This window comes from Electrona antarctica (assembly GCF_951216825.1).
Source record: "Electrona antarctica genome assembly, chromosome: 10".
Lineage (NCBI taxonomy): Eukaryota > Metazoa > Chordata > Actinopteri > Myctophiformes > Myctophidae > Electrona > Electrona antarctica.
This window is the reverse complement of record NC_136791.1, coordinates 49,558,584-49,630,672: the sequence shown is the minus strand read 5'-3', so window position 1 is coordinate 49,630,672 and position 72,089 is coordinate 49,558,584. Positions and strand designations below refer to the sequence as shown.

The 72,089-nt window shown below is 43.4% G+C and overlaps 2 protein-coding genes across 4 annotated transcripts in view; both read right to left on the bottom strand.

Annotated features, from left to right (window-relative positions):
* ank3a (ankyrin 3a) overlaps nt 1-14,971 on the bottom strand; it is a 249,797-nt gene extending 234,826 nt beyond the window's left edge. The window contains exon 1 of the mRNA XM_079511692.1: nt 14,648-14,971. Within this exon, the coding sequence (XP_079367818.1) occupies nt 14,648-14,716 (69 nt within the window). The 5' untranslated portion in view covers nt 14,717-14,971. The remainder of the gene's footprint in view (nt 1-14,647) is intronic.
* A 32,179-nt stretch (nt 14,972-47,150) lies between these two features.
* ubac2 (UBA domain containing 2) lies at nt 47,151-71,397 on the bottom strand. 3 transcript variants are annotated; one of them, XR_013790999.1, is made up of 11 exons: nt 71,170-71,397; nt 70,004-70,128; nt 68,454-68,573; nt 68,261-68,367; nt 67,626-67,749; nt 66,173-66,220; nt 61,342-61,450; nt 57,376-57,518; nt 55,387-55,548; nt 53,334-53,549; nt 47,151-47,284 (listed from the first exon to the last, which is right to left on the bottom strand). XR_013790999.1 is itself a non-coding variant. In XM_079512604.1 (10 exons), the coding sequence occupies exons 1-10, from the start codon at nt 71,381-71,383 to the stop codon at nt 53,442-53,444; spliced, it is 1,260 nt and encodes a 419-aa protein (XP_079368730.1). In that variant the 5' UTR covers nt 71,384-71,397; the 3' UTR covers nt 49,143-53,441. The 3 variants fall into 3 exon arrangements, 2 of the variants coding, with proteins under 2 accessions (XP_079368730.1, XP_079368731.1); XM_079512604.1 differs by lacking the exon at nt 47,151-47,284 and having other exon boundaries at nt 49,143-53,549; XM_079512605.1 differs by lacking the exons at nt 47,151-47,284; nt 53,334-53,549; nt 55,387-55,548 and adding an exon at nt 56,123-56,287.
* Between the last annotated feature and the right edge of the window lie 692 nt (nt 71,398-72,089).

Sequence of the window (72,089 nt, the reverse complement as noted above, 5' to 3'; positions counted from 1 at the left end):
GATAAGTGTTTTTACCTATAACTGCACTGTGTAAAACCTTGTATGCATACTCCCTAGAGGCCAAGGAAAAACCTTTGCCTGGAATTTTTCACATCTGCTCTTTATAGCGCCACCAGGAGGCCGACATATGTAAAACACATTTTCTTATATTACTCCTTCAGATTTTATCCAAACGGTACACATGATCTCCATAATCATGTGATCAAGACGGGTTTGTTTGATTTCTCATATTCCATCCTGATTGGCTAAGATTGGCTTCCAAAGTGTTCAGGAGTAGCCCGTTTTGTACCCGTTTTGTATAAAATGCCACAACTCATCAAGGCAGTGTCCGATTGCGGTGAAACTGTGTACGCATATTCCCACTAGGCTGACAAAGAACTGCCACTTGACAGTTTTCAAATCAGCCTCATGGTGGCACTAGAACAGGCCAAGTCGCGTCTTCACATATAACTGCACCGATCTGCGTAAAACGCTGTATGCACACTCCCTACCGGCACAGCCCAAGGAAAGAAATCTGGCCTGCATTTTTCAATCCTGCCTTTTCGAGCGCCACCAGGAGGCCCATTTATGTGCAACACTTTTTTATATTAGTCACTTCATGATTTTATCCAAATGTCAATCCTGGTGGAGACCTGTGCCCCGAGGGGGAACTTCTTCTAGTCTGAAACTGTGATGGCAGCCCCATGAAGACTATACCGTCATTTCAAGGAAGCTCATTTTTATGACGTGGCGTCATTCGCTTTTCTCCGTGGAAGCGAGGGATGAAGTGACAGGAGAATGAGAAGCTAGACGGATGGATGGATGGGTGAATGGATGAGTTGTGATCACCCGTCACGCTCCACAGTGTATTAGTTCAGGTCCAGCAGTCTTGTTAGTTTGGCTGAGACCAAGGCCGGTCTAATTCCGTCGGGATGCACAGCAGCAGTGCGTGTGTACTCGCCAGGTAGCACAAACGTGAAGACATACAGAGCCATAGGGCTCCATTTTCGTCACCGCTAAACCCCTTATCCCTAAACTTATTTGCCTTTTTTTTTTACTATTTTGCAAAACATTTTTCAATAGTTAAAATGCCCAGTCTACAAGCTCACAATGTGTCAATGTAGATTGGCTAGTTGAACTATTCAAAAATGTTTTTCAAAATAGTAAAAAAAAAGGCAAAGAAGTTTAGGGATATGAGGTTTAGCGGTGACGAAAATGGAGCCCTTAGTCTTTAAGCATACTGATTGGTGTGTGTGTGTGTGTGTGTGTGTGTGTGTGTGTGTGTGTGTGTGTGTGTGTGTGTGTGTGTTCAACTTGGCAACCTGGTACCCATCAGCACACGACCCACACTGCGTCCTACATCCAGTACCACATGACAAAGAAACAGTCGCACAAATCGTAAATGGTTGCAGCCACTATAAAAGAACATTGCCAGACATGACCGTCTGGTGGACCTGGTCTCAGACAAGATCAGAGGAGTACAGGACAGGAAAACAAGTGTTGTATAAACGTAATGTATAAACACAACACTGTAAAACTAGACTGGTTTGATCACAATGACACACATGTCAATTCACTACAAGATATTCCAAATACCCCAGATATTGTGTTCATTAATGAAATTAGAAAAACTGGTCACTATCTTTGAAATAGCCCATTTGATTTGGATATGGACACTTGTTTTACATCCAAACTTATGAAATACGTTTGGTGGAACGTATTATGGCCTTGGGATATAACTGTCAACTTATTGTCCTTGTATTTGGAAGTCTGGGCCATGTCCATAAACTTGTGCTCAGGGGTCTGCAATTGGGTGGATTGCAAAAGACAAATGCAAAAAAGTTGGCTAAATACTGTTCTGTCTCAGCTACTATGGGCAGTCTGTCTATCTGGAGAAGGCGTTGTTTCATTTATCCTTGGCTTAAAAAAATTAAAACAAAAAAAACATCCTGTGTAGTAGTAGTGTCAAGTAATAGTATGTCATCAATGTGCTATGATTTTTCCTCTGTGTGTTAAGCATGTGCAGCAGTTGTATTTGGTTGGACCATATAAAGTAACCTTCTTGTGACCAGTGTTTGGGTCTATTGTATATTGCGCCTCTTGTGCAGATCCAAATAAAATAATTAAAATGTGTGTGTGTGTGTGTGTGTGTGTGTGTGTGTGTGTGTGTGTGTGTGTGTGTGTGTGTGTGTGTGTGTGTGTGTGTGTGTGTGTGTGTGTTTGACTTTAACAGCTGTCACAGGTTGCTAGCCAGTGTGATAGCTTCAGTCAGTCAGTCAGTCAGTGGGATAGCTTCAGTCAGTCAGTCGGTCAGTCAGTCAGTCAGTGCCAGTAAGCATAATAACAAAGAAAATGAACCACTCAGTCAAACAGCCAGGTGTGTCATCTACTACACTACAGTATGGGAAGAATAAAGGCTGATTGAGTGATCCACTGAGAGCGTGAGAGAGAAGCAGGCAGAGACACTCTTCCTTCACACACCCCCCTCCTCCTTTTGACACTCCCCAACTCACACGTCTGTTTCTCTTTCTCTCCATCCATCCATCCATTTCTCTCTCCATTGGCTTCTCTTTTCCCTTTTTCACCTCATCACTTTCACCCCAAAGGCTCCCGATGAACAACAGACAAGAGATTGGCTGGTGAGAGGGAGAAAGAAAGTGGATAAGGGAAAGAGAGAGAGAGCGTGAGATGGTGGGGCTGGGGAGTGAAGTGAGGTAGGGTGAGCAATTACATAAAGGAAAGAAGATAGAGAGAGAGAGAGCGCTTAGAGAAAAGATTGAGAGTAGGATGTAGACGAGGGAGGAGGGAGAGAGAGAAAGAGAAAGCAAGTGGTGACAAAGGGGAGGGGTGGTGAGAAGGCAAAGTGAGGGAAGAAGTGGAAGAGAGATTCTGATGGAGCAGGCTGACAGGCTGATCTCTCTGCCCTCTCCCCAGGGCGTGCAGCTGTGCCCAAGCCCCAGGGACGACTACCGCCCCTGTCTATATACGCGTGCGCACGGACGCACGCACGCACGCACGCACGCACGCACGCACGCACACACACAGACAAGTAGGAATACACCCACACACACATCATTTATGCATACCCTAGGAGAGCACACACACATGCATGCACAGATTGCACACACTTCCCAACTTACGCGAGTCCATGTGTGTGTGTGCATCTGTATGTGGGTGTGTGCACGTGTTCTGTGCTACACCCATGTAAACTGGTCAGGTGGAATCATTTACCAAGATATTTCTTCATGATGATTATTATTTTGTATATGTACAGTGTTATGTTATGTACATTAATTGTATTACATTTATTTCCTCGTGACATGCTGTATCTTTGGGGGAAAGATTTACATATTTATACACCGTTAATATGACATAAGGTGCTATAAAGTGACAATATAATTCAGGGGTGCCATGGATGAAAAAATATTATTTACAGGGACAGAAATGTTTGAGAACCACTGGCCTACAGTATGTACAGTACACAAGGGTTATTCTAGGGGAAACACTACATCAGGACATCTACAGTATCTTCCCCTAATACTGTACAATACTAATACAATTCCTCCTATGCTCTCACAGCAGTCTGAGAGAGCCTCCCTCCCTCCCTCTTTGGGATGTGCTCTGTGCCAAGTCCATTACACTAATCTGAAAAACAAAAGCAGTGGCCACTTGTTGGCTTGCAGCGTCAGACGACTAGAAAAACACACAAACGCACAACTACTGTATACCAACAACCTTATGTGCACCCTCATCCTCACACTGGCGTCCAAATGAACGAACACACAAATACCGCTCACACAGAAATGCATGTATTATACACAGATATGCGCGCGAGCACACACACACACACACACACACACACACACACACACACACACACACACGTGTTGGCATGTCTGCAAGTTATTAAAAGTGAATTTGGGCTTGTTTTTCTTTAATGGTGCTTGCAAATATTGGTTAGTTGCGGATTGTGGGTTTTTGGGCTTGTTTCGAAGTGTAGTTGCTTATTTTGGCTTGCTTCCTTTTTTATGTGGTTCAATTTCAAGGACCCCCAAATTAATGTAGGCTATGTATTTTTGTTTGTAGACAATTGAAAATATTTTTCACAGATTTGTGTTTCAAAGATATTCCATATTTTGCACTATTTTTCCAAGATTCTTTTGAAAATAGCAGATCTACAAGCTCACAACGCATCGCATCACATGTATTAAAAAAGGTGTTGTGGAGTCACGGTGGCTATTTACAACCACGAGCAGCAAAAGTCCTTGTCTGTCTATCATCAGTCACGGTCCGTTCTCACAACTGGACCATGCTTGTTGTTATCGTCCACACCCACAGAGCTATACTGTAGTTAACCCATTTTGACCTGAGATCAGATTCTAAAAATGTCTTCTACATCCTGACAGTTTTCTGAAAAAGCTATGTTTCTATGTCAGTGGTTCTTCGATTTTTCAAGAATAGCAGATCTACAAGCTTGTAGTGCGCCACTCGGTGGCGCACTACAAGCTTGTAGATCTGCTATTTTTCAATAGCTAAAGCATAACATAATGCTAACACCAAAAGGTGTATTAATTTTGAAACTGCGCTCCATTGATATTACTGATATTATTAGAATTTTAAAGAAAAATCGCATTCATCTTTCTTGACTGATGGGGCAGGACGGTCCGGACCCTTCCATCAGCACATTTACCGGTGCCATGCTGTTGTCAGGAGGCTGGGATGTGGTTTCTTTTTTTTTTTTTTTTTTAAGGCTCTCTGACACAGAAGAGCTTATTTCTCCAATCCTCTAGACTCTATAGCCTCTCTGTCTGTGGCATATAGCTTACTCTGCTAAAGACAAAGAGCAGAGCTGTTACAGCTAGCATTCTGACTGGCTGCATATCAGTCTGACTGTCTGTACCATTAGCAGGAAGACAACAGGAGTACCTGTCAAAATTCACACACACACACACGCACGCACGCACGCATGCACGCACGCACGCACGCACACATACATACTGTGGACCTTTCGTTACATTCTGAAAGGGCCAACGGTCAGCTGTAAACACACAGCCAGCAAAACGATCAGCTAAAGCTAAAGCTATTTAATTTTTCAAAAGTATGGGCCTGAACATAATAGGTCAGTCCGAGCAGAACAGAACAGAGTGGGGACATTTTAGCCCTGGGCCTGGGCACTTCAAGCAGACAATAGTTCTAATTTTGGAGAGGAGAAACGCTCATTTGATCCTCCTGATTGTGTTTCCCGGTAATTGTCTCCACCAGGCCGAACTCTTTCCATGTTTGTGTGTGTGTCCGTCCGTCTGTGTACAGGTAATCTCCGGCACCGTTGGCCTGGCTGATGCCAAAATGTGCACACACACTCCCTGGATGCCAACGACGAACCTCTGCCACAATTGTTCCACAACAGCCTGTCAAATCGCCACCATGAGGCCGACTTTTGCAAAACACATTTCTTTACATTACTCTACACATTTTCCATGCATCACGCAAATCGGTATACACTATCTCCATAGTCACGTCATCAACACGGACCTGTCCGCTTCCCCATATTCATTGCCTTCCAAAGTTTGCAGCATTGATCCGTTTTGAACAAAAAACGCAATTTAAGCAATTTAACGACACTAAAACTCTGCCTAAACCTAACCTTAACCTTAACGCAACACACATATATGTATGCACGCACGACGGCACGTACACAGTACGCACGCACAAGAACAGAACAAAGCCGAACAGAACAGTAGAGGACAGAACAGAACAAAGCAAACAGGACAAAGCAGAGCAGAACACAACACAACGCAGCAACACAACGCAGCAGAACAGGACTTGATAAGTCAGCTTTGATGTTTCTGTGTTGACATACAACAGGACCTGAAAAGCACGCACACATGCCCTAAGCACACAACATAAAGATGCTTTTCTTTTAATCCGTTTTTATTAGATACAAGCACATAAACGTGGTGTTTTTATTAGATACAAGCACATAACGTGGTGCTTTTATTAGATACAAGCACATAACGTGGTGTTTTTATTAGATACATAACGTGGTGTTTTTATAATATCAATATAAATAATACACACAAACACGCCACAAGCACCGACACCCCCGCCTAATTTGTTGCCACGTCTATGAAAACAAGCCCAGAAAAAATGCCATTCAACACGCTACTTACAACTCGCTTACAATTCGCGGACCTGGCAACACTGCATCCCGTGATTCCACTCTTTTCATTGGCTGCGCCGCCAACATTGTCAAACATTGTTGCCACGTCTATATAAACAAGGCCGCAAAAGCTGACTTCCTACAGCCTACAGCCTATACTTTCACACACTACCACTCGCTTACAATACGTGGACCTGGCAACACTACATCAGCCCTTCCCAATGGCTCAAAACCCCACCACGTGACCCACGTGTGTTTCGTGATACCTTTCACACTTCCGGAAACAATACCGGAAGTTACACGGTACACACACACACACGCACACACACACACACACGCACACACGCACACACGTGCGTGCGCGCGCACACACACACACACACACACACACACACACAGTGTACAGCCTGCCGGAAACCAAAAGTAGAAGAAGACGAAGAACAACAACACAGGTTCTACACTGATTCTAACTTGGATGGACAGCGCCGCGATTACATACACAGTTACACTCATGCAAACACGACCGCGTCGACCCCTGGCGTGGTACAATCGGGACGAACCGACGCGCATATATATGGATAACAACAACAACGCGCTGCAACACAACACGTAAGTCACGTATGTAACTATGGTTCTATGAATCCTGGATGACTGCTTAACACTGGATGATTGGCGTCCAGTGTTAAGCACTCACTCTGGCAGTCAGTAAGGCTGAAATAGAACAGCTGTGTACAACGCAGTGTCACTGCAGACACGTGTGTGTGTGTGGTGTGTGCGTGCGTGCGTGCGCGCGGGGGGGGAATTTGGATCGCCTCGCGATGCAGCTGAAATGGCACACACACACACACGCCACAAAACGCTAATAATACTAATAATAATACACAATTACAACACTACACTAATCATAACAACAGTACAGCACAGTACAGTACACATGAGTACAGTACAGACAGAAAGCTCACATCAGAATATTAATCCATGTAATCATAATCATAATAATAAAACATAATAACACAATACTAATAACTATAATATCAACAGTACAGAGAACAGTACAGTACATCACAATATTAATCCATGTAATAATAATAATAACAATAAATAAGCACACAACACTAATAACAGTACAGAGAACAGTACAGTACACATGAGTACAGTACAGTACAGTATACTGTTCCTGCGCCTTGCCATGCTCTCTTTCAATCATAATAATAATAATAAATCACAACACTACACTAATAACAACAACAACATCAACAATACAGCGAACACTACAGTACACATGAGTACAGTACAGTACAGAAAGAAAGCTCACATCAGAATATTAATCCATGTAATAATAATAATAATAATAATAATAAATAATAACACAACACTACTAACTATAACATCAACAGTACAGACAACAGTACAGTACAGTACATCAGAATATTAATCCATGTAATAATAATAATAATAAAAAAACACTAATACAACAGTACAGAGAACAGTACAGTACAGTACACATGACTACAGTACAGTACAAACACTTACAGTACAGTACAGTACAGTATACTCTTCCTGCGCCTTGCCATGCTCGCTTTCATACGCACATACACAAAACCAAACAGGGCCACTCAGCCAGCTTGGCCACTTTGCGCTTTCCAAGCAAATGCATAAATGAAAACATCATGGGTTGCCATTGCCTTCTTCCCATTTGCGACGCATCGCGTTAGGATGAGCGGGCCGAAGGCCCGCGAAATTCTAGTTAGATACAAGCACATAACGTGGTGTTTTTATTAGATACATAACGTGGTGTTTTTATTAGATACAAGCACATAACGTGGTACTCCCGACATTATCGGGGTTAGCATGCTTTGTGACACCTTGATTAGCACGTTCAGGTTCCAGACACCAGCGCCCGCCGAGTTATCAAGTGGGCTCTCTCCCTCTCTCTCTCCCTCTCCCTTTCTCCGTCCCTCTCTCCCTTCGTCGTCATGGATCTCCACATATGGGCACTGGGGCAGGTTACATAATAATTCATGATCACAACAGAAGCAGTACATAACAATGACGATTTGCGCTGACAGCAGGATCCTACATACATAAATATGTGTGCGTGCGTGCGTGCGTGCGTGCGTGCGTGCGTGCGTGCGTGCGTGCGTGCGTGCGTGCGTGCGTGCGTAAAAATGTGCGTGCGCAAAAATGTACTTTACGGAGAGGACCAGCCACCGATCCACGTCGTCACGCTCATGTCACTATGACTCAGCCATAACCATATAAGGAGTTCCCAATGCAGCTACACGCAAATTTGGAGTGTGTTGTCTGACCTCAAAGTGTCTTCATGGCATCAGGTCAGTCAGCTTCATATGGGTAGTAGGGTACAAAAGGATCATGTCAAAGAATATACCAATACAGAGATCCGGTTGTCCAGAGCCACAGATCCGACCGCTATGCCAATTATGGGCATTCGCATATATGGGACTGATTGCAAACTCTGCATGCCCAGTTGTCCAGAACTAGCCTGGCTAATAAGCCAGACCGAATCAGCCGTTGACAAAAAAAAATTGCCTACCGGCGGATTACGGTCTGGAGAGGCTCAATTGTACGCCCATTTCCTACACCAGAGAACTGGTGTGGCTAATCGGGACACGGTATGCAATATGGGCGGGCTTTGGTACAGTGATGTTCAATGCTTGAGACCTTTGACTGACAGTAGCTCTGACCAATTGCGTCAAAGAGAAAATGTTTGAACCCGCCCCCCGGGAAACAAGATCCATACACAGCATCTCCAGACTCAAATACCACACGACAGTGTGATTTGAGTCTGGCTTATTAGCCAGGCTAGATCAGAATCCAACCAATATGCTCAGTGCAATATAATGGGCATAACAGTATACTGATGACAATCATGACATCAGGGACATATATGGGCATAAAAGGGACACAGGTAGACAGAAACAGACCTCAGATCTCCATATACTGTATGGGCACAAAAACAACACAGGCAGATGGGTACAACGGGTACTCTGACAAAGCCCCCAACCCCATCAGGAGGAAAGGAGGAACTGGAGCAACTCAGACAGTCATGACCGGACGAAGATGTAACATCGAAACGTTGTCGCTTTTTTACTTGCACCCTGATAATAAACTGTCTGAGTTGCACCAGTGCCTCCTTTCCTCCTGTAACCTGTCCTACCTCTGAGATGCACCAGACTGGCCTGCCATAGGCTAGAGGCGCGGTTGGAACTCCCTTCTGCCCCCAACACCATCACTTAATAGGTCAGATCTGCGGTGCGACATAGGTGTGATGGATAGACAGGAAAGATGTCTAAATGTCTCTAGTACAATATGGCGGGCTGATTGCGCTCTACCCCCCTCTCTCAATATGTCCATATTTGCCTGCCTTCCCTCTCTCTATGTCCATATTTGGGCAAAATCAATGTGTGCTGATGTAAAGCATCTCCATACAGTATATGGGCATGTGACAGCTAACACAACAGAAACTGTTGCCTATCAACACAGATTTGTGAATGTCCACATCTGGACATAATCGGAGTGCCCGCCGGCTGAAATCTGCCTACCGGGCGACCCCGGGTTGCCGGCGTTATTGCGGGTTGCAAATGTCGAGTCCATATCATGGGCATATCTGCACACAACTTGACCTGTAGATGATCTCAAAAGATATCCCTTTGATCTGACAATGTTGTCTTTGTTGGGAATCATGGATGCGACAGCTGCAACAGCATTCAGCTTACGCGCTCTATTCTGTGTGTGTGTGTGTGTGTGTGTGTGTGTGTGTGTGTGTGTGTGTGTGTGTGTGTGTGTGTGTGTGTGTGTGTGTGTGTGTGTGTGTGTGTGTGTGTGTGTGTGTGTGTGTGTGTGTGTGTGTGTGTGTGTGTGTGTGTGTGTGTGTGTGTGTGTGTGTGCGTGCGTGCGTGCGTGCGTGCGTGCGTGCGTGCGTGCGTGCGTGCGTGCGTGCGTGCGTGCGTGCGTGCGTGCGTGCGTGCGTGCGTGCGTGCGTGCGTGCGTGCGTGCGTGCGTGCGTGTGTGTGTGTGTCAGTATCTACGTCTACTGTGTGTTTATGTAAACCTTATTATCTTGATCATTACATCAAATCCATCATTAAGCCTCACTGAGATCGTGGAGATTTGCGGAAAAGATCAAAGAGTGATGATCTCTCACACACACAAAGCAGGCAGGTGTCCCAGATATAAACTTTAATGCACATGCAAATGTACACTTATTTGCACATACTGTATACAGTACGCACGCACGCACGCACGCACGCACGCACGCACGCACGCACAGTCGCACACACACACACACACACACACACACAGGTAAACATACTGTCTGTGTCATGCTGTCTGTGGTGGATTTATGATCCAGAGTGGGGCCTTGACTCAAAAAGACATTTGATTGCATCCTTGAGCTTCCTCCATGATACCAGCTGCCTCATGAAAAATATATCTGTTCTGGCGACCAAGTTCATCAGTCCACCGCCTCTTCTATCTATGTCTCTCTCCCGACATCTTTCGCTCAGAGAAACCAGTTGCCATGGCGACAATCATGAACACATCTGGAGTAGTACACATCTGGAGTAGTTATCTGGAACACACACACACACGCGGACGTAACGCAGGCGCGCAAACGCAGACATGAATCCAGCAAAGGACACACACTGACACATTCACGCACAACAAAACAAACAAAATACTGGAACAGCACCGATATGCATTTCCCACTGGGTAGTAGTGGTGGGTACTTCTTTTCCATTTGGCGGCTACACATGGGGGAGCTGAGGTGACAGATAATGGCTCAGGGACTGGGGGTGGGTTAGAAGAGGGCTGGGTTCTTCTTGACATGTAACTTAACCCATTCTGACCTGAGATCAGATTCTAAAAATGTCTTCTACATCCTGACAGTTTTCTGAAAAAGCTATGTTTCTATGTCAGTCGTTCTTCGATTTTTCAAAAATAGCAGACCTACAAGCTCGTAGCGCGCCACTCGGTGGCGCGCTATGAGCTTGTAGATCTGCTATTTTTCAATAGCTAAAGCATAACATAATGCTAACACCAAAAGGGGTTCCCGCCCAGAATGCATGGCATCAAGCGCCACAGCTGCCATAATTCAAACTGTGTTCACATGAATTAGGCTGAAGTATTTCATTTAAACACAGAAAATGGGTCTCTGCTATGCACAGCTCTACCCCATTTAGACTGACAGATTCTACAAAATGTTTTCTAAATCCTAACAGTTTTCTGAAATCACACCTGTGTGAACTGAGTGGTGCAACTCCCCTCTCCCCTCTCCCCCTGCCTCTCTCTCTCTCTCTCTCTGTGTAATTAGCACTAGGCAACAGTGCAACACTATCTCTCTCTCTCTGTTTCTGGCACAACAGCGCCACTTTTGCCCCTACTGGTACTCATAGCCACACACATAGGTTAACACAAACACGGACATTGCTGTTCCTTGGAGTGGTTGCACCACTCAAAACCTATGTTTCTGTGTCAGTGGTGCTCAACCTTTTTCATGTTAAGGACTCCCAGAATTTTCTGTAATTGGCCGCGGATCCCCGTCTGAAAATATGTTGTTTCAGGGACTTCCCCAGAAGCAAAGATTTGAATTAAAAACGTGTGCTCTGAAAGAATATGTGGGTCATTCTCACCAAACCAATGAAATAGCATGGCAGTGAACATTTCAATATCAAAGTCACAATTTCATAATAACCCCGTGTAATTAGCACTAGGCAACAGTGCAACACTATCTCTCTCTCTCTGTTTCTGGCACAACAGTGCCACTTTTGTCCCTACTGGTACTCATAGCCACACACATAGGTTAACACATATGTTAACACGGACATTGCTTTTCCTTGGAGTGGTTGCACCACTCAGAACCTATGTTTCTGTGTCAGTGGTGCTCAACCTTTTTCATGTTAAGGACTCCCATAATTTTCTGGTATTTTGGCCGTGGATCCCCATCTGAAAATATGTTGTTTCAGGGACTTCCCCAGAAGCAAAGATTTGAATTAAAAACGTGTGCTCTGAAAGAATATACATATATTCAAAGATTTGCGCCACAAAAAATAGCAGATCTACAATCTTGTGGCGCGGCACTCGGTGCTGCACTATGAGCTTGTAGATCTGCTATTTTCCAATAGCTAAAGTATAACATAATGCTTAAAACACCAAAAGGGGTCCCCGTCCAGAATGGGAGCGAGTGTCATCATCATGCCTTCTCTCTTCTTCTATGCCATATGATATGTACACATGAACCTAGAAGACTGTGTCTGAGAGCACAACTTTCCTATTATTCTTGCATTAATCCTCCATCAAATAGAAAATGGCCCCCTGAAAAGTATTCGAAATATTTGGCACTGGTGCATTTCTTGACGTTTGAACTGCATCCGGTTTCTGAAACATAATTCAAGACATCCGTCAAGGTGTGTGGTATTCTATTGTATGAACTGTACACCTCTATCAGTGTAATCTGTTTCCGGTGACTATATACGACAAGACTGGTCGATGTGATTGAAGGACCGTTTGGATTGCTTTTACAAGAGAGGGCAACATAATATATATCACAGGAGAAATAAATCAATTTCTATAAAGGAAGGATACATTGCTGTATCAGTGACACTTTGGCAAAGCAATAACGGTGACACAGTTACACTAACCTACTAAGGTTTGGTCTTTCCCTCTCTCTGTCCATCTAGCCCTTGTACTATAAAATCCTGGAATCCCGAGATTTACCCCTACTATATAGTTTTAGTGCCAATCCAGCACAAACTCTCTGGACATTTTCCCAGATACTGTCTATTTGTGTGTGTGTGTGTGTGTGTGTGTGTGTGTGTGTGTGTGTGTGTGTGTGTGTGTGTGTGTGTGTGTGTGTGTGTGTGTGTGTGTGTGTGTGTGTGTGTGTGTGTGTGTGTGTAAAAGAAACAGAGAGAGACAGAGAGACCACATCCCATTTATCATGGGGATAGCCCTCAAACAAATCTGCCCAGAAGGCACGAGAGCAAGCCATAGCTGTCTCTGTACACGCGCACGCACAGCAAGGGAGTATGCTGTAAACATACAACATCATTGTGACAAACGTTTTGTAATTAAAATAAGTTAAATGCAATTACATTAAAGGTTTGACCACTGCGAGTGTACTTTTGGTGTCTTGGAGACTCATGGGGGTTGGGCCCTATGTTGCATGACGCATGACACAAAAATGAAATAATTAAAATGAAAAAAAAAAGTATGGCAAAAGCTGTGTGCCTCTAGACACCTGTAGTTAATGGCCTTAATAACTACCCCTGAGAATAATATAGGGAAGCGTGATCATAGCAGGCCTCACACTCGTGCACACACAACAAACTATGCACACATGGACATGGTCACACACAGACAGGCATGCACATGCATACAGAGACAAAGATTACGCAGTTATATACAGACACATACATACGTACACCTGCGCACAAACACAGAGTCATGCAGGAGTGTGAAATCGTGTGTGCTTTCTGATGCCCCCACCCTAACCCCTGAGGGGATCCCTTTCCTCTCCTCCCCTTACACACACACACACACACACACACACACACACACACACACACACACACACACACACACACACACGCACACACACAGTCACACACACACACACACACACACACACACGCTCGCACGCAATAGGCTACATACCAACGCTTCACCACAGCCAATCAGCCACAGCTAAACGACCAGCCCGACCAGTCAGTCAGTCGTGCATGTGGTCAGGATATGATATTGACAGGTGATGAGTGACATAAGCAGCAGTCACACAATGGGCTCTGGCTGGCTACATTCCAGGTGAGGCTAACACAACACATACTTTCCTTCCCCCACATCAAAGAAGCACGGTAGCATGGAAAACGCTGTCAAATGGAGAAATGTCAAAACAAACAGATCCCATCTGGACTATATAATATATCAACATAGAACATACCTCATCCTCTTTGAGATGGGTTGCATGTGGAATTCAAAGCCACAATATAACTTGAAAATTCCAGGTTTATATTGTGGCTTTGACTTCCACACGCAACCCATGACTCAAGAATGGAATTCAGAACATGCTTATAATAATAATAATAATAATACAGGCACGGGCACGCGCACTCGCGCCGCGCGCGCACCCCGTTATTGTCACCTCACCTGGTTTGGGGTTCACCACCACACCACATAAAAACCCCTCCTCACCCCCTCCTATATGAACAACAACCAATATTATGTTGCACACAATGTGCTGCCTGCCTGTCATGCCTTAATTGAGCAACACCTGAACCAATTTAGTTAGCAGACCAAGAACAAAGAAATGGAACCGCTCCGTCTCTCTCTCTCTCTCTCTTAATTTAAATTAAATTATTTGGGCTTATTGGCATGGGAAAAACACGTTTACATTGCCATGATATACCAAAGCAAGTGTGAATAATAATTAACAATCAACATGTCTGACTCTCTCCCACCACACCACACCACCACAACGTTTAAAAACGTTACCTTTTTGCCTTTCTTCTTGCGGTGGGGACCCTTGCCTCCGACCGACTTGTCTTTGGCTTCCTCGCTCATCTTCTGAGATTCTCCGGGTCGTTCCTCTTCCTCTCCTCTCCGTCTCCGTCACTTTAGTTTAGTTAATCCAACATGTAGGAGTGGGAGAGCTCGCGGAGCGGACCGGAGCGCGCTGCTGGCTGGCTGTGTATTCACTGGCGAGTCGTGGTGGTGGTGGCAGCCACGAAAAAGTCCATTTTAGTCACAAGAAGAAAAATCAAGGGATGTTTTTTAGAGTAGAGTGGACACGTGTGCGTGTATGAGGGGGGGTGTAGCAGAGAGACAGACTCGAGTGGAGTGAGACAGTCGAGTGTCAGTGATGCTCACTTTCTCTCTCGCTCTCACTCACAGACGCACTCACCTCTCCAAGGCTGCCAGTCTAGTGCCACACATACACACAGTCAGTCACACACACGTACAGTTTCGGCCTACATACACACACAGGCACACGCACGCACCATGCACGATCGCACGAACTTATTGTACAACAAACGCCCAAAACGCGATGCCGAGCGAGGTCCACTCCCACTTTTACCGCTCGCCTTGGCTTTAACCGCGCGCGCAATCGGCAAGTAGCGTGCTCTCCCCGGCGCGCTCACACGCTCAGAGGCAGGGTGTGGAAGGCGGGAGGGGAGGGGAGGGGAGGGGAGTGGGGAAGACACAGAGAGATGAGAGAGGCGCTGTTGTTGTTACTGCTTGGCTTGCTATAACATGAAAAAGCAGAGAGACAGGGAAAAATGTGTTCCTTTATGGGGAGAAAGAGGGGCTGGGTGAGGCGCGGTGCCATGCAATGCTGCCTACCTGAGACTGGAGATGATCTCCCAGAGTCCCAGAGAGAGAGAGAGAGCAATACTGTATTTATTTGTAGGCCTACATACATTGTTTTATCTTGATTGTTTTGTTCCACTTTTGCTTTGGCAATGTAAATGTATGTTCTCTCATGTCAATGAAGCTCCTTTGAATTGAATTGCATTGAGAAAGAGAGATATTCTGAATATGTATCATTTATTATTTTGTATCATACTGTATTTGTATCATTCACAGTATGTAATGCTTTGGCAATATAATAATGCTTGTCATGCCAAAAAAGCACATTTGAATGAATGAATGAAGGAAAGAAAGAAAGAGAGAGAGAGAGAGTGAGTGAGAGAGAGAGAGAGATAAAGAAAGAAAAATAGAGCAAAGGAGTAGGAGAGAGAGAGCAAGGGAGTACGAGATAAATAGACAGAGGGAGAGAGAGAAGGGTGCTGGTGACAGAGAAGCGAACTCAGAGACAAAAACTGACAATTAGAGAGACAGAGAGAGAGAGAGGGAGAGAGAACAGAGTGTTACTGTTTAGTCAAACACACAAGAAAGAAAGGTATACAGTGTGAAGAGAGAGAGAGGACGGGTGTGTGATCCACACAGCAAGAAACAAGACGGACGAGACTTGTGATCAGTGGACACTGGACTCTGCTGGCTGGGTGCTTCTCTCTTATTTTCCTTTGCTGCTGTGTGCACTGCTTCCTGGCAAGCTGCTACGATATTAAATGAGACACTAGTCTCCACTCTTCTGACAAGCCGGTATAGGCAGCATGGAGAGAGAGAGGGAGTGTAGGGTCGAGAGATAAGCTTTTGTATGTGCGTGTGAGAGAGAGAGAGAGGATCATTAACACGATGCATCAGGTCCTTCCAGAAAAGGAAGTCTACCCAGTAGACTCTGCCAGCAGGATCAGCTTACTGGAAACTGGAACAGAATAGAGCTGACTGACTGTGCAAAAATGAAAAATAAAATGATTGAATGAAAGAAAGAAACGACTGACTGACTCCCTATAGATGACTGACCGACTGACCGACTGATCGACCGATCAACTGACCAACTGACTATAAATGACTCTATACAAGACTGACTGACTGTCCGTCTATCTGACTGTCTGTCTGTCTGTCTGTCTGTCTGTCTGTCTGTCTGTCTGACTGACTGACTGACTGACTGACTGACTCACCGACCGACTGACTATTATACAAGACTGACTGACTGACTGACTGAATGTCTCACTGACTGACTCCCTATACTGTATATAGGGGTGGTGGTGGGGGTTTATCCTGAGGCACAAGAACGGAAATGGTTACCAATAACCGTAAAAGCAACATTAGTAACTGGTAACGCATTATCTAGACAAGATCCATGCCAAGCAAAGTATGCATGGGCCCGAGAGAAAAGGAGTATAGGGAAATGAATGGAGAGGGAAGGATGGAGGAAAAGGGTGACACAGAGACATGGTAAGAGAGGGATAGAGGGGGGAGCACACCCTCCTAACCTCAGCAAGGCGAATCCCGACAAAAGTAAAGTGAAGGAAGCAGGTGTAAAACGAAAAGAGAGACAGAGATAGAGAGAGTAACGGATAAACAAACTAATTTACACAGACAGACAGAGAGATCAAAATGACAACAAGAAACACAGGAACAGACAGAGCACAGAGGCAAGGGAGAGAGAGGGAGGGTGGGGGGTGGATGTACAGTACACCCTGGCACAGACAGAAAACCAGACAGAAAATGACAACAGAGATGATGAGGAGTAGGAGTGAACGACGGAGGGAATGTGGTGATGAGGGAAGTGGAAAAACAATGTGATATCAATTCAGTGGAACAGACAACCGACAAGATACAGAGAGAGATAATGAAATTAGATTTTTTTTTTTTAAAGAAAGACAAAGAAAACAAATGTGAAACACAGGAATTTGACATAAACATAAGAAAGCAAGAGGAAGATAGATAGCCTCTTCTGATTCTGGTGTCACAAAATATCACTAATTCAAATACACAGATTGTCATGAAACTTTCTGATTTCAATTATATTCCACTGGAGAATGAACCCCAACCCCTTTTGAGTGACACCATGAGCTTTCCTCTAGCTTTACCCCCAGGCCAAAATGTAAACTTTGTAGACAAGATATGTCATAATCTAATGGTATGGCATACAGGCACAGACAAAGCCACACATGGGAGTGGTTTGGTTTAGCCTTGTGTAGCCAGCCATCATCTGCTTTTGCATTGCATATTGCCCCAGGCAGATTAAGTCTGTCCCCTCTCAATTGTGGGAGGACTTCACGGCCAAAGTGGTGACGAGCCAAACAGATTCGTCTGGAACCAACAATAAAAATTGATTGCTGAGAGGGAGACGAGACTAATATCCACGCAGTGGTGATTAGTATCGCTATGTGAGGCTAGGAGTGGTTAGCACTGCTCAAAAACAAGCAGTAATTCAACTCATCTGTAATGCCTTTATTCCCCCTTCAATTGAACGTGACTTTCTCTGTACATTTGCTATAGAAGTTATGTTTTATGTGCCTTGTGAGCTGACAGTAGGTGCTCTGTAGGTAGGAAAGTAGGTGCTATGCAGCATGGACAAAAGTAGGTGCTATATGCAGCATGGACATCATTTGCGTAATGGCACGAGTAGTAGACATATCAGTGATGTCACTGAGCGCTGCTCTGCCGAATTTCCAGCATCTTCAGTGTGAATTGAATGCCTCAACTCCTACAATTCCAAGTGCTTCAAGATGGGGGCCGGGTCCCCAGTTCAAATATGATTATTGTGGGGGGTCGCGGCCTGAAAAGGTTGATAACCACTGCTGTAAAGGAACAGTGCCATGTGTTGGAATCAGAAAATTCATTTTTTTCAAATTGAGAAATGAGACTATATATTCGATTGCTGAGACAAAGCACTGTGAATGAGAGGCAGGCCTGTGGGTGTGTTTCTGTGTGATCTTAGTCAGTGACAGCCATGGGTCTAGTGGTGTCTGAAAAAGAGGGCATACTCCCACATTTTTCTTTTTTGTTGCCTTTATTTGACAGATGATATACAGGAAAGGGGAGAGAGATGGGGGGAGGACACACAGCAAAGTTTGTCGGGATCGGGACTCAAACCCCTGACACGCTGTAAAGCTGGCTTACCAGCCAAGGTGCCTGGACCGCTGAGCCACAGCCCAGGCCAACATTTTTCAAATAAAATTCAAGGTGAACAGTGCCGTGTTAAAAATGATCCAAAAGACATTTTTTCAATTATTTCTAAGTTGAAAAATGAGACTATAGTCGATTGCTGAGACAAGCACTGTGAATGAGAGGCAGCGCTGTCTGTGTGTGTGTAGCCTGTCTCTGTCGGAGCAACTAAAATACATCACCATTACAACACTTGTGACAGCCTAATGTTTATTCTCCTTTCGTCCTCTCTTCTCATAATATTTCTACAGAGTCATGCTGTTTATTCTACCTTTTACGTTTGCACAGAATTACGTGATTCTACCATTGCCTATGCCTACATCGTGTTGCGTACATAAGAGTATGGCAATAGTCTTTAGGTTACAATAATTACATTGCTTAAAGGACCACTTCACCACTTTTCAACCTATCTTCATATAATTGGTCCTCACTAATAATCATGATAAAATGGCACGATTTTTTTCTACTCAGTCTGTGTCTCATAGGAGGGCTGTGGGCAGTTTAGAAACCGTCCTCAAGTGACATTAGGCAGATTTGTTTTTTAAACAAGATTTTTTTGTACAAAATTGTCATTATCGTGAGAACGATGGCTTCCTTTTTCGCATTGCAACTTTTCAGGACTAGAAATGAGACACAGGCCGAGTAGAAAAAAATTGCGCCATTTTTTCATGATTATTAGTGAGGATCTATGATATGAAGATAGGTTGAAAAGTGGTGAAGTGGTCCTTTAACTTCAGACATTCCAGATGGGCTATCAAAGTGCACAAATAAAAAACGAAGTTGAAGATTTGATTCCAATCAGTGATAGGGTCCTCTTCTTGTGACATTTTGATGTCTTGTTCTCAGTGAAGAGTTGGATGAGAAACGAGTCATGCAGGAGACCATATTTTAAATCCAGGCCGCAATTTTTAAAGCTACTTTTCACCGTTTTATGATTCCCAGCCCCCAATCATACTGTAGTAATGTTGAGTTCAGGTCATCATTTTACAGCCTATCTTCTTTTCCTCAGAGGGAGAGAGGATTACACCGGGCATGACACAGTTATCCCAAGATATGTTCTCCACTTGATGGGTTTGTAGTGTACTGCAAAGTACTGTCTACGTACAGTACGCGCGCGTGTGTGTGTGTGTGTGTGTGTGTGTGTGTGTGTGTGTGTGTGTGTGTGTGTGTGTGTTGCGTTGCTGTGCATGCTTTTACTTTATATATTTAGCTTGCAGCTTATGTGCCATAAGCACATAAGCGGTATGTGTACACATGGGATTTGATGTGCGGTCATTTGCGTGAGTGCGGATGTGTACACATTATGGTGTGTCGTGTGTGTGTGTGTGTGTGTGTGTGTGTGTGTGTGTGTGCGTGTGTGTGTGTGTCCGCGTTGAAGGGTGTGGTCTTTCTGCCTTGGTGCAAGCAAATGACATTTTATTATTGACGGTGGCAGAAGACCGCTTCAGCAGTCACTTATTAGGATTAAAGTGTCACAGAGACTCTAATCATGTCTTTATATTTCTTCTTTATAGAGGGTATGCTCATGCATAAAGTGAATGGCAAATCGAGTGGCAAAGTGAGTTTAACATTGCTTAACGTTGTTTAATGCAATCATATTGGACCTTTCTGATTGGATGTATGGGCTGTCGATGCCATAAAGTTGTCTTTTGCCACTCAGTAGGCATTCCCGCATAACTTCCTGGTTTGATGATGATGTCACGCGCATACCCTCTATTACAAAACTATACCGGAGAGACGGTGGAGAGAGAACAGGCTGACTTGATATAAAAACAGTCTCTTTACTTGGGGTGCCTGGTGTGGCTGAGAGCGTGAAGACCTGAGATAAAAGTTGACCCCTGTTTTGTCTTGCATGTCTCCTCTCTCTCTATCTGTCCTTGGTTTCCAGTCTCTTTACACTAACCTAATCTGAATAAAGCATAAAAATCACACCCGTGTGAAGTGAGTGGTGCAACTCCGTGTGGGGTTTTTTGGGGGGGAGGGGGAGTTCCAGACCCACAGGAACGCACCCAGGGTGCCGGGCCGGTTCCGGCGTTCCCCCCCGCGTCCGAAATGGTTGAGAAATGAGAGTTACCGTGCGGCGGTCCCTACTGTACCCTCTACTGTACTGTACTGTACTGTCACTGTACTATACTGGCACACCCGAAAGCATCATATATACAGTTAATATGTGCGTGTGTTTTTGTGTGTGCGTTAGGTTGCGCACAGGTGGTGAAAAACAACCATGTTGTTTTCGTGCTCATACCCAGCCACCCAGCCACCCACCCACACACATAGCTCCGTAAGGGAGTGGTTGCACCACTCAAAAAATACCAATGCCACACACAAAATATATTTATTTCTTTATTAAGAAAGAAATTAAAATCTGCCTTTTAAAATGTCAGATCAGATGTTAGCTGTCAGATACCACTATTTATATAGGAAACATAGTTATAAAAGCATAGTATGATACCAATTTACTAATCATTTAATCAATGTGCTATTTGGGCTGCTAAAACTGTGTGTTTACCAAACCATTATACCTTATAAGTGTCAGTGGTTTGAAGATATGTTATCTTATAGGGGAGCATTTGAATTCCATTTCAAAAGGGAAACATTTCTTCCGCCTCACACTAATCCTTTAGAGTCTGGCATGCCGTCCCAAATTCAGCCTCATATCGTTTGTGTGCAACAGGGGAGGAGATGCAGAGAGAGACAGCCAGACAAACTGACACACAGAGAGAAAAATAGAGTAGTGAAACACAGAGAAAGACAGAGAGGTAGATTTATTGCCCACCCGTCCACTCTCTAGTAGTCTGCTCTAATTCTGTTTGGTTCTCCTTGCTACGGTGGAGATGATCAAAGACATGTTTATTTTGTGCCCCTTTTTCAGTCAAACAGTATGCCCTGTACTGCCTCTTTTTGAGGAGTGCTAGCCCCTCCCTCCTATGTCCAGCTTTTAGTGTGTGTGCACAAACATTGTCCTGCACAAACATTGTCCAACACAAACATTAAATTCCCATTGACAATGCATGGACAATTTTACGTCATAGTGTAATCATAAACATTGCGTAACACAAACATCGAAGACGAAGGTGAGGACGCAAATGCTGATTGGCCAGAATGAGATGATGTATGATGATGTACGATGATAAGAGCGCCCCTCACTTCACACGGGTGTGATTTCTTATACAGATTCTGCAATCCGTCAGTATACCACTGACCTGTAGTTCAATTCTGCTTCAACATGTAGTTGTTGAAGCAGGAAGTGGACTAATAAATGGGAGGAGCCAAACAGAGTTCCTGTTTCTGCACAGAAAATGAGGTGGTGCCCCCAGAGGCAAAAGGAAAGGGGGGGGGTGGGAGGTTGTGTTAGTGTTAGTAGCTCAGCACTTGTCAGTTCTTCTGTATTCTAGTCTGGTTTGCCACTTTCCACGGTGACAACTGATGATGTGTTTAAAAAGCTTACAGCGCTGTGCAATGGGGTGGTGGTCACGTGGTAGTCGTGCATCATGATTGTACCAAGACGAGGCACGGAAGTTGACTCGCAGACAGTCAATGCCTGGCTGCTTTGATTGATTGAATTTGATTGAAATATTTATTAACAGTTTGCAGAATGGGTACATTTCACATGAAAGCACAATTCAATAAAAGACTACTGTGGACGACACACTGATAAAGCATTACACTTGTTTACAACAGGGTCCACCATTTTCAATTCATCATAACATTTAGAGACGTACAAATATACACTTCTTTATAAAAAACAGGAAATTATGTAAGGAGGTAAAAAGGGAAAATAAACAAACAGTAAGGGGGAAAGGGGGTGGGGGGGAGATTCAGATTTTTCAGTCAAGGGATTCGCATGTCTTAATGGCTGTTGGTAGGGCGTTCCACATTTTGGTGGCATAGGACCGAAATGAATTTAGTCCCTTGTTTGTGCCGAATCTGGGTTGCACATGGTTTGTTGAGCTCCCTCTGGTGTTGTTGGTGTGAACTTCGTTCCCATTGAGGAAGTATTTAGACAGGTACATGGTGGTGGTGTAGAGAATCTTGTGGCCCAGACCCATTGCAAGATGCTATACTCTGTCGTCAATCCTAAACCATTCCAGCCTTTCAAAGTGGGCAAGGGTGAGGTGGGTTCGGGGAGTGGCCAAGTAGTAGCCTGACCAGTTTGTTTTGGGAAGTCTGAAGCCTAGTTTTAAGGGCCTTTGAGGTGCTGTGGTACCAAGAGGTGCATGCATAGTCGAAGAAACCTTGTACGAGGGCTCCTGTTAGGGTCTTCAAGGTGTTTTTGTTGACCAGTGAGATGACCAGGGAGATCCTGTAATCTTGTTCTTTGGTTGACTTTTTTGATTACGTTGGTGGCCATTTTATCACCGGAAAGAATCGCCTCCAGAATGGAACCTAGGTAGGTAATTTCATCTTTTCGTGTGATAATATTGTCACCCACTCTAACCAAGAAACCACCTGCCTTGCTGAGAATACCTTTTGATCCAAAGAGAATGGATTCAGTTTTTCCCAGGTGTAAAAATAGTTTGTTATCAGCGAGCCAGGTGCAGATTCTACCGAGGTCAGAGCTCCGTTCACCTCCACCATCTGTTCTCTCAGCTCCAGGTAGGATTGCATCCAGCTCACTGATGTGCTATCAAAACCAATTGCTTTTAGCTTGTTAACCAGTATGGAGTGGTTCACAGTGTCAAAAGCCTTTTGTAGGTCCATCATGACCATGCCACAGTATTTGCCAGTGTCCACCTCGTGTTTGATGTGGTCGCTCAAATAGAGGAGGCATGTGTCAGTGGATTGGGATGTTCTGAAGTTATTTATATATATTGTTATATCACTACAAAATATTATGTCATTGACCTATATGGCGTTATATCAAGTAAAGGGAATGACTTTGGACAGGTGGAAAACATTTGTCAAACTTGCAAAGTGATGCATTACATTACCTGGGTTACATCTTCTGATGCAACTAAGACTACGATAAAAAATACCAAGGACGTGACGGTGATGTCACTGTTATGCAATGCAGAAGTAGCTGTTTATTATAAACCACGGTGGCGTGACATCACTGACAAATCCTTGGTATTGGGTAACTTTTCTCTGCTGGAAGGTTATATAATATTCATGTACCGGTGACACATACCTGTGATTGGGAACCCCTGAATTACATAACATGAGCATGTGACTGCAGTTTGTTCTCGTTTATGGATGAACATTTAGATTTTCCACAAAGGCAGAATGTTTTTGTTTGTTTTTTTAAGATATTTTTTTGCGGCTTATGCCTTTTATTGGTTTTTGAAGGGACAGACAGTAGGCTGACAGGAAACGGGAGCGAGATGGGGGAAGACATGCAGTAAAGGCCATGCCGGGCTCGGGAGTCGAACCCGCGGCACACTGCGACTGGATTACCAGTCGGGTGCCCAGACGGTTACGCCACCGCCTGGGCCAGAATCTATAGAGTTAATAGAAACTTCAGTTTGTCCTCATGCAAATCTAGGAACTTCGTCTTGTAACATTTTAGGCCTGTCAAACACACCCGGGCCAGCCACGAAAGCGACCCGGAGCGTCTGTACTACCAGAGTGTCTTCTCCTATCCATCACATTCAGGGATCGAACGCCTTGGATCAATCTGCCGTGTGGCTGGCTGGCTGACAGACAACCCAGAGTATGCCCACCCCGTCCGTGCCTGCTGTGGGGAGGGGCTCTAAATCAAGCATCCCCTTCAACAGAAATCAATCATCACACAAGATGAACACTGCTTCCTCCATGAAAGTCTTGTCCGATGAATCACACCCAGCCTCATACGGATTCAATGGCCTCAGCGCACGTACCAGTGAATGTGTCTTCTATCGCACCTCAATCAATGTCTTGAAATCCACTTGTGTGCTTATCTGAAATCCATAACTGGATGAGAAGGTCCTATCTTATTGCTGTGTTAGGTTTCCCTATGACAGCAAAACTCATATCTTCTCTGCTGCGACAACCTGTTGATGCTAGCTTTTCCACTTTTCTACAAATCAACCTCTTTTCATTTCATAATTCATACTGACTACTGTACGTCATTTAAAATGTATTACATTGGAGCTTACGAAGCAAATTGTCAATTGTATAAATTGGATAAAAAAGGGGGAAAAAATTGTCAAAGTGTAATTTCCTCTAAGAGTATTGCACTTTGCCAAGCTGGCATTCTACTAGCATGCTAGCCTCTAACTTGCCCACTATACATTTGGCGATGGCTCCCTGGTCTGATTAAATAGATAACACCTTGGCAGCAAGGGAGAGGCATTTCATCTTCTGAGATATGGTATACGATGGTTTAATTACAGCAGCACAGGTGATGAACATGATCACTGAGACATGCACACTAGGGGTGTGCTGAAATATCGATATGGCGATATATATCGATACGTCCTCCCGCGATAAATAATCGATATTGATTATTAAAATATCGATATATCGAAATGTTGTTCATAATGAAGTGATGAACAACATGTTTAGAAAAGGAGGAAATGACAGCTAAAATAAAGCAAATCCCACTCAGATTCCACAGCAACCAGAAGTACTGAATTACTGGAAGTCTCCAAACAGCTTTGTGGGAATACAAAATGCTGCATTTTTTCAGTTCCAAGTATTTTGTAGTTGCAGATATCGTGATATATCGTTGATGAAATTTCATACAATATATCGATATATCGCAAATATCGCAATATATCGAATATCGTGATATTATCGTTATCGAGGGCCTAATATCGTGATATATATCGTATCGTGAGGAACCCATATCGTCCCACCCCTAATGCACACACACATTATCCTGTAATGCAACATTATTACTTTCTTGGTACTCTCTGATATGTCTTTAAATAATGCCATGTCACTTGATGTGAGACCGGTCTTCCCATATTAAACAAACATGGTAAATACAGTAGGTACTATACAATATACTGTAGGTCCCTGAGTAACTTCAAAAAGTCTCTCTCAACCCACAGAAAGACATTGCAATAAAACATTGCTGCATGTGTACTGTGTGTAGTGCGGCAACAAATTGTTCCTGCACTACCATTTAATGGTAAGATTTAGGTGTAGGATAGCAAACCAGGTGGGTTCCCTTTTTGAGTATAACTCCGATGGAACCCCAGCTGTCACATATCAGAGTATGGATGGATAATGTGAAGGAGATCTTGACAGAGGCAAATTAGGACAGGTGGACATTTATCCACACCCCCTCACACACAAAAAATGGGCACAGTGAAGGACATACATATATATGCACACATATACACACGCACACGTGTGTTCTGCCTCAAGGGAGGACTTTACCCTTCTTCCTTACCCTTCACACACACACAAAATCACACATGAATGCCCACACACAGGCACATAGTTCCTGTGCCACTAACTCGCCAGAGCGGGTTCATGCGGGCTGCGAGTCCACTGAGAGAGTGCGACTAGCCAACTACTACTAGAGTTAAAAATCAGACCTACTTTCTCCAGTATTGAGGTCAGCTTGGACAGGTGTTCCCCGACTGATAAAGAGCTCTATGGTCAGAGACTAGCTGGGCTACATTTTAATGGAGGATGTTTGTGGAATCATTATATTTGCATTATTACGCTTCTGTTAAAATATAGAAACGCTAACACATCATGCACCCACGTGAACCACATTTCCACACTCTCTTCTGTACCTGTTATTAACCCATTTTGGGGCGGGAACCCCTTTTGGTGTTTTAAACATTATGTTATAATTTAGCTATTGAAAAATAGCAGATCTACAAGCTCATAGCGCGCCACCGAGTGGCGCGCTACGAGCTTGTAGATCTGCTATTTTTGAAAAATCGTGAAAATATTTATTTCAGAAAACTGGAGGATTTAGAAGATTGTTTTTAATTACGTTACGTTTTTAATTTCGAGATCAGGCCTAAATGGCCTAAATGGGTTAAGCTTATATAAATTATTATAAATTATGAATAGGAGAAGCGAGCAAGGGAGGAGAGAGGACAGAATGCATGGGGGTACAAAACGATGGAAGAGAATCTATCTTTATTTGTATTCACTCACAGTAAAATAATCAAATTCCATATTTCATTTTGTGGTATAGAGTTAAAACACAAGGTACAAGACATTTACTCATTCGTATGGCTAAAAGACAGAACTGGTGCTTAAGAATACTAAGAAATAATGCAAGTCCCGGCTGCTTAACAGAAACAGATACATACTGTACACTTTCTCAATCTCTAGTCTCCCACAGCGTTGGAGCCGTGCCAAATAAATCAATCCGCTCTGATGCTATAAGTTCAAATAAACATGATTGCGAACGCAGTGAGCATTTACTATGAGACCCAGCAGATCATGTCTGTCTGTCTGTCTGTGTGTCACGCTGTAACACCACCCGCCCACCACCAGAGGGCGCAGCTGTATCACACACAAAAACACACACACACACACACACACAACTTAACTTAAAAAAAAACTTAACTTAAAAAAAACTCTAAAAAGAAAAAAACTTTAAAAAAAAACTTAACTTAAAAAAGGCAATTTACGAGCTGCGTTCGCTTCCCGCGTTCGCGCGTCTTACTTGTATAAACGTCAGAGACTGGAGGTGTGTATTTTGCTTTCAATCACACATTCCTAACGGTCAATAATGTTGTGAAATACTGTCCGGGGCCATTGTTCGCGGTGCCACCTCGCTACGGGGATCAATAATGAGAGCTGTCTCTGCTTTTGTGTGAATATGAATATGGCATGATATGAGATGCAGACCTGGCAATGAGAGAGCTATTGATTTGGGCATTTTGATTTCCTCCCCACTTGGGATGACTTGCAGTACTATGATTACGGTGGAGAGATATGTTGTTTCCCTTGCAGTGAAATGTCCATCCATAATGCATCCATATTCATCTTTCTCTGTAGTGCACTTGGGTTTAATAAAGGGGGTGTGTGTATTGGTATCAAAATGTATACTTAAAAGTACCAAAAGTAAAAAGCACGGTGGCACAGTCTGTAGTGCTGTCGCCTCACACCTAGAAGGTCCTGGGTTCGATTCCCGCTGGGGACGATGTGGGCGCTGGGGGCGTGTTCCCTCCTCCGCGTCATCAGTGCCCATACCCGAGGTGGGGTTGGCGAAAGGGGCTTTCTGTGTGGAGTTTGCATGTTCTCCCCGTGTCCCCTAGGGTAGGTACCCTCACAAAAACATGCAGTAATCCTGGTCTCTAAAACTACCTTCCCCTGGCCAGCCGGGGCGCCTGATGGAGGGGAAAGGAACTGGTCAGAATAACGTGTTCCTTCCACGCGCTACGTCCGGCCAGGGAAATTCCCCCCTGTCAGGTGAAAAGAAGCAGCTTGGACTCCTCATGCATTGAAGGAGGCATGAGGTCAGTCCGCTGCCCCCCCAGGTTGGCAGAGGAAGTGTAGCGCGCAGGATTACATTAGATAATTGGCACTGGGTGAAAAACCGGGTTGCAAAATCGTGGGATAAAGGGAAAAAAAGTAAAAAGCACTCATAGCAAGTAAAAAATACCTCAGAACTGTACTTAAGTACAGTACTTGAATAAATGTAGCCTACTGACTTTACACCACTGAAATTATAATACATTTGTTTCTGTGCATTTCTATTATTGCTAATTCAGCCATAGCCGAGTCAGTGGGTATGAGGAAGGCTAACCAGTTCAACCCTCGACTCGCCCAGTCTACATATCAAAGTGTCCCTGCGCAAGACACATAACTCTAAACACGCCCTCTAGATATATTATAACTCTATAGTAAATACTCCCTTTGTATTATTGACACAAAGGAATACATATTTGTGCTGAAATGTTCGCACCTTGCCTGGTATTTGCTGGCAATGCAGGAGCTTTGCCCACCTCCATTGTCTGGCTGTACAGAGGTGAAAAAGGTAGAGGAAAATTATTATTCACACACTTTGAAAATTACAGTGAAACGCCAGGAAGTGTCCTCTCTAATCATTTTAATTCCATAAAATTACTGCTTTTAGCATGACTGACCACTCCCTAAGGCGAGGGTGGTAATACTTGGTAAAGATGATGGCATGCTGTGCACTAATAGGCACCTTGAAGGAAACCCAGTGTGGGTTGAAGGAAACCCACGCTCAAAAACAAAACGTAAACAAGTAAACAGAAAGTGTACACAGTGGGACAGGTTACATGTAGTGCCTTTCAAAGACAAGTAGTTAGGGAAAATTAGCTTAAGTTGTGGCAAATCTGGGAAAAAAAATGCTTACCACTAGCTTTCTTCACAGATGTGTTCATAGAGGTGTCTACTATCACAGAAAAATGTGTTCCAAGCCAACTCCCTTGGGAAACTTTGTGGGAGCCAATCAAAGTTGGGGTACACGGAGGGCCTAGGATAAATGCAGGACATTATGAGCTTCTGGAGTGTGTAAATAGGTTTCTTTTGGGGTGCTGAATCTGTTCCAGCCATTACCTTTCAGTAAAAATGACGTCCTGGCCATAGAATTGTCTGCTTTTATATGTCCCAAACATGCGTAATAACTAATATGTCACCTTTGTCACCAAGCTTCCATCCATTCTCCAGTATGTACTGGAGTATGATTGGAAGCTGCCAATCTCTGGTCTGGATATAAGCTCAGAGAGAGTGCTGTGCTGCTGCTCCTGTTGTTGGGGGCAGTTTTTCAGTTTTGATACTCCCAGTAGCTGAAGATGTCAAATCTCCAGTCCCCAAAACTTTTGTGCGATTTCCCATGGAACATGAACTTGAATAGTTCACAGCTGGCTGTGATGATGTCCTCCTTGTTGGCTTGGATGTCCAAAACTTCCATAGCCCTCTCCACTTCAGTCTTACAGAACTACTACCGCTACTGGGAGTATCAAACCAGAAAAACTGCCCCCAAACAACAGGAGCCGCAGCACAGCACTCTCTCCGAGCTTATATCCAGACCAGAGATTGGCTGCTGCTGCAAAGTCCATCACTGGATGTACAGTACATCCAGTGTACCACCATAATCTCCATCCATAATGTACTGGAGTATGGATGGAAGCTTGGTGACAAAGGCTATGAGTCTGTGCCGTCAATGAACAGACCCCATCACACCAGACTATCTTCTGAAGTTAGTCAGTTGCAACTATGAGGGGGAGTGTACACACTGCATTTTAATGCACAGTGTATTTCTGCTTGTGGTAACTGCCATGGCAAATTTTGCAAGAACAACAAGCTAGATGACAAGAGCAGTGAGGGAGATGCCAGGGAGTTGGAAGAGTAGAGATAGTTGTATGTTTATTCATATTTGTAATTATTGTTTATAAAAGCATACTTACATTTTAGCACCTTAGTTTTTTTTATTATGTGTTGATCTTTTATATTGTGATATCATAGAGCCATGAAATTCGGCACATTAATTTCCCCCTTATTTTACCGTTAATTTTTTTAAAGGTGTGACAATAAAGTCTTTCTGATTCTGAAAATAATAAATCAGTTAAATCCATTAAAGATTGTCCATCTACTTCTGTTTCAACAGTTAGTTTCAATTAAGATGCATTTGTGATATATTAATGAAATGCTTTTTATATTTGAATATGCCCCCCACACCAAAACACAAACAAGAAAACACCATAGACATCCATTGAGATATGCATAAAATGGATTATTAGTTATTATTACACTAGTATGTCTGGGGCATACAAAAGCAGGCATGGCCAATTTTATGGCCAGAAGTCATTTTTACTGAAAATGAATGGTTAGAATGGATTCAGCACCCAAAGACCCCCCCTATTTACACACCTCACAAGCTGATATTGGCCAATTATAAAATGTCCTGCTGTTAGCCTATAGGAGGCCCTCCGTGTACCCCAACTTTGATTGGCTCCCATAAAGTTCCCCAAGGGAGTTGGCTTGGAACAATTTTTTCAGTGATAGTAGACACCTTTATGAACACATCTGTGAAGAAAGCTAGTGGTAAGCATTTTTTTTCCAGAATTTCCATAACTTAAGTTAATTTTCCCTTATTAAAGTACTGTAATGACAAATGTTTTGCTCTTTTTTTTCTATACATTTAACAAAGCATTACATTTTAAAACATTTCCCCATAAGCTGCTGTAATGATCTCTCATAAAAGCAATAAAACAATAGTCTCACACTGTACGTGAAAGGTGATCACACACACCTGTAGAAAATACCACTTCCAGGATTCAGCTCATTAACAGATCAAAGATGTCCACAGGACTTCATGACCAGTCTGTTCATTTCTTAGTTACACAGCAAAATCTTCAAAGTGTAATTTGTAACTCAGATAGTATACAGATGTAACCTAATGGACCCCTTCTGGTCCATTTTGGTTATATTTGTACACTCTCAAGAGTTAAATGAACACCGACGATTTGACTGTGCCGTGTATTGATTGATTGAATACTTTAACAGCTTGCAGAAAAAAGCACACGAAAGTACAGTTCAATACAAGTATTATGCGTGTCTTAAGTACCAGGTCTTATGACTTAACTTAAGACCTGGAGGCGTGGTCAATGCTGTTTGGCCACTCAGAATAGCCAAATGGCATTGATCACGCCTCCAGGTCTTACGTTAAGTAATAAGACCTGGTACTTAAGACATGCATAATACTAAGGTCTGCTATTAAAGAGTATTTAGAGATTCTATGGCTTGTTTCCATTGGGGTCCTTCATATTCAATTCATCTGAACATTTAATGACACACAAATATACAGTACTATGCAAAAACATCATAAACAGTTAGAAATCAACAGTACTGTACATATTATCTATATGTACAGTAAAGGGGGGGGGGGGGGGTGGACTTTGGCCTTTTACTGGGGCCAATTTGGATGATGGATGATCATCCTGCTAAACTGTTTGTGAAGGTTTAACCCATTTTGGGCGGGAACCCCTTTTGGTGTTAGCATTATGTTATGCTTTAGCTATTGAAAAATAGCAGATCTAAAAGCTCATAGCGCGCCACCGAGTAGCGCGCTACGAGCTTGTAGGTCTGCTATTTTTGAAAAATCGAACGACTGACATGGAAACATCTCAGGTCAAAATGGTTTAATGTAATGGAGAGGACGGCTCACTCTTATCTAGGAAGTATTGATCGAAATGGTGCTGCCAAGATTTTTTCCCCCGTCGTTATTATTATAGTGCATTGTGCATTAGTGTACAGAGAGTACTGTACGACTGTTGAATGCATGTGGGTGTGCAAATAAGTATGTGCACCATGCATGCTGTACGTGTGTGGGTGAGTACATGTTTGTGTGAAGCACTCTCTCATTCCTGCAGGTCTCAAGGTTAGCTAAACATGGCGAATCGTATAAGCCTTGCCCATGTAACACCGTGCCCATGATATAAACTAACCATTCGACAAGTTTACAGTATGTAAATGTTACAATGAGGGTCAGTTTAATTTGTTTTTAAGTGGTGCAAACCACTTCCTTAAGTGACTATGTGTGTGGGTAGCTGGCTGGCTGGCTGGCTGCCTGGGTATGAGCACGAAAACAGCATGGTTGTTTTTCACCACCTGTGCACAACCTAACACACACACGCACATATTAACTGTATATATGGTGATTTCAGGTGTGCCAGTACAGTACAGTACAGTACAGTACAGTACAGTACAGTACAGTACAGTACAGTACAGTACAGTACAGGGACCCCCACACGGTAACTCTGTCATTTCTCAACCGATTCGGACGCGGGGCAGCTCGCCGGAATCGGGCCGGCACTCTGGGTGCGTTCCTGTGGGTCTGGAACCCCCCCCGGGACCCCCACACGGAGTTGCACCACTTACTTCACACGGGTGTGATTTTTTCTTCAATGTGCCACAGCATGTTTATTTAAAGGGGCTATACTGCTATAGCTCAACAGCTGAAATGTTGGTGCTCGTTTGAACCCTGGTTATACAGTTGGACATAAAAGTTATAAAGAAACGGGTGTTACTGGGTGGCACAGATCATATCCGTTCTCAGACAATGATCTGGGTCACAATAGAAAATGTCACTACATCTCCATAACCCCTAAAGCTCCATCTGAATTTGGACGAATTTAAAACCCTGCTAAAATATACTGTACCCATAACCCATTTGTCAGGAATAGAACATGGCACAAAATACAACCACTTCAGATCTATATTCATTGTCTTAGCGTTAGGTTAGCGTGTCACATTGTAATGCGTTGTGAGTTTGTAGATTTTCATTTTGGGGGAGGACAAACTTTTCTCCTATAATGACATAGTAACTAGAGACTATAGTTAGTGTGTCATTATAGGATAAAAGCTTGTTCTAGTTACTAGACCATACTACTCTAGATTATGGGTCCAGGACCCCCTTTACTACACAGAGGCCGCCAAATAATTTCGTTATAGGAACTACTTGAACGTTTAGCATCCCAATTCTGGGATGCTAAACTTCTTAAGTGGTTAACTGTCAAATATGAATCTAATGTATTAATAGAAAAGATAATGTATGAACAAACAAATTGAACCCATTTTGACCTGAGATTAGATTCTAAAAATGTCTTCTACATCCTGACAGTTTTCTGAAAAAGCTGTTTCTATGTCGGTCGTTCTTCGATTCTTCAAAAATAGCAGACCTACAAGCCACTCGGTGGCGCGCTATGAGCTTGTAGATCTGCTATTTTTCAATAGCTAAAGCATAACATAATGCTAACACCAAAAGGGGTTCCCGCCCAGAATGGGATAATTTACACAACATTGATGATAGTGCTGTCAAACAAGTCTATAAGGCTATCCATGAAATCTATGAAAAAGATGAGTGTGCACACAATTTGATACAGTACAGTATGTACAGTATCAGTGGGGGTGTAGTGGGGGTCTGCGTCGTCTCTCAGTCAAGGAATCCTGGCCTGAAAAAACCTTGAAGACCCCTGCTGTAGATTATTCCCAAGGTTGTAGCCAGGTTTCACTTTTGTATAAAATGAGTGTAGATAAATCTAATGAATCCAACAGGAGACAGGAAATTGGCTTGGTCTAGTGTCTTGGATGTAGAGATCTTTGAAGATGACTGGAATAGATCTTGCCAAAGAAACACCCAGACTATGGACACCAGATTTAAACTGATAACCTTTAAATGCATAACCCATGCATATAACCTCCCCGTTACATTTCGTTTGATAATAATAATCCTGATTTATCTATAAAAATGTGTCCTAAGGCACATTATTGCACTGCCTTTGTACTGTAGCTGCCCAAAAATGTAAATATATGGGGAAAAGTTATTTTCTCTAGTTACCACTTGAACCTTAGCGTCCCAATTCTGAGGTGAATACGCAGCAAAAAATACTCAATACAATATACAAGCATGCAACAAGTTGCAATGCATCATCATGTTGTGAACTTGTAGACTGCCTATATTTCCGGCGAAGAGTTTTGGTGCGTAGGGAAATAGGTTACTAAAGGATCTAAATTAGTGCAGGGACTTGGTGGAGCCCGGTCAAGAGTTTAGGCCCTCACAAGGCGGTGTGTACACCTGGTGTACACCGGGTGTACACCCAAATCCGTGTTGATAAATGAGGGCCTAAGTGTTTAAAGACTATCGGATGCAAAGATGGGCAGCACATGGGCTTCTCTTCACTGATCCACTTTTAACTGTGAGGCCATTCGTTTTATATCGTTAAGGGTTCGAGTCATGGAAAGACAGAATAGCGGGTTAGCGTCTTTTGGGGCAATCATGGAAAACGGATGACAACTTATCCGCTGTGACTCAGCACAACAGTGCAATTACCCTAGCATTACAGTTTGACATAACTTTGTTTCAAGCTGCAGCAAATTACATTTACCTGCTTAAATGGACCATTACTGTCAGTGTCGTATTACCCAGGAGATGGAAGACCGACGGTGAGAGAGCTATTTTGTCTTTTTAGCGGGAGAGTGGAGAGAGCAAGTCTGAGTACTGCACATACATACACACAGTAAAATCCTCTGTGTTTTTACAAGCTAAGAGAGTGATAGCATTGACCTGGAAGAGGCCAGACAAACCAAGTATTACACAGTGGTTCAGGGAATTGTCTTTATGTTTACCTTTGGAAAAGATTACATACATTCTTAAGGACAAACAAGAAATGTTTCAGGAGGTGTGGGGCCGTTTTATAAGGTATATTAAGAACAATAATTTGTCACATTTAATGGATGGATCTGAAGAGGAGTAGTGCTGTTCTTTTTTGGTCATTGTTTTGTTTTCTTTGTATGAGTGATTTGGATGAAGCTGAAGAGGAGTAGTGCTGTTCTTTTTTGGTCATTGTTTTGTTTTCTTTGTATGAGTGATTTGGATGAAGCTGAAGAGGAGTAGTGCTGTTGTTTTTTTGTTTTGTCTTTTTTTGGTTATTGTTGTTTTGCTTTCTTTATATCAGTAATTGTCTTGTAATGTTCATTGTTGTTTCTTTGTATAGTTGTATTGTCATTTGTGTGGAAAAAGGAAAATAAATACATTGTTGAAAAAAAATAATCCTCTGTGTTCATTTAACTCTTACAAATGGCCAAATTAATACTTTGGATTTTTGTGTGTAAGCAATGCAATAGCAGGCAGTCAAAAGTCAATATGATCACAGACATGGAAAAAGTGCCCATTTGATGTTCTTTTATTTATTTATTTTCCACAAGGTATACAGGCCTATGCCATTACATTAGCAATTCCCACATTTAAATTGGACGTTACCGCAGTGTGACATATCATCGTGATCTTTGTCATTTTTATAGCCTAAGCGAGACCATGCTACCGCACCACCATCTGATGAAGTGATGCGTTGAGACTTGTTCAGAGAGGTCTGCTTATGTCAGAAGTCAATTCCCCCTCCGGCGCTAAATTATTGTCAGTCATTGTTGTCGTCTCGCTTAATATCACCATAATGTATTTTGCTCTCTTATGTCCCCCAAAGCAAGCCTTTGGCAAAGGCATAGTTATTTTGTCACGATGAGCTCTCTCTCCATGTGCCTTGGTTGCTTGCATGCTTCCCTTTAAAGATTATGAAAATTTTAATAAGTAGAAGTTGAAGCAAAATGAATGCCACCGGTTCAGAAGGGGGTTAAGACTGTATGCAACCTGATACAGTATGTTCTATTGGGCATGTGAGGTTTATGTAGGTTATTGTTTTGGTTTTGGCAACACACTGCAAACACACTGCTACCCAGTTTGAAAGTAAAATGTGTGGTTCTTTTGACCCGAGATCAGATTCTAAAAATGTCTTCTACATCCTGACAGTTTTCTGAAAAAGCTATATTTCCATGTCAGTGGTTCTTCGATTTTTCAAAAATAGCAGACCTACAAGCTCGTAGCGCGCCACTCGGTGGCGCGCTATGAGCTTGTAGATCTGCTATTTTTCAATAGCTAAAGCATAACATAATGCTAACACCAAAAGGGGTTCCCGCCCCAAAATGGGTTAAGAGGCAGTAGACTTATATAAAAAAGTGGTGTCGTGTGCTTATCGGTGACTTCAGCCCTTTGCCAGCCTTGGTTTTTGATCAGCACACTTTATCGGGCTATCGCGGCCCATCTTTGCTTCTACACACCGCCCTCATCTCTCCCTCATCTCTCGCTCGTTTGTTCTCTCTCTCACAAGCACCTCACGCCGCCCAGTCCATCAAGAAACACCTCCGTCACTGTGACTAACCAATCCCCCCTCCACCCCCCCCACCACCATTTCGCTCACTCCACCTTTCAAATATCCATTATCACCTCTCCGTCACCATGGTATCCACGGCTTGGAACTTTGGATTGCTGGGTTAAGGCAGGTCATCAAAACAAAGGCGTTGTCAGTGGCCAGTGTCTTGTCTCAAAACAGAGCTCGAATCAGGTTTCTAAAAAGCCACGTAGAGCAGTCTTTTGTCAACAAAGCATCGTCATTTGTGTGTGTAAATGACTTTGGTCTGACGTTTGCATGAATTTGTAGCCCGCCATTCAAAAAAAGGGAGAGGGGGGGGGGGGGGAGACTGCGGTTGTATGCCAACGGTTAACAAAAAGCCATATTCAATGCCATATTCATGCCTGCAAGAATAAACATATTCAACTGTCACCATTTAGTACATAAGTGTACAGTAATTCAAATCTGGATAGAATCCAGCATGTCACATGGGTAACGTAGCCAATTCGTCTCTTGTATGTCAAGTAGCACAGACTGACTCCCGTGAGAACAAGTGATGTGACTCTGGAATTTCAAGCAGCTTAGACACCTATTACTGTCAGCTACTAACTGACAGCAACGTACGGTGCAATTCCGAAATGTGTGTGTGTGTGTGTGTGTGTGTGTGTGTGTGTCAACAGGTCTCCGTCATGACATGGCTGATCAGTCTCGTTTGAGTTTACACAAATTCAGCTCAATAGGCCATGGTGGCCATTTTGTGGTGCCACAGATAGAAAACCCATTAATTCCGGAGATATTTATATAAATTATTTTAAGCCTGGAGCCAAGCCTGGTGAATCATGACCATAAAACATTTGATTGTGGGGAAAAAAATAAAATAAAATCGTATTCAATATATATTATACAATATAATTAAATATTCAAATAATTTTGACACGCATGATTGACCAGGAGCCTGCTTGGCTTGGTTCCAGGCTTATAATAATTTATACAAATATATTTAGGAAATCTCTATTGTGGGGAAAAATGAATGGGTTTTCTATATGTGGCACCACAACACTGTGAGAACAGTATGCATTTATAAAAAAACAAGTGTGCGCTTTTCAAACACAGCTGTATCTAGTCTTCAAATCAAGCTTTGCCTCGTCATGCATGTATCCTCTCACTGAAACAGCTAGCTCATGTATGGCGCAAGACAACCAAAGGCAAATTATGCTTCTTTCAAAACTCAAAAGCCATCTCTCGCTCTCTCTACCGATATTTTCCACACACACACACACACACACACACACACACACACACACACACACACACACACACACACACACACACACACACACACACACACACACACACACACACACACACACACACACACACACACATGTGCACACTGCACACACACAGTCGCTGTTCTGCCACAGACATCATCACTCTCCTTCCCAACCCTTGTCTCCATGGAGACAAGCTTCCAGAGGGCTGCCTGATTCCAGAATGCTGTGAATCAGCAGAGACTGGGAGGAAAGGGGAGAGGGGGGGTCAGGGAGGTGGATGGACAGACCAAATTCACACGGCGGCCATTTTGTTCTTACGTCATACTCTAGTCTCGGGGTATGACATGCAAGAAAAATGGCCACCATGTGAATATGGTCAATGGTTGGGCGTAATTCCCACAATGGTGATGAGAGAGGAGTTGATAGGGAGGGCAGAGGGACACACAAAATAATGTGAATTTAAGTGCTAAAGCGATGGGATGGAACAGTCATCCACTCCATCATAATATAAAATTGAGAAAATTCAGTCTACTCTGCATCATTTTACTCCTCAACGGGTGGGTCAATAAATCTGAGATTGCACAGGAGCATGTAGCTTTGCCATAGGGATCTGACAAAGCATTTCTTATGTGCTAATTTAAGCTGTTTATTAGCATTTTTGTGAGAAGACATGTACAGGAAGATGGACAGAATGAACAATAACCCATTTAGGCCTGACCTCAAAATGTTAAAAAAATCTTCTAAATCCTCCAGTTTTCTGAAATAAATATTTTCACGATTTTTCAAAAATAGCAGACCTACAAGCTCGTAGCGCGCCACTCGGTGGCGCGTTACGAGCTTGTAGATCTGCTATTTTTCAATAGCTAAATTACAACATAATGTCCAAAATGGGGTAAAGCACATAAGTGATCAAATTTCCGTCAGTGACATGATTTGTGTTGGTGACATGAGTGATCAAATTTGACAGGGCAACTTTCACTTGTAATCGAGTAATATTTTACCAGAAATATCTATACTTTTAGTCTTTGACTCGAGTACAGGGGTTGACTACTTGGTCCACCAGTGGTAGCAATTATTCATCTCGGCAAAGGCTATAAGCTGCTTTCCAAGTCAACAGAATACAACCTGAAAGTACCTGCAATTACTGTCAGAATAAAAATGTCAGTCAAGCGTCTGGTGCAGCCAGTAATAAAAGTTCAGGATTGAATTGTTCGCTCCTGCGTGGACGCAAAGTGCATCGACCACTTCCACGTTTATAAAAAGGCCTGAAGGAGAAACGTTCAGACTCCAGTATTCCTCGAACAGCTAGGTCTGTTTAATAAGTCTGAATCTCCCAAATAAGAGGTATGACAGAGTTTATAGCCAGCCAATAGAAGTGCTACATAAAAGCATCACTTATTTTTGTCTCACATCTCTTAACTATCTGGTTGGGTATAGCGACGAGGGAGAGTCATGAGAAAAGTATTGCTGTGCATCACTTTATTACTATAATAATAATTACTGCTATTCCTGTACTGCTACAACAGTACAGTTCACAGTATAGTCATCTCTGTTTACAGGTAATTCACCCACACTTTCATCATCTCCCACAGACCACGCCATTGAAAACAAAACCAAAACTAAACTGGTTTTCTCTTTCAGATCATGAGATCTCTATTGATGCGCTGTATGTGTTCTGTGAAGAGTTACTGTCCCCATCCCTCAGTCAGTGCCTTTAGCCAGGAGTTCTAAGGGAAGGAATTTCTAAGGACATCCCTTCAGAAAAAAAGAAAACATGACATTAAAGTATTTGACCCCCCCCCCCCCCCCCCCCCCTCTAGTTTCATTTCATTGTTGTCTTATCTATTGCACACAGCTTATGAACCATGCTGTAATAAGTAGGCTACATTTTGATGATTTGACTTCTAGACCTTTACACTACTAAGCGCTAATATTATATCACCTTTGCTACCTTAGTACAGTATATTATCTCACTGAGGTCAAACGAAAAGGAGTGCTAATGTCATACATACTGTATGTAAACAGCACAATGGGCTCGGCGGCCGATTTCCCCATGCTAAGCTAGAGCAATAACAAAAAACCTTTTCACAGCAGCCATATTGACATACTGTACATAATGTTACAGTACATCCTAAATGTTACCAATTATATTATATTATTATTATATATAAGGCAGTATTATGCGTGTCTTAAGTACCAGGTCGTATTACTTAACTTAAGACCTGGAGGCGTGATCAATGCCATTTGGCCACTCAGAATAGCCAAATGGCATTGACCACGCCTACAGGTTTTAAGTTAAGTCATAAAACCTGGTACTTAAGACACGCATAATACTGCCCATAGTCTCTGTTCAATTTAGTCCAGTGTGACAACATGTACAATAGCATCACCATGACTCTGTTTGACCTGAATGCAACAAAGCTTGGAAGGAGCCGTGATAATTTCTGTTAAAATAAACTATAAAATAGCCCGGAGCGGGAGCCAAAAAACGTGATCGGGACATCACTAAAAAGAAGTATAGAATAAGTTGTATATCCCCATAGCAATCATTACTATAGAGACGTTGTTCAACAGCAGGTATCTCCCCATACTGTATCCATACTGTATCCTTAGTAAACAAAATACATTTTCAAGCCGGGATACCAATTTCATCCAATAAGGAGAGAGAATTCATACAGAATACATATATATAGGATAAACAAGTGATGTCAGAATTGATTAACCTCTTAAACCCCAGGGGGGTCCAGGAGGTAAAATCAAAAATATCGGAGTTGGAACTAAGACCTTGACCAGCCCCATTTACCTGCTGAGAGCTGTTCATGAGGTGGACAGCCTCTGCCCCCGCCGGCGGGGGATTGGGGCTCAAGAGGTTTGGAACTGGAACACAAGCTGATAAATGGTCTTTGTGGGGTTTGGATGACATTTGGAAGTAACCTACCTGAAAATAGTCTGTTGCTAAAGAGCTGGAGAGATGGGAGACCCCCGATACTGAACAAACATGCTACAATTACTGCCAGCATACATGAGAGCATTAACTCTTTAACAAAAGAAAAGATCACAGAATCTTTAACCACTTTCAACCTGGCATCCCTATTTTGGATATGTTATTAGATGTTAGATGAAAATGTTCAAAAACATGTTTTACATCCATTTTTCAAAATAGGGCATTATAGTGGTTAATTGGTGAAGGAATGAACATTATACAACTATTTACACGTATGTCAATATGATTGCCCCTGACTGTCTGTTGAGGTAGGAGCTAGCTAGGTACTGACCAGAATAAAACTGTGAGCTGTGAGGAGGACCAGCAGTGTTAGCACTAATGAGAAAGACTGATGGGAAGGGGGTGGTGGTACCGGTAGGGTCACGAGTTATTTATTTTTTTACGATATTTTTTGGCTTTTTTTATTGATAGATTCACAGTAGTTTGACAGGAAAGGGAGAGAGAGATGGGGGGAAGACGCGCAGGCAAAGGTCGTCGGGCTCGGGACTCGAACCCGCGACACGCTGTCAGGCTGGATTACCAGCCTATAGGTGCCTGGACCGCTCGGCCGGCCCAAGCCGGTACAGTCATGATTGAGTGGAGTAGCGGCTCAGAGTGGTCAGGTAGTGGCTCAGGTAGTGGACCGGCGTGATGAAGGAACCGAACTGGATCAGTGTCGAGTCAATGAAAAGTTGCCGTTGCAGAAAGACGGGCATGGGATCAGCTCTGACACTTATGTGATGGATGTCCCAGCAGCTGGACACCTCCACGGTCAAGCCAACGTCGGAAGCGTTTAAGCAGTGTTGGGTTTTAGTACGGATGTATCGAGTCTTCTCGGATGTGCGTATGCTTAGGCGAGCAAAGGAAGTGAAAGCTTTCATCAGCTTAACACCTTTAAGGAGATGGTCGGAATCCGTGCTGTGCTCATCACATATACGGATACTGATGCAGCCGGGCGTGCATGCAACCGACACACATTTGGCACTCGCGCGCAAATACTCCCATGCCCAAGCGCGGATGAATAAAAATACATGCGCCCTGTGCATGAACCGTGCATTCAGCACATGTCAAGTGCGTCCACGGCTACACGGGAAATGACCCTTTGCTGTAGGTCAGAGGCGAATGGAGAGATTCTGGAGAATGTAACAAGGGCTACGGAGGGGTGAAGATTCTTAGAGTAGTAGTTAAAGAGCAGGGTATAGTTTATAGAGAGGGTGGACTAGTAGAGGTTCAGCAAAGGGCAGCGAGGGCCATTTCCACTCCTGTCAACAGATAGGCTTACTGGACATTTACTGGGGTGACGGTGAAAACAAAAGTTTTACTAGCAAGTGTCTGCATTGTGTCAGTGCTTTGAGTTGGTGAAAGGGAGGGCGAGACAGACAGGGGCAGAGGTAGAGACAGGACTGAAGCCTAACTTATGCTCTGTAGTACGTTGGTGTCGTGTGCTTAAAATAGCAGATTTAAGTTCTCAACGTGTTACATAACATTAGCGACACGCCATGAGCTCGTAAACAAGCTATTTCCAGCGTGCGACACCGCCGCGCGATGAAGTACAAATCAGGCATGACGCTGAAGGAGACAGTGAGGACGGAGGACACAACAGTCAGGTTGGAGGACACAACAGTCAGGTTGGAGGACACAACAGTCAGGTTGGAGGACACAACAGTCAGGTTGGAGGACACAACAGTCAGGTTGGACATAATCTGTATGACCGACTCTTGAAACCGCACCGGCCGTTATCATGCGGTCATTTCTAAAACATATATTTAAGAACAAGCCTCTCAAAGACTCTTTTCCACCTCGCAATTATTTTTGGACTATACCTGTATGAAATCACTTAGGCCTGACTCACACGGTCACAACAGATTGTTGTATAGCTGATGCATGAGACTTGTTTACTGATGCAAGCTCGCAATTCATTTCCAATGGGAGTCACATGGTTTGACACAACATTTTTGTTGTACGAGGGGGAGGGGGGCAGTCGAAACACAGCCGAAAGCCGTACAACAAAAATGTTGTGTCAAACCATGTGACTTCCATTGGAAATGCATTGGGGCGGCCATGACACTTACCCTTTGTTTACATCTAGCATCCAACAATGTTGTATGCTAGATGCGAAGGTGTGAGTGAGGCCTTAGAGTGGAGACTCGAGTCTCTCCCTGTCATTTCAACCCATCTGGCGTCAGCCTTCGTCTCCCACACCCTCTCACCAAACATTGTTTACTCACATATAGGCCTACTCAGGTTTTGGCAGTGGGGGGACAATCCCTTAGACTCTAAGGCAGGGGTTCTCAACCCGTGGGTCGCGACCCCTCGGGGGGGGGGGGGTCGCCAAATTATTTTAGGGGGTCCCCAAATTATTTTCAAAAAAAAAAAAAAAAAAAAAGATTTAAAAAAAAAAAAGACCTACAAGCTCATAGCGTGCCACTCGGTGGCGCGCTATGAGCTTGTAGATCTGCTATTTTTAAATAGCTAAATTATAACAATGCTTAAAACACCAAAAGGGGTTCCCGCCCAAAATGGTTTAAGGTTATTGTTATTTGTAGCAGTCAATTTATATTGGGGGTCGGGAGGGGGCGGGGCGGGGGTCCCGAGACATTGCCAAAGCATTTCCGGGGGTCCCCGGACAAAAACGTTGAGAACCCCTGCTCTAAGGGATTGTCCGTCCCGCCGGTAATAGGTATACGCATACTTTGGGTGTGTGTGCTCTAAGGCTTAGAGCACACACACTCAAAGTATGCGTATACCGCGGCCACGCGCACACATAGAGGGACACATACGTAAGTAAGCTCAGGTTCACTGACAGCCGACTGCCCAGGAAGAATGACAGCTATTTATCTGCGCTGTCAGGAATGCAGATTAGATCCGTAGGCTTTGGAAATGAGATGTTTTCATGTTCATGTTTTTCCGGCACCTTGAGGGACTGTGGCTTGTTTGTAATTGGGTTCAGGGCAGGTTGAGGCAGAGAACTTCTGAGAAATGACATGAAAAGGAAGGGTAAACAACAGACGAGAGAAATGCAGGCAGGATTAACAAGTTGCCCCTCAAGAAAAACTGTCACTTTATAGGACTCCCAGCCAGTGGAACAGCTGCTAGTAGAACAAACTCTTGAATCTTAAAACAGCTTCACCGTTCCCATAACCCAAGTGATCCAAAGGGTCATTGCTCTAACTTTCATTTTTGAAATTTTATTTTAATGTCTAAAATAGAGACACCAGGTTTAATCTTATCTGAATTTGAATTGAAATATTTTCCTTTTCCTCCCCTTTCCAATTGGTTCCCTGGCACTCAGCCCCCACTTCGAAAACCTGTGGCTTAGCCGAGCCCTAATAATGACAGAAGATTATGTACCTTTTAGGTACATAATCGTTAGATGAAGCAAGACTAAATATACCTCAAGAGACATGCAGGAGCCAGCACACAATGGAGTTGAAATGTCAAACCCCTGCAGGGCCTGAAGGCAAGGTACACTGTTGTGCCCCATTAGTCGTGAAGTTCCATGTGAAAATGACAAGAGGAAACCATCAATGGCCTTTTGCATTTTTCCGTCTGCCCTGAGAATAGCATTGCCATTACAGCAAACGCTCGCTCATTCCACGCCTCCGGACACATGCACCCAGGCCCTCGCAGCACACAACAATAACCTGCAAACATGAGAGAGACGCACATATCGTTCGTAGGAAGGAATCAAGCAAACAAATGACGTTGTCATCTTAAAGTGCCCCAGTTCGCATACCATTACCATAACAGTGGGCGCCGTTTGGAATGCCTGCCTACCACAGCAACGGTCTCATTAATAAGGAAGGAATAAGAGACTGCATTGTTCTAATAACGCTCATTAATTCCTATGGCATTTCTCACAAATGAGCATGGGGCTGTATGTACACAACCGGAAAACCACCCAAACAGATGGCATTGACCAATCCTACCTCATGCAAAGGGACGGGGATAGCTGATAACTGATGTGTGTGTCCACAGTGTGGAAGAGGAAAAGGTGTAGACACACTTGAGACAATCCGACAGGGCACTCCCCTGCACGGTTAATATTTTTTAACCCATTTAGGCCTGACCTCAAAATTAAAAAAAAATCTTCTAAATCCTCCAGTTTTCTGAATTAAATATTTTCACGATTTTTCAAAAATAGCAGACCTACAAGCTCGTAGCGCGCCACTCGGTGGCGCGCTATGAGCTTGTAGATCTGCTATTTTCAATAGCTAAATTATAACAATGTTTAAAGGAGCATTCAGTGATTTGGGTGATTTGGAAAACCCCCCGGTCTGCCCCGGTAACAAGATGTGCACATGCACGCACTACAGTGGGGGGGGACACACAACAGGCCAACAGCACGCACACCAAGGCTCGCCCCCGCTCGATCGTGATTGGCGGAAGGCCCCTCTCTATCCTGATTGGATGAAGCCTGGGCCACCCAGACAAAAACGAAACCTAAGGTTTTTTGACCCTCCCAGGGGTTAACTGGGGACAGGAAGGAACTCCTTATATGGTCAGCACACTCTATAGTAATGAGGATTATCACAACAAAACAAAAAAATAAGTGATATTTGACTTAAGTGAAATCACTGAATATACCTTTAAAACACCAAAAGGGGTTCCCACCCAAAATGGGTTAAAGACCCTTCTTGTGGGAAGCATACAAATGAACACGCAGAAATCATGATGAGAGCCGTCCCCATGGCAACCTCACTAAACGGCATGCACTCACCATGGCAACAGAGCTGGCAGGGGAATATCGCGTGGGGAAAGAGACACAGAAAGAGACAGACAGAGAGAGAGAGAGAGAGAGACAGAGATGATGCCTTATGCTGGCTTCTGGCTCTTTGAAGTGAACCGATACTGATATACAGACACAGCACAGCATCATGGAACACTCAACATGGGCCACAAACACTGCTCTTCATTCCACTTTCATAAACATACGGCATCTTCATTGCAACGCTGTGATGGTTAGACATTTCATATAACGTTGAAAACAAAAAGGTGCGGAGGTGTACTTATTTTAACCATTTGGTTGACTGGATTCCTCAAGGGCTGCTCTACACATGTACACGTTGTGTACAAATGGCACTCACACACACACACACACACAGGTGTTCCACTCTGGTGCTCCAGCGGGGGCAGCAGTAAGTCACGACACAGGCCTTAGTTAATAGAGACCACAGACAGCTCCCCTGAAAAGACAAATAGCCAGACAACGATCACCAGTGCTTCCAAGGCCACAGTCGGCTGTACTCAAACGTTAATAGCCTCGTTAACAGGAACAATTTAATAAAGTATAAACCACAGCCGTTGACAAAACGGCAGAAATGGCCGTGACCTATATATTAGGGAGTTATGATCCAAGGAATCCAGGGGGATTCACATGACTACAGAGATTATGTCTACCAATTTGATTGCGGTTTAGACACAATCTGTAGTAGTAAAACTGACATTTTGGGGTGGAGGTTCTTCCTTCGTTGTGTTTCATGCTGATCAGTGAATCGGTGCACCTGATTAGCTGTTTTCAAACAGACAGACAGACTCACAGCCACAGGAGCGAAAACACGATCCCTCGCCTTTGGCCGCTGAGGCCTGGCAGGGATACTAACCAGTGAGACCGCCTGGGTGACGGCAGACTGCTGGGCGAGCGCTGGCGCTTTGGAATGGGGGGGGTCAGATCAACATATCCGCCTGGGTGACAGCAGACTGCTGGGCGAGCGCTGGCGCTTTGGAATGGGGGGGGTCAGATCTTAATTTTCGGGCCCGTTGAGAACTCTAGTTAACTGAGACCCACTTTAAAAGTAACGCAGCTCTTAAGACCATGCAAGCTCATAAAGCTCAATATAATATTACTTTTACCCAAATACCACATGATATCTAGGCAATACCGTACCGTGCATATTAATATTACATTGCTATAATTGCCAAGCTGCATTCTCTCTGAAAGACTACAGACTTTGAGTAAAACGATTCCTCTCAACTGAATGATGTCACTTTTTTGCAATTACATGGGACAGGTATGGCCAAAAGGTGGTTTATTTAATACCACCAAATCTTTACCACCTGACTGGACCACTGGGGGCAAAGGGACTCATTATGAAGTTGCCCCACTTCCAAAGGAAAGCTACATCAACCTCGCTCCGCTCCAGAACACCCATTACCCCCAAAACAGGGTTTGATTAACGCATTTTGGGCGGGAACCCCTTTTGGTGTTTTAAACATTGTTATAATTTAGCTATTGAAAAATAGCAGATCTACAAGCTCATAGCGCGCCACCGAGTGGCGCGCTACGAGCTTGTAGGTCTGCTATTTTTGAAAAATCGTGAAAATGTGCCTCAAATTTGGAATATATTTTTTCAGAACGAACGTTTTCAACTCAAATCTTTGCTTCTGGAGGGTCCCTGGAACAACATATTTTCAGATGGGGGTCTCGGAGGCCAATTGCAGGTTCTTGACATGAAATATTGAGCGATATAGGCCTAGAAACAGGTATTTCAGAAAACCGTCAGGATTTAGAAGACATTTTTTCAGGCCTAAACGGGTTAATGCTGCATATAAAGTAGCTTGATTAGAAGGATCCTCCTAATGAGCTCGGTTGTCATTCCCTTTTTTTCTCTTATTATTGCCTTTAATTAAAACACAGAAGCATAAAGAGAAACAGCAGGGAATGGCTGATATAAATCACTTCGGGTTAAGTCACCGTTTAATCCAACAGTCCATTAAAAGTGGCTCTGCTTGGCAGGGCTCTGGTCTGGGATCCAGTCAAGCAGCAGTAAGAGATGGGCCTGTGTGACTCGGCTCTTGTGATCTAAAAAAAAATCAATAAAAAGAATAGACATTGTACTCAGAAATCAATAAAAGAAATAAAACATTGTACTCTTCAGTTGAAAATGTGAACAGAGTTGACATTTCAGTTTCAGTTATGCTGAAGGCAGGCAGTTGGCAAACCCATGTGCTTCCGAACATCTTCAATTTGAAGATATTCTACATTGCATTGATATTCCTTTTTCCAGCTGCCCTGGAGGAGGGACCGTCTTCTCCAGAAGTCTGCTCAGTGGATTAATGTTAGCAGGTGGGTGTGGCAGAGATTTTAAACACAACTCAATGTCTCCATCTAGCGGCAGAAACTGAGAACACACCTTTACACATCCTGAGAACATCGTTTTCAGTATACTCTGGTTAGTCTAGTATTCTTTGTCGAAAGTAAAAGAATGTCTGAGATTGCATTTCCAATTAACCGTGACATTTCGTTTTTTTAATAAACTTAAATTCTGGCATTAAAGGACCACTTCACCACTTTTCAACATTTCTTCATATAATTGGTCCTCAACTAATGTTCATGATAAAACACCACCATTTTTTCCTACTCAGTCTGTGTCTCATAGGAGGGCTTTGGGCAGTTCGGACACCCGTCCACCAGTGACATCATCATTAGGCAGATTTTTTTTAAACAAGATTTGTTTTAAAATATATTTAGATTTTTATTATCGTGAGAACGATGGCTTCAACTTTTGCATTGCAACTTTTCAGGAAAAGAAAGCCTGCCGTTTCTATTAGCTTGGATTTCTGGGTTTCTGAACTGCCCACAGCCTTCCTGTGAGACACAAAAAAATTGTGGTATTTTATCATGAACATTAGTTAGGACCAATTATAGGAAGAGAAGTTGAAAAGTGGTGAAGTGGTCCTTTAACTGTTATGAGTATAGTGGTGTATGACATTTAATGACAAAGTAGTGCCTGACTGGACAAAATATGACGACAGTGTAAAGTACGATAAGGAGTGACAGTAGACAGAGACAGTAAAATCTAATTTTATCCCATCTAAAGAAATCCAAGCGGATATGGGGGCCCCTGACGAGGCCCTCTGAGAGGTCAAACTGAGAAAGCACAGACCTAAACACTGATGAAATGGGCTCGTTTTAACTACATAATGTATTCACGAAGACTGACCCCGTCCAGTCTACACCGACAGACGACTAACAGACCCCAACAACGGAACGGAAGATTAAGCATACATTGTGTGTAAGGACATGGTTCCTTTGGAATGTATCATTTCATATGTAAGGTATACAGCTGAGAAAATGGTGCCAGTCATTCAGATATATTTGGGGCTATTACACTGTTGTATTATCATGTGTGTCCAAGAGTGCAGAAATGAAAGAACACATTTCCATTCTACGATTTGCTGTAGTTCAAATGGATACAACAAGCTTACATTTTTTTAAGGGTTACTTAAACCTAATGTCGCACATTCAGGCATTTTCCAAGATTCGGTTCATATGCTTCTATAGCCTACTATTGTGATTGAGAATACAGGTCGGCATTGTATAGACATTAACCAGAAACGTGCACAAGAAGTTGAATAGAAGTATGCAACGCATGACATCACGTGTTGAAAAGCAGCACCATTTTAGCCTAAGTCAGTTGTTGCTTGCAGACAACACATTTCCTGTTCCGTTGTACCATGGCAAAAATATGAAGAACAGCTTAATTACTACAGAACATTGGATCCATTGGAACACATGTTCAAATGCAACATTTCCACTCGACAGCGACAATACGATGAATCTTCTTGACAGTGTACACGATGGGAAATTGGGACCCTGCCACCAACAATCACATTATAGTTCGTTATGGTATTGACACAACGGGATAAAACAATGGAAAATCATGAATATATTTTAATTGCTATAAATCAGTTACAGCATTATGACAATCCATCATATTTCCACTCTATATAACACTGACAAAGTGGGAAAACCAGGCGAAATCCGGAAAATAAATTCATCTCAATGGATAATAAATTAGTTACAGCAGCTTATTTCAATTTGAGCTTCCATGCTCTTAATTTTCTTCCCACAGACAAAATATAACACCTTGCCTTCCCAGCACGGCTGCCGTTATAGGCCGCTATACTTATTTGCCATTTTATCATAAGAAAACCATCGTCCCTGTTCATTACATTTCATTTAAATGTTACACCACACAACCACTGGGCTCATTCAAGCCCTGATGAAAAATGTGCTCCTTCCACCCAAATAGCAGTTTTTATTTTCCAAAGTGTTCATTTTTGCTTTTTCTTTTGTCGTGCAACAGTGTCGTATGACAAACTATACTGTAAATCAGGCATAAGAATTGACACGCAATTAAAAAAGAACTTACTTCAAATGTAAAAGAAATGCAGAAAAGTCGTCATTACTTCACAATTCCCCAATGGCCCCCTCCCACCCAGCACCCATTTAAAACTAAAAGATAATTTAGTCAGATTTATTCCCCAGGTGGCTCATGACTCACTCAGAGTCCAGAGAGTTGTCCATGCAGCCTCTCTCTCATCACTCTCACATAACTAATTATACTCACTCTTTATAATACATACGCATCAGATAGACTACTTCAGTAGTCATATAGGTTTTATGTATACACAAAATAGAAAATTAACATCTGTTTTTGACATCAATATAGTGTGGCTATGCATTTTTCTTGAATGAAACTTCAAAGTATGTTCATATATATATAAAAATGTGAACAATAATGCGTCTCACGTCGTGGCTTCCTCGGGTTCTCTCTTCCTCCTCTCCAGTGTTGATTTTGACGGCATATTTTGATTTAGTGTTAGTCCTAGACTTTTGACTAAAATATAATTTAGTTTTAGTGATATTTTAGTGATCTCAAACGACCGGTACGCCTGGTGCCCGCCGCGGTTGTCGCTCCACGCGCAACTCCCTGGGTCGGAGATTATAGTTGACAAAATGTAGTAATGTACAGTTGATTTTGTTGAATAAAATTAATTTTGGCTGTGCCTTGATGGCTGATTTTACACTTGGTTGCATGTTGAAAATAGCCGACGCATTGTGAGCTTGTAGATCTGCCAGTTTCAGAGAGCAACACCTGAGCGCCTCCAAACATAAAATGACTTGTCTTTTAGTTCTACTGGATCTCTTCTCCACTAGTACCTCCCTAACATTTTAATCTAGTTTTTATCCATTGATGAAATTGTCAAAATATTTCAGCTTAGTTTTTATTTTTGTTTAATTGTCAGTTTAATCGTCATTGCTGTCGATTAAATCAACACTGCTCCTCTGAAGAGCGAAAGTAAGGAAGCCAGGATGTGAAACGCGTGGTTTGCTCCAATTACTTTATCTGAATTAAATAGTCAACCGTTTCTGGTGTGCACTACTTTGATCACACACGCACACGCACACACACACACACACACACACACACACACACACACACACACACACCCTTACCCGCTAGCACTATACCCACCACCCGTGAATTAAAGGACCACTTCACCACTTTTCAACATCTCTTCATATAATTGGTCCTCACTAATGTTCATGATAAAACACCACCATTTTCTCCTACTCAGTCTGTGTCTCATAGGAGGGCTTTGGGCAGTTCGGACACCCGTCCACCAGTGACATCATCATTAGGCATATTTTTTTTTAAACAAGATTTGTTTTAAAATATATTTAGATTTTTATTATCGTGAGAACGATGGCTTCAACTTTTGCATTGCAACTTTTCAGGAAAAGAAAACCTGCCGTTTCTATTAGCTTGGATTCACCATCGATGATGTCACTGGTGGACGGGTTTCTGAACTGCCCACAGCCTTCCTATGAGACACAGACTGAGTAGGAAAAAATTGTGGCAATTTATCATGAACATTAGTGAGGACCAATTATAGGAAGAGACGTTGAAAAGTGGTGAAGTGGTCCTTTACGCATTTAACAGCTTCCACTATCCATAAACGGTATCTTGCTGTCACACTACCCACCCACTATACATTATGCCGACTCCTGGAAGTGTGCCCGTGGGCGTGTTGACGCGCTTTCCCTAAAATTGCCATCTTGCCCACACACGTGGGCAGAGGAACGCACACCTGTAATGGACACGTTGGGAGTGGAGCTGCCTGGACGCACAACAGCAGAAGATCACAGCTCTCATTCTCTCCTAATTCTCCACAAATCCGTGTGATTTTAATTTTCCTATAGTCAGCAGAAGTGAGTCAGCACAGTGTCAATTACTTGTGTCAATTGTGTTTCTATAAGATGATAGTCTATCCAAAGAAGACGATACTTGTGCGCCGGGTTTAGGGACTCTTGACGCAAGACAAGGCCCACCGTGTTTGCATACGGAATCTATGTATACTGTACACACACACACACACACACACACACACACACACACACACACACACACACACACACACACACACACACACACACACACACACACACACACACACACACACACACACACACACACACACACACACAATAGTCTGTACTTATGTACACAGTATATACATAGATAAATATCTCTATGTATATCTATATATATATATATATATATATATATATATATATATATATTCTCACACACACACACACACACACACAGTACAATTCAGTCGTCAAATATGTATCTATTGTCTTCATATTGCATAATAAATATCTGACTGGGGGGGGTGTGCTGGTAAAGAAATTAAATACTTGTGTGTGTGTGTGTGTGTGTGTGTGTGTGTGTGTGTGTACTCGTGCCATAATGAAAGACTACTGATGTGTGAGACATGTTCCTTTCATGGACTATTCTGTGCACAAACAAACATGTCCACTAGGTAATAATAGGTATACATTTTTGCAAGTTATTATGATGAACATTAGCAGAAGTAAGTCACCCCATTAAACCCTGAGATAGCACACGTATCCTAAGTCACCCTAAGCAGTTTTGTGCCAGCCTCCGTTAGGGAGTTTACACAGGGCCCAACCAGTTGACTTCCCAATAATCGGAGTCCACAGTATCGCCGTTCAAAGTGATCGAGCCCAACAGTGTGTCGAGGAAAGGCTACGTCTTGTGCCCCATTTCGTCCAGAGAATACAGGTACAGATGTTGAAGAACAGAAGCAGCAATGTATCATAGTATAAAACCGTCATCTTCTTGTCCAGAGTGTGTAACGGGAATAAAGGTCCCTTTTCCTGGAGCCAAAATGTGTCCATGAGAGAACTAGCATCAAATCCCGTGCTTCCTTCTGTCTCAATACTGTCTCAATACAAGAAAAACACAAAAAGGAGAGCAGTGTATTGTCCTTGAAAACAAAGTAAGCAAGTACAAAATAAAATAAAAGGATGCCATCAACTTTGTGGGTTAATTTATAATCAGAGCAGCTGTTGACTGTGTTCACAAGACTCTTCCCCTCCCATTCCATGCCATTCCTGCCGTCTTGAGAAAAACAAATAGTACGGTAATGGTTTCCTTGCTCAGGTGACTTAAAAATCCATCTAAAAGAAAGGTTCTTTACTCCTTTCATGTAGACTCTTGTTGCCTTTAGTAGCCTTGCTGGATCTTTTCACCCATATTCCATAGAGTTAGGAAACTCTATGGAATACGATGCAGCCATACTAGCATTAGAAGCATAGTGGCAAATAAATGTACTAGATTAAAAGTTGATGAAGATATTTAACCATCTAACATATGTGAGGAGATGAGACTTGTGAAAAATGCTTCTAGCTTCATTCTCCCCGTCTCTGGGCTCATGATGCACAAGCCCAAAAAAATGGCACGGGAGGCTTTCCTTTCCTTTAAGATGCACCTGTGACAGGTAAACCATGGGTTTAGTCTAAGTCGACTGCTCAGAGCATTGAGGCCCATTTTGCAGTGAAATACCAAACCAGGAAGCTATAGTATGACGTAAGTTCTTTCTGCTCTGAAGCTTCACGGCCCCGTAGAGTGATCAACGTGCCAGCAGGCCAGCCCAGTTCAGGACTTGTGCTCTGCTCAGCAGTGCTACCCCCGCATATGTTCCATACCGCACCTTTTTGATTTTTCTCTTCATGTCCCCAATGACTATCTTACTTTGACAGCTCCTCCTGTTCTGTGGTTTCAGCTCTGCTCCTCTCATCCATCTCTCAATCTCAATCTCCGTCCTCGTCCGTCTCTCTGTCCGTGTTCTCACCAAAGCGCTCAGTGTTGCAGGAGGACGTTGGTTGCCATGTTGATGTCATTGTTGGAGGCTCGGAGGGCCTCCAGGGCGTCCGTTCTGGAGAAGCCCATTTCCACCAACCTGGCAACCTGGTGTCAAACACAGCAGCAAATCCATACAGACCGATTTACATAACATCTCCCCAACCAATAGATTCATAATAACAAATAGGTGAGCAGAAATGACACATTGGAGCAAAGGAATACCTTTCAGAGTAGAATTAAAGAATACTCATGACAAGTTTGAAATCGATCGGTCGGATGGTTCTCGAGATGAGCAAAGGACAGATACACACAGTTACACGCAGATATTTCGCACATACAGTACAGTAGAGTGAGTAGACCAATGCCCAATGGGAACGATGCCGTCGGGCACACGCGCCCTTACGGTTCCAAACTATAAAAGAGCGGGCCTCACTAAGAAAACTGAACAAACAAAAAGCATGTACAGGTGGGTCCTCCTGGCAGTAATGATGACTACTACCAGTTAGCAACAGAAGGAAAACGTAATGAGTGGGCTCAGTGTCAGCGTGATCCATGTTGAAGATGAAGACGGTAGCGTTATGCAAGCTCAGTCAGTATGGTCTGGATCATTCTGGACTCCCACACATCATCAGGTGGGAACTAACTGGCACCATTACAAAAGAAAAACGATAACAGCGAGTCCATAAAGAAAAAACAAAACAAAACAAAAAATGGTAAGGATGGGAACTGGCAGTAATGAATACTATCGAAGAAAAAAAAGTGATCGCTGCCAGCATGTTCCAGAGGATGTAGTGAAAGAAAAGAAAAAACAGAGGGGAAAAAAGAAAAAAAAACGACAGAGCCAACTAAAGAATCTCCATCAGGTATGAATGCAGAAACAATTCAAACAAACAAAAAGGAACAGACGGGAGCCGAACGTCAGAAAACAGATAATGGGACTGGGAGTGGAATATTACCACACACAGAAAAGGTCAATACTACTAGCCATGGTTCACGTGACTATAGCCCGTTTACAGTTTTGCGCACCTTGCTACATTGACAACGTTAACTTCTACATAAACGTTCAGACTTTTTTAAAAGTGCTCACCCCCGGGGCCACGGATGTTAGAATTTTGCACGGGTGGCTATTAGCACCCGTGCATTCAGTATTCCTCAATAAAAAGCATTTTAATCCGATCGGTGGCCATTTTCTCAACCAAATTATAATATATCAGTGACTGCAATACACCTCCCAACCGATAGGGAAGCAGAGTTGAAACTAAGCATAGGGCAAAAAAAACGGAGAAACTGGCCGGCGGTCGGATAAAAAGGCCGCCGGGGGGCCGGGCCAGTTCCGGCGAGGCGCCCCGTGTCCGAAACTGACAGAGTTACCGTGTGGGGGTCCCTCTACTGTACTGTCACTGCAATGTACTGGCACACCCGAAATCATCATATATACAGTAAATATGTGCGTGTGTTACGCCAGGGCTCCACCGGACGCGTTGCGTCTCCGTTGCGTCTCCGTTGCGTGCGTCAAAAAACGCACCGGTTCAATTTTAATGCACGCGTCGCGTCTCCGTCAACGCAACGCGGGCAGTGGAGCCACCCTTCATTGATTAAAAAGGGAACATTCCCTGACGGTGACGGAGACGCGACGCTGACGCGATGCTGACGCGCCTGGTGGAGCCCTGGTGTGAGGTTGCGCACAGTGAGACTTGGTGGTGAAAAACAACCATTCTATTTTCGTACTCTGACAGACCCAGGCAGGCAGGCAGCCAGGGACGGACCCAGGCAGCCAGAGACACACATAGCTCAGTAAGGGAGTGGTTGCACCACTCAACTACCACTACCACAAATCGGTAGTCTACACAAAATTGTATACTATAACTGAACACATGTGACCATCAGAACCTCAATAAAAAAATGTCTTTGTACAACTGCAATCACTGCATACTATACACACCTGCTCTTCTGCGACAGGAGAGTTTTCCAGTAGTGGGGGGGGCGGTGGCTGCAGCTGGGGGGAGGGGTGTGTATGAGCCGGGGGGCGTGGCTGGACCGGAGGCCGGTTCTGCTGTCTGTGCCTCAGCGAGGGGAACAGCCTGGTCCAATCCAACAGACCAGCCTAAGACATACAGTAGGCACAGAATCAAGATGCTGTCCACACAATGACCATTTTGCATGTCGTTGCCGTGACTCCACGTCACTCCTGTGAAGTAAACAACGGATGTGAAACGCATCCCACGATCTGATCCCATTCTGGGCGGGAACTCCTTTTGGCGTTTTACCCCTTCAGGCCGGGAACCCATTTTGGGGTTCTGTACAGTATGTACAGTATTCAAAAATGTCAAAATTTTGACGCTGCTATATAAATATTTGAAGTTTTTCAGAAAACTTCAAATATTACGGATTTAGAGGCGTTTTTAGAATCGGCCTCAGGCATAAATGGGTTAATTGAATTCACCCGAAACATACATTTTGTAACCGTGATCATCGACGATTTTGTTTTTCATTTTCCGGTTCCTTTCCTGTATACTCAGTCGCCTAGAAACCCAGAGCTATTCAAACTTGAATCAATAAAAAAACATATTTTATCGTCATCGGGTTAGGAGGACCTCAGAGCATTTTTTTTTTTTTAAACTTTGTTTTTATTTTTCGGTGAACAGGTGGGTCACATTGGGCATCACAGTACATTTCGTAATTGTTACAAGTCATTTGTTACATTTCTATTATTAACTTTCATTGTGTTACGGGTCGTACAGTTCCAGGTGGGTAAGGGAACCCTCTTTGAGTAGTTTCAGTTCGTTTTAGTCCGTTCGTTCCCAGTTACAGGGTTCATGATAATTATACATCGGTATTCCATTCTTTTTGGAAAACAGAGGGAAAACAGAGAATAATAAAAATAAAATAAAATACGAAACGAAGGGTAAACAGTGGACAAAACAAACAAAACAAAAACATGAGCGCAACAGATACAATAATGACATCATTAATGACAGAATAATGACAGTGTTCACCTCTTACAAAATGTCTATTCCCATGTATAGGACCTCAGAGCATTTTGACATATTTTTCATCATTGGCATTCAGTGAGTTAAAGCCAACAGCTTGCGGTCCTTCAAAATGAGATGTACAGTATGTGTGAATTATGTAATGAGGAGTGAGTGTGTGTTTGAGTGTGCAAGGTCATGCAATGTTTGAGTCTCTGGTTCAAGATTGAAAAGTGCGTGGTGCAATTTAAAATGTAGGCATTTAGCAGGCACGTCATGATTGGAATTGAAGTACGCATGAACTCTAGTCAACAAACAAGGTGAATAGTGACAGGAGTAGAGTTCAGACAGAAAAATGGAGTGCCTCAAAGAAACTAGGATTCCAGGTAAACAATGAACATGCTATCTAAATAACATTAACATTTGTGGTAAAGAAAGAAAAAATAAATCAGAGAACAAGTGACAAGATAGTCCATCCCATTCCGTATGCGTGGATCCCTACTGTATATTTACCTGTGGCTGGGCCATTCCTGTCCTCCTAGCCATGCTGTTTACTCTGTGTGTGTGTGTGTGTGTGTGTGTGTGTGTGTGTGTGTGTCTATCTACCTGTGGCTGGGGCCTTGCGTTCCTCCTAGCCATGCTGTGTGTGTCTATCTACCTGTGGCTGGGGCCTTGCGTTCCTCCTAGCCATGCTGTGTGTGTGTGTGTGTGTGTGTGTGTGTGTGTGTGTGTGTGTGTGTGTGTGTGTGTGTGTGTGTGTGTGAGGGTCTATCTACCTGTGGCTGGGGCCTTGCGTTCCTCCTAGCCATGCTGTGTGTGTGTGTGTGTGTGTGTGTGTGTGTGTGTGTGCGTGTGTGTGGGTCTATCTACCTGTGGCTGGGGCCTTGCGTTCCTCCTAGCCATGCTGTGTGTGTGTGTGTGTGTGTGTGTGTGTGTGTGTGCGTGTGTGTGGGTCTATCTACCTGTGGCTGGGGCCTTGCGTTCCTCCTAGCCTGGTTGTACTGGGCCAATAACAGCTGTTGGTCCAGCACGTCCATCCTCTGCTGTCTCTGGATGTCCAGTGTGGCTCCCATCCCCAGGGGACTCTCCGTACTGGACTGGGGTCCTGCCACGTGCACGCACACACACGCACGCACACACACAAAATGAAATGAAAAACAACAATTAAAAAGAAATGATTAGAAGAATGATTGTTCATTCATAAACACAAGGGGAAATAAGACGTGCATGTTTTTTTAACCCATTTTGGGCGGGAACCCTTTTTGGTGTTTTAAGCGTTACGTTATACTTTAGCTATTGAAAAATAGCAGATCTACAAGCTCATAGCACGCCACCGAGTGGCGTGCTACGAGCTTGTAGTATTGAGGAATGTCAATTTCCAGTAGATAACGAGGCAAAAACAATTAGGTCTAATCAAAAAGGTTTATTTGAAGATAATACAAAAATGAGAGTAAGTCAACAGATAAGGTAGATGATACAAGTTGACTAAGTCCAAATGATTCAGTCAAAATGATAAGTACAAAGAGTAAGAATGATATTGCCATACAAAGCAAGATGAACCAAAAGAGAGATGTGGTCCTTCGGTTTAGTCGGCTATTAGCTGACTTCACTTTGGCTGCCCTCAGATTATATAGAGGATGATTTCACAACACTGATGGTTTCACAATATCACCAATACCGGGCCGGCACACAAATGTTCTGTAGCCTTTCCCAAGTTTCTACCAAAACACATTAGTCATCCTTTTCTCAGAATTTTCCAGAACATTTGGGTACTGCCAAAAAGGTCGACTTGACATGACAACAAGTTATCATACTGAACAAAGCATCATACCATATTCCCCACCCAACCAGTTTTGATCTTGAGGGAATATTCAGAATATCTGAGGTGGGAGTAATCAGAATAACTGAGGTGTATTGCAACACTGTACTGGTTCAGATGGAAAACAACATGTCAGAGAACAGATTGAAGCATACATAGGTCAAAGGGTTAATAGAATATACATCTGTTTATATAGAATGATACGCCTCTATATGTATAATTCCTATACAGTCGGTCTGCTATTTTTGAAAAGTCGTGAAAATGTGGTGCAAATCTTTGAATATATATTTCAGAGCGAACATTTTTAACTAAAATATTTGCTTCTGGGGGGTCCCTGGAACAACATATTTTGAGATGGGGGTTCGTGGCCCAATATATATAATTCTGGGGGTCCTTGACATGAAAAAGGTTGAGCACAACTGACATAGAAACATGGGTTTTTCAGAAAACTATTAAGATTTAGAAGCCTTTTTTTAATCGCCATCAGTCCAAAATGGGTTAAGACAGCTTAACTCCTGGCAAGCTGTCTTAAAAAATCTGGAGATCGATTGATTTCTGGTGTTAAAAAAGGAGTGTCGACAGTCAATTCCTCTCAACGTTTTCTCCTCATAAAGAATAATTGAGGAGACTCCATGTGGAGACAGGGTTGAAGGGCCCATTGGGACCTGATCTTAGGCCAGCTGCGCTGGGATAATACACTATTTTTAAACCTTATGTCGATCCATATCTATGAGTACATGGTGCCAAGTCCCTCAAGGTTGTCTGCATCGTTGTTGCCCACATTCCCACCACAAGGCACTGTTGGTATGTGTGTACTCATGCAGGCATCTAAATACTCTGCCACTAGAGGCAATTGGCATAAAAAACAGCTTGAGAGCATTCAAGGGAATTCTGGGTATTGTAGGAACTAACAGTAAAGTAAAGTTCGGAGCGGCGCAGATATCAAAATGTTTGACACAGTTAATGTTATAAATACTGTTGAGTAAACATCCATATATTTGACAGTGGAGTATTCCATTGTTAACAATTTGTGTGCCCAAGACGTCCACAGACGTCCTGGGAATTACCGCTATGTGGTGCCCGGGACGTCTGTGGACGTCTTTGAAAAAACAAACGAATAATAAATAAAATGTAAAAAATAACATTGGGCACCCTGGGTCACTATTTTGAAAATGTTGAAAGGGCACACAATGTGTTAAATGTATTTTAAAAAAGTGGGATAATGTCACGGAGGGGAGGTGTGTGTGGGGGGTGCATGCTTAAAGCAAACTATAAAAAGACTTGGCTGTATTATATACACATTGAGACTCTTGTCATACTGTTGACAGTGGTAGAGTTTAGTGGATATACGCAGCAGGCATCTCTTCAGGTTAGATGAATTGTAACTGACAGTTGAAAAGGTTTTTCTCCAGTATGGATATGCAGGTGTCTCTGAAGAATACCTAGAAGAGTAAAACATCTTCTCACACAGTTTACAGTAGTTTGGTTTTTTCTCCAGTATGTGGAAGATGAATGAATTTCATTTTATGTTTTATTGTTCCTTGTATGATGTGGGTTCCACTATTTGAGGCAATACAACCACAAAATCCTGAACTATTCTAGGAAGATGGTGGTCAGACGTTGTAGTGGTTATTAAATAATGAAGTATTTAGGACAGCACAGTTTGTTTTTAGAGCCTGGAGTAGAAGACAATCTCAGCTCTTCAAGTAGTTCCATGTGTCTCCTGTTACAGGCCTAATGGTGTATTTTATTTTATGGTATTTTATTTTATGTTGTATATTATGTAATCAGCCTTGTAAGAATCTTGGGTGTATTAGTTAGTTTAGTATTCAATTGATCAGTGTTTGCAAACTATCATGTCGGTTTATTGTCATTGTTTATGGAAACAGTGATGTGATTGTTTAGTAAAAAGTGTCCTGTAAGTCCATATGGGATGGGCTTCTTCGGAAGCATGACACTTAAATAAAGAATCAATAAATCAATCGTAGGTGTCTCTGTTGATTACTTAGCTGAGTAAACGCTTCTGACACGGTTTACAGTGGAAAGGCCTTTCTCCGGTGTGGATACGCAGGTGTGACTCCAGTTGAGATAACATGTAGAAACTCTTGTCACACTGTTTACAGTGGTATGGTTTTTCTCCAGTGTGGAGACGCAGGTGTGACTCCAGGTGACCCGACTTACGAAAACTCTTATCAGTGTTTACAGTGGTATGGTTTATCTCCAGTGTGGAGACGCAGGTGTGACTTAAGACTACCTGACTCACTGAAACTCTTGTCAGTGTTTATAGTGGTATGGTTTTCCCCAGTGTGGATACGCAGGTGTTTCTCTAGATTACCTAACACACTGAAACTCTTGTCACAGCGTTTACAGTGGTATGGTTTTTCTCCAGTATGGATACGTTGGTGAATCTTCAGGCTGTAGGACTTGTTGAAACTCCTGTCACACTGTTGACAGTGGTATGTTTTTTCCCCAGTATGGTGACGCAGGTGACTTAAGACTACCTGTAACTCTTGTCACAGTGTCACAGTTTACAGTGGTATGTTTTTTCTTCAGTGTGAACACACAGGTGTTTCTCTAGATTACCTAACACACTGAAACTCTTGTCACAGCGTTTACAGTGGTATAGTTTTTCTCCAGTGTGGAGACGCAGGTGTGACTCCAAGTGACCCGACTTACGAAAACTCTTGTCAGTGTTTCACCTCCTCTCCCTTTGACATGACACTATTTTTAGATAATTAGTCAAGTAAGTGGGTACTGAGGGCATGGAGGGTAAAGTTGCATTTACAATTTTGGATGTCAGACCCATTTTCAATTGCTTGACTCTGTCTTCTACCCGGAGCCGACTGGGCACATTCTGTGCTCATATACAGACATACACACAAAGATAAATACAGTGGGCGCCCCTCACTTCACGCGATTGTGATTGTTTTATTTTAATTAATGGACATAATGTGGGAAAATCGCTTGTAAAAAAAAAGCTTGTACCAAGTGTTAAGGGTTTAATCTTCGTTATGCGTGGTGTGGTCCTTGAAAAGTGTTAAAAGCATGCTAGTGGTCAAGACCTAAACATGGTTAGGTTAAGTTAGAAAGAATGCAAGTTTGTACTGACCTGAGAAAAGTGGCTCCAGGAGAAACCGTCCAATACGGGACAGCCATGCAGGGATGAAGAGTATATGCTGCATCTTGCAGATGTTACCATGGTACAGTACACCTGATACCTGACGAGCACACAAGAACAGATGTTACCATGGTACAGTACACCTGATACCTGACGAGCACACAAGAACAGATGTTACCATGGTACAGTACACCTGATACCTGACGAGCACACAAGAACAGATGTTACCATGGTACAGTACACCTGATACCTGACGAGCACACAAGAACAGATGTTACCATGGTACAGTACACCTGATACCTGACGAGCACACAAGAACAGATGTTACCATGGTACAGTACACCTGATACCTGACGAGCACACAAGAACAGACCAGATGTTACCATGGTACAGTACACCTGATACCTGACGAGCACACAAGAACAGATGTTACCATGGTACAGTACACCTGATACCTGACGAGCACACAAGAACAGACCAGATGTTACCATGGTACAGCACACCTGATACCTGACGAGCACACAAGAACAGACCAGATGTTACCATGGTACAGTACACCTGATACCTGACGAGCACACAAGAACAGATGTTACCATGGTACAGTACACCTGATACCTGACGAGCACACAAGAACAGACCAGATGTTACCATGGTACAGTACACCTGATACCTGACGAGCACACAAGAACAGATGTTACCATGGTACAGTACACCTGATACCTGACGAGCACACAAGAACAGACCAGATGTTACCATGGTACAGCACACCTGATACCTGACGAGCACACAAGAACAGACCAGATGTTACCATGGTACAGTACACCTGATACCTGACGAGCACACAAGAACAGACCAGATGTTACCATGGTACAGTACACCTGATACCTGACGAGCACACAAGAACAGACCAGATGTTACCATGGTACAGTACACCTGATACCTGACGAGCACACAAGAACAGACCAGATGTTACCATGGTACAGTACACCTGATACCTGACGAGCACACAAGAACAGACCAGATGTTACCATGGTACAGTGCACCTGATACCTGACGAGCACACAAGAACAGACCAGATGTTACCATGGTACAGTGCACCTGATACCTGACGAGCACACAAGAACAGACCAGGGTATGAGGGTTGCACAGATGCACTGATTAAAGACTGTGTATAACCAAAGATGGTTAATTTAGGAAGAGCCACCATCCCAATAAGGGCCTTTCTCAGCCCCACCTCTCTCCCTGTGTTTTAGGATCCAAGATGGCCGCAGCACCAGGATGGGGTGGGGCAGAGGTGAGCGGGCTGGGTCAACATATGACCTTACTGGGCTGCATTCAAGACACTTGCCTTGTGTCTGACACCTGACTTGTGTCTGAACACAGCTTTGATGGATGTGTTCTGCCCCCCTCCCCCCCATCAAACAAAATGTGGGGTTCCATTGGAAATGCATTGGAGTGGCCATTAAACACAGACACAAGACAAACGCAAGACAGGTGTCTTGAATTTGTGAACGCAGCCCAGTAAGGCCACCCCCTCCTGGTGCTGCGGCCATCTTGGATCCTAAAACACAGGGAGAGAGGTGGGGCCGAGAAAGGCCCTCAGCCAATAGAGGCTGAATGGTACACAATGGTCTCCCATGTGGGTGCCGGCGTCTGGCGGGAAATCTCACAAACGTCCCATGTTTACCAATAGCACCTGCTAGATCCTGCATGAGTATGTTGCTGGGACAAAGAAAAGTTGATCATAAAGTGGATTTTCTCTCTGGAAAAAAGCCATTTTAGTATGAAAATCTTGGGAAGATTGTGTGGCTTGTGATGACTGTGTCCAGTATTTAGTTCAGTGACCATGGGGCTAAAGAAGCTATGTTCACATACATTGGATTGAATAGACTCCAGCCTGGTTCCAGTCTCCTAAAAAAGGCCCACTTCACACACATACACCATTTTTGTCTCGGGTATAACTCTAGTTCCCTTTTCCAGAAGGTGGCATAAACATATCCTGATCAGCTTCCCATACAAGGGTAATTTGACAACCATGTAGCTCTTACGCTACACGTAAGCGCCAGCCGCTTCTTTCCACATGACAGTGAGGAGTTACATACATTGTGAGGACGTAACGTGTGGATGAACAACAGTTCCACTAACAGGTGCCCCAACTAACCTCACCAGTGCAGCGACAGAGATTCCCCCTCCCCAACCAGTTTCCCACCCATAAACACTGCCAACTGTGTTCAGCCAGAACCGCAGGCAACACAGAGGAATCAAGCCTCTCACTGGTGGGCAGGAACTTACAACTTACCCTTGCGCCATGTCTCATTTTACACAGACAGTAGACCAGAGGGTAAGTGCAGTATGCCAGTGCAGATAGGACCAACACCATGGCCCTCATTTATCAATCGAGTGTAAAATCTGCCCCAAATTCGAGTGTAGGATTCGTAGTACACCCACGTCGGGTCGGCATTTACAAAGTGATCGCAGACAGCTGTTTCTTCCTTAATTTCGTTCGGACGTTTATAAATGTGACGGCTGAAATCTATCTGGCACGCCCTATGAAATCAAGCCTCGCCCTCGTTTTTGCGACATGAACAACTGCAGTACGACCTTGGAAACCATAGTTACATGACGAAAAAAGTCAATAAAAAAGTCACCCCCACTCTCATACACACACAGACGCACGCACGCACACGCAACTTGCAAGTCCAACTGGTTTGTTGTCGCCTATCTTAAATAAATAAAGAACGAACACCTGTATGAATTAAATAAAGCTGTAGCTGTAAAGTACCCTGTCTGTTTCTCCTCTCGCCTCGCTTGCCTTGCTGCCCCCCACACACACACACACACACACACACACACACGCACATACGGGCCGTGGCCCAGTCAGTTTAGAGCTGGCCCAACTGAGCCTTGTGCATGCAACTTTCTGGTTAGTAAACCACAGCATGCAAGCCGCCTTTGTTTTAAAATGGTTCCCCAAACCGTTCACAGTTCACACTTCTCTATCGGCCGTGGATGCGCCCCCCCCCCCCCCCCCCCATGCTAATTTGCCCAGTCAATCATTTGATCCGCGCTACGCGCCTGCCGTGTGTTGTTAGTTGTAGCCTATATTAAATTATTAAAGTATTTATTCATTTAATATAGCCTACAACAATATATTACTGAACGAAAATCTGAACCTGCATGTGAACAATGAATTAAATAACAAATAGGCGCACACACACGCTGCTGTTTTCCTCCTCTCCTGTCCTGTCTGTCTCTATCACTGTGGTCCGTTCATGACACCGCGACCATGCACGTTCATGACAATCTATTTAGATTACCTCGCTAGTCGCAGTAGTCAACTGACAATTATATAAATGTGCAGCCTAAACCAGCCTCATGTGGCACACTGGCACTGGTGGGCTGGCAGCCTGGCTGGGTGGTTTAGCCTATACCTAACTCCGATGCGGTCAGCGGTCCCCAATTTTGCGCTGGCACGCCGGCATGGCACATTTGGCATTCGAGCGACGCGTCGGGTTTATTAAACGAGGAGGAGATTGCACATAGGCTACTGTAACTCCAGAAAGACATCGGCCTGCTGTAGATTAGGCTACAGTAGGCTACCCAAGTTGGGACTCTCCGCAGCTGCAGCGCTGCACTCTCCAACGTCCCGTCATGGAAATATTTCAGCACAGACAGCCCAAATCCTCGCATGTATGCGCTCATCATGCAAAACACTGTTTAAATGGCTTACGCATCTAACTTGCAACATTGTTTTTAAATGCGCGATTTTAATTGCTTGCTTGTAAAGTTGGAAAGCTCCTACTAATTTCATATGACACAAAGACACATCGTTGATGTATTCCTTAACTTTTTTTTACTTTTTTACATTTAGCCCATATACATACCTATACAGTTTTATATAAACATTTTAGGAGTGAATACATATGTTTCGATGCCTGTGACAGCCTCTCAGCTGGTCAAACAATGCTGCTCCGCTGTTCTACGACAGAAAAACAGGTGAGGACAAAGCGTACGACAGCTCCCGACCAGACGTGGTTATTGTCTTGGCTCAAGTTCAAAATCAAACGTTGGCGCAAATGGTAAATGCCGAAAATTGCGGTAATTTCGGCGTACACCCATATTTTGGCGTACGCACGGTTGATAAATGAGGGCCCATGTGTGCACAACAAAAAAAACTGAAAGCTCCAGCCCCCCCTTGTCTTCTTCAGTCGCAAATACAACACTTTCATTATGAACGACGATTTGGTGCAAACTAAGAGACACTGATCATCCTAATGAAGGTCCATCCATGAACTGAAACACAGTTTCCGAATTGTGTGAGTGATGAAGACAGTGGATGGGAGCTTGTACAAAAAGATTAGACATATACAGTATCTGTTGTGCAAAGATCCCAACTGTAGAAGGTCAGGAATGTATATAGTATATTACTACATTTGAAGTAATATACTGTAGAAATACATACAAAATACAAGTGTCTTTTTTTATCAGTATTTGGACAATCATTTTAAATCAACACATTAACCCATTTAGGCCTGACGTCAAAAAATATATATATATTCAAAGATTTGTGCCGCATTTTCACGATTTTTCAAAAATAACAGACCTACAAGCTCGTAGCGCGCCACTCGGTGGCGCGCTATGAGCTTGTAGATCTGCTATTTTTCAATAGCTTAAAACACCAAAAGGGGTTCCCGCCCAAAATGGGTTAACAATAGATACACACACACAATAATATAGTGTTACAATCAACCAGCTGCCACCGGAAAGTGCAACTGAACCTCGCTGGTCATTATTCCTTACATATTAGATTTGAGCTACTCACCAATCCACTGAGAGCAATCATCCACATGAAAGGACTGGATGTCAGCAGCTAGAACCCACGCAAAATGAGAAGAGAGAAGATGAGCTGAAAGGTGGAGTAACAATGCAAATATTTAACAAGTAAACAGAGAGCCAGAGAAAGACAAGTATGCATGTGTAGCAGATTTTGTTTTTGGAAAACAAGTCCACCAGCAGTGTTGGGAAAGTTAATTTATTTTATGAACTAGTTCAGTTCACAGTTCAGAAATTTAAAAAGGAACTAATTCAGTTCATAGTTCATAATTCAACATTTTGAACTAAAGTTCATGGTTCCAAAAAATGAACGATTTTAGTTATTTTTCGTTATTATTTTTTTTCAAAATTATTGCCACAGCCTATTAACCTGACTCCGCCAGATGGGGCAGCAGAGAGTACACTGGGTTCCCCCCTCCTGCTCCCATCTGGGAACTTGATGACCGGCCACAAAACGGCCTGGCCAATCAGCAGCAGCTATCCCACCTCTAGCTGCTGCTGATTGGCCAGGCAGTTTTGTGGCCGGGCATCAAGTCTGCCTGAGAGTTCCCAGATGGGAGCAGGAGGGGGGAACCCAGTGTACTCTCTGCTGCCCCATCTGGCGGAGTCAGGTTAACAGCCTATAGCCATTTGCGCATTTGCGCACCAGCTGAGAGACAGGGATTTAGAGAATGCTGACAGGCATTCAAATGAGATGTTAACGTCCTGTAAGTAGACTTAGAAATAAAACTAGTGTTGACTAATCAATACAAGTGGCTCTTATTTTGATGAGGCAGTTTCTGCACAGGAAGTCCGTTTGACTTGTAAACAAGCTACGATGGATGAGCTGTCAAAGTACTAGTCGCTAAACTACGTTAGTGACCATATTTACAATATGAAAACTGTCACTTAGACAATGTAGGATACACACCGCTGGAATTAAACATGGAACATGCAGGCAGCATTAGGTGAGTAATTCATTGTATATGTGTTGGACGTTCGTGGTTGTGCTAATGACAAACGGACAGCTGCTGCTAGTGGGATCCTAGGCTCCTGCTGCTTAACGACGACACTGGTTGTGACTAGGTGTACTAGTGTAGCTTTGCATCTGTTGCATCTGCCCGTGTGATAGCAGCATAACGTTGTGGCAAGATACGAACGTCTGTAACGCCCCCCCCCCCCCCCCCCCTCTTGAACGAAGTTGAACGAGAGAAAGTGACGTTCACACACGCCAGAAATGAACGCGTTCACAATGACGTTCATCAGGCAGAAATACAGTACGTTCAGTTCACGTTCAGCCCAAATGAGAACGCGTTCGTGAACTATCGTTCTTTGAACGCGTTCGGGTACAACACTGTCCCCCAGTGACCAAGAGGCTATTAGGCTTCCGTACAGGGCTACTTTAGTTTTAGTACACATGCACCGGTATGCATATGCGCACACACACACACACACACACACACCTGCAATCCCACCACGTAGACCAGAGATTTGTTGGTGATGGGGATGTGTCCCAGGACCTGTGTGACCGGCACCCTGGGTATGGAGAGATAGAAAGGCACAAACAGAGAGAACACCGGGGACAGCCTGAGAGAGGGGGAGAGAATGATGGGGGTCAAACCGGGGAGATGGACAAAAGAGAGGGAAACAAAGATGTAAGAACTCATAGACCTGATGAGTTAAAAAAAAAAAAGTGTATGTTTTATCTGTTATTTTGTGCACTTAATACAGACATGTGAAAATCCCAATATAACAAACTTTAGTTACATCAAAGTACATAAAAATTGGACTTAACCCATTTTGGGCGGGAACCCCTTTTGGTGTAAGCATTATGTTATGCTTTAGCTATTGAAAAATAGCAGATCTACAAGCTCATAGCGCGCCACCGAGTGGCGCGCTACGAGCTTGTAGGTCTGCTATTTTTGAAAAAACGAAGAACGACTGACATAGAAACATAGCTTTTTCAGAAAACTGTCAAGACATTTATAGAATCGTTCCCAGGTCAAAATGGGTTAAGTAAATGTACTTAGTTACTTTACACCACTGCATAGAATTAGCACGTAGCTCTTATGTACAGACGGCGTCTCCATCTACTCACAGTCCTGCAGGCAGTTCCTCCACACCATACTCAAACAGGAAGTAGACTGCCTGACCCAGGAGGAAGTCTATCAGAGCAGACAAAACCCAGGTCCCCAGAAGGAAAGACTGGAATAAAATAAATCAGACTTAATGAATGAATTATTATCATCTAACCGACAATCAACCATACATGTCTATCCATATGTACTTACAGCAAACTTCCTCGTACCAAACCTCCTCTCAAAGATCCGAAAGTTGTAAATGAGCAGGCTGCTGCAGAAAGTGTCTTTCAGGTCCAGACAGATGAGCCTGCCACACACCCACCTCCACACCTCCACAACAGGACAAAACATCACAGAATGTTCATTAGATGACACACATGCACACACACACACTCACTCACACACACACCCTCGATGGCACAGTAGTGGACTTCTTTATTCTCTGTGTCCTATAATAAATTCCTGGGCCTGGGCCGTGGCTCAGTGGTCCAGGCACCTTGGCTGGTAATCCAGTCTTGTGTGCGGGTTCCTTTACTGCATGTCATCCCCCCATCTCTCTCCCCATTTCCTGTCAGCCTACTGTCTGTCCCTCCATAAAAAAATATAAAATAAAGGCGAAAGCCACAAAAAAAACCATTTAATAAATTCCTGGCATTTGGCAATATCAGTGTACCAATATCCATATATCAGTGTGTGTGGACGCTTTTTTGTCTTTCAAAGACTACCTTTTAGATTATTCTGCCGTGGAGCGGCACCACTACGAGGATGTGTGTGCGACTGTGCGTAGTATCCTTTTGCACAGTAGTGGACTGACTCCACCACTGTTCCACAGAGAGGGATGGAGGCAAACGTTTTGATCAGATGCAGTTGTATTCAATTCAGGCTCTACAGGTAGCCGCGAGCAACTCTTAGATCCTATTTTAAATATCTGGAATCTAGAGTTGCAATACGAACCCTTGACAGCCCATTCATCCAAACAATGAATGGGCTGTTAGAAAGAGGATAATTCAAGCTTGCCGTACAGCTGCAATGTTGGTGATATTCACGTTGTTTAATACAATCAGATAGGACTTTTCTGTTTGGATGTATGAGCTGTCAAGGGTTGGTATTGCAACTCTAATGTCCACATGGCAGATGCAAAGATACAGTCTACCATTCATTTTCAATGGAAGCCAGTGACAAAGATGCATCCGACGTTTGCAGCTGCTGCAAAAGCTACAACAAAGTTGAGCTAGTTTCAAGTTTCAACTACAAAGCTACAAAATTGCTCTATAGCATTGTATCTTTGAGTCTTTTGCATCTGCCCGTGTGAAGGCAGCATAAGAGGGTAACAGGTCAGGTCGCCCCAATTCCATCTCGCCCCAGCTTTTTTCCGCCGACCTCACGCCGACAGCTCGGTGCGGCGGTTCTTGTATTCTTTATTTTGTTTTACTGAGAATAAGGTTAGAAATACGTTTAGGGTTAGGCATAGTTTTACTGGGGTTAAGTTTAGGAATAGGGTTAGGTTTAGGCTTCGTTTTACTGAGGTTGAGGTTAGGAATAAGGTTAGGTTTAACCGTAAACATAATTTACTTAGATTACTTTAGGAATACCTGGCCACGCTGTTCAGCCGGCTGAACGCCCGGGGCGAGTTGGTAAAGGGGCGAGCAGTCTCGTATTCCATAAGAGTAGCTTAATTGCGGCTACTCTAAAAAAAGGTATGCATGGCATGTTGTTATTACTGAACAAACGTAATGCAACATGTCATAATTTGGCCCTACCTGGTGCTGGTGTGTGATAGCCTGCAGGTTGTAAGTGAACAGGCCCTGGTACTGTGGCAGCAAGGTGAGCATCACAGTCAGCCCGCTGAGGACCAGCAGAAGGCCTTTGGACAGAGGAGCCTTGTCTGGGTGTATAGAACACAACCATTAGTTAGCATATTATGGAACTGCTGTCAGAGATGTATCTGTGTGTGTGTGTGTGTGTGTGTGTGTGTGTGTGTGTGTGTGTGTGTGTGTAAATGTCAGAATCGATAAATACATCAACGAGAGTTCAAATGTTGGGCTTGTGTGTGTGTGTGTGTGTGTGTGTAGAGAAGAGAGATAATTATGTTTACACACAATGGAAACAAACACATGTCTGACTTCACCTTGTGCCGTTTAAATTATTTTTCTGTCTGATAAATCAGTGGTTCCCAAACCTTTTCACGTCAAGAACCCCCAAAATGACACTCATTAGCCCACGGACCCCCATTTGAAAAGACATGCCAGGGACCCCCATAAGAGACGAATTTTACGGCTCTAGCAGTGATTCTCAACCCGTTTAATTTCATGGACCCCCAGTTTGACATGCAATAGGCTACGGACCCCCCATTTAATGGCATTTCTATCTCTGGGACCCCCAATTTATATTGTAAAACCACTGTTAATTTAACTGAGAGTGTACAAATGGACCATTTGTACACTCTCTGAGTTACAGACCCATAAGGGTCCATTTGGTTCCTAACTATCTCTAATTGAGCTAGGTACCCCCTGGAACTCCCTCAAGTACCCCCACTCCCCAGGGGTCCCCGGACCCCACTTTGGGAACCCATGTGATAAAGTACTCCATCAATCAACCAATATGCATGGGCGGGGCAGACGCATGCCATCTACAGTCGCATGTTAAAGATCACATTCACAACCATATTTGACGCTGCTTATCAAACCAACGGCGTGTCGTCATGTTCATGTTCACAAACGAACGCAAACGCAGAAAAAGAGCAAGACTGCGCGTTTATTGACTGCTTGTTTTATAGGCGATACGTTTACAGAAACACAGCTTCTGGTAAATGAATGACAGTGCAAACTAGCTAACAACATGCACTAGCTTGGAGCATTATTTGGAGGACAGTCCCCCCCTATGGCTGACTGTGTGGGTGGGTTAACCACATCACCGTTATACTCACAGAGGCCTCGAGAGCCGGTGGTCGTAAACATGATGACGACTTTAAGAAGCCAGTCAACGTGCGCGATCAATTCAAGCCCAGGCACGGAGATAGTCAGTCCAAAATACTGAAATAAAGTGAGAGAAAACAGACATGCTGCGAAATAACAGGCAGGCAGCAGGGTAACTATGTTGTACAGGAAGCCCCAAAGCCCAAAAGTCCACTTCCGCGACATACTGGATTCTGCACTACCGAAATGTATCACATGAGGGCGCTGCTACTCTTTGATAATATTGTACTCGACTTGATCTCGAATGTCTTTCATTTGGTAGGTTGATGTACTTATAAATGTTAAAGGCAAGTTGTAAAGGGTTACAAAGTGATATACAGATAAAACAAAGGAAATATTAAAATAATAATAACAATGTCACATAGCCTAACTGACTAAAAAAAACAACAAAAAGAACACAGACAATGCAACAAAAGAAAAAAGGTGCTTGAGTTATTTAAAAGGGGACACAAATTCTGCCAGCCTAAACCTCTTCAGGCAGCAGCCCATTGTCATGGGGCACAAGACAAGAGGCAAAGGAACAATCCCAGATACCAGTACTTTAAATTGGCCAGTGGGGCCCTGCACATTTCTTTGACAGGTGAATGAGGTGATGTATGCTCATGGGTGCTGTAGGCATTAAAACAGAAGGCATTGGGTGTTCCGTGGCTTGAAACAGTCAGATTCTTGAACAGTGGGAAAGGCGTTAATTACAATGGGGGCCCCAAGCTTGATGGGGCCACACATACTGTAGTCCACATTTAAAGTGCATTCATATGGTCATTTAGTCTCGTGAGTGCCGTGCTTGTCAAGGCCCAGAATTCCTCGTAGAGCCCTACCCTGGCCCTCGGTCAAGGCTGCTACTGTAGCTCTTTTGAACTTGACGGTCTTA

What these genes read in the sequence shown, in the direction of transcription:
- ubac2 (XM_079512604.1), bottom strand. Translation starts at nt 71,383, where the DNA reads ATGTCGCGGAAGTGGACTTTTGGGCTTTGGGGCTTCCTGTACAACATA. An exon ending in GAGGAACTGCCTGCAGGACT is followed by an intron (nt 67,750 to 68,260) that starts GTGAGTAGATGG and finishes CCCCTCTCTCAG; the next exon opens with GCTGTCCCCGGTGTTCTCTC. An exon ending in TGATTGCTCTCAGTGGATTG is followed by an intron (nt 61,451 to 66,172) that starts GTGAGTAGCTCA and finishes TGTGCTCGTCAG; the next exon opens with GTATCAGGTGTACTGTACCA.